Source organism: Pseudorasbora parva, chromosome 10 (genome assembly GCF_024679245.1).
Source record: "Pseudorasbora parva isolate DD20220531a chromosome 10, ASM2467924v1, whole genome shotgun sequence".
Taxonomy (NCBI): Eukaryota; Metazoa; Chordata; class Actinopteri; order Cypriniformes; family Gobionidae; genus Pseudorasbora; species Pseudorasbora parva.
The window spans coordinates 46,855,120-46,927,208 of record NC_090181.1 but is presented as its reverse complement, the minus strand read 5'-3'; the positions used below and the strand labels follow the sequence as shown (position 1 = coordinate 46,927,208).

The window sequence follows — 72,089 nt, the reverse complement described above, 5'->3', positions numbered from 1 at the left end:
ATAGAAACATGACATCCCATTCAAAATAATCCAATATCAAAAGAATAAATGAAATGAAATATTAAAAGAATACTTTTCAGAATACAAAACAATAATATAAATGTAAAATAATTGACAGAGAGATTTTGAGTGAAATTAAATAAATATTACACCCGTTACAACTGCATGAATGAAATAGACGTGGCTAGTGAGGTGAATTCTACGGATCTATTTAAAAATGGAAAGCATTCATATTTTTAAATTCCCTTTTGTTTCATCACTGTTTCCTTTAACTTTCCACAAGCGCCATAATTACTGCAAGATTCAAGCAAAACATTTAATATTTGATGGTTTTATTTAAGGGGGGGGGGGGTGAAACACTCAGTTTCAGTCAATCTCATGTCAATTTTGAGTACCTATAGGATAGTATTGCATCCTTCATATCTCCGAAAAGTCTTTAGTTTTATTATATTTATAAAAGAAATATAGGCTGTACCTTTCCGGAAAAAAACAAGCGCCTGGAGGCGTATCGTGTGGGCGGAGCTAAAGAATGACGAGCGCAGCTACAGCACGAGAGCCTCTGGAAGCTGGCATCATCAAGCGTGGAGATGAAAACGTTACCCTAAAAATAAACCATGGCTATCGATCAGATTCAATAATATAGATATGATCCAGAATCGGATCCAGAGGCTGAAATAAACTGAACAGGGGAAGCAGCAGCAGCAGGACGTCCGTCTCTGTGGTATGGACTGTATTTAGTGGCCTGTCAACATTTGTGTGTGTACTCGCAGTTTATGAGGACATGATTCGGTTTATGGACTATTGTATGCGACTAAACCTTAGCAGGAACAAGCAAAACGGTTTTGCATGTCAGACTAGTGTAACGTTATACAGAGAACAGCAATGGAGTCCGTTAGCGCATTTGACTGACGAAGCACGCTTTGTGAGAACGCTAGGTTTATGTTTGGGTGGTTTTACAATAAACAAACTGACACCTATAGTGGTCAGCTAAACAAATGTATTTAAACACACACCATAGATCTCATGCTCCATTGATAAATTAACTAACGTTATACGCGATCGTGTTGTTTACTGATGTTTACTCACGCGACGATAGCCGACAGCACAGACATCTGAAGCAGTTTTACTCACCGACTGCTTCCAAAGCAGGACCGAACCTTTATCATTGGGACCGCTCCGTCAGAAACACACTTCTTTGGTAAGTTAACTGTTGATTTCTTGAAGTCCTGACAGCAGAGACCGTGAAGATTCACTTTTGCAACCGAAGCATATGTTGTGACGCTTCCTGTCATTTCTGCTTTCAAATCGGTTAAAATGCAGCGCTGCCTTCCCAGAATGCTGTGCTGAAGCGTTGAAGTCGCTCGACGTCACCCATAGGTATAAAGTGGACGTGTTCACGGACGACTGGATCTGCAGCTGAGAGAGTGTTTATGGGCGGCGAGCATCTAGTCACGCGCGCGCGCACCCTACCGGGAGAAGAGCCCGTACGGCCCATACAAGGACCTTCCGCTCTGTCGACGTCAAGCCAACCCATACTCGAAAAAAACTCTCTGAAACTTGTGAGAGATTTTTTTTTTTTTTTTATATGTATTTTATTAAAGGAAGAACAATGAGAAATTACAAACAGGTAAATTGAACAGTGCCCTTATGATTTTACGATTTTACAAATAACCCCTTACCCTCGACCCACCCCAGAACAGTAAAAATAAAATAAAATAATAATAAAAAAAAAAAAAATAATAATAATAATAATAAATTGATTGTATGATGTTGCAAACAATGAGGAAATTGACAAGGTTGCTAGCCCATTGTGTCTGATTGACTTTTTTCTTTAAACTTGTACAAGACAAGCATTCATCATTTAATTTAATTTGGGGGAAGTGTTACACCCTTTTCAAAATATGTGATCATTGGAGTCCATACAGAGTAAAAACGATTGGTGGATCCTCTAAGAGAATATTTAATTTTCTCCAATTTCAAGAACAACATAAAATCACTAAGCCAGAGTGAAACTAAGGGTGGTTTCTTTGATTTCCAATCAAGTAAAATTCTCCTCCGAGCCAAAAGACATGCAAAAGCACAAGCATTTTGACATTTTTTAGACATGACCACACCTTGCTCAGATACTCCAAAAACAGCCATTTCAAAGCTAGGTCTGATCTCCTTGCTATATGCCTCAGACAGAATTTTAAATATAGTTGTCCAGTACTCAAGCAGTCTAGAGCAAGCCCAGAACATATGAGCCAAGTCTGCTCTATCAGAACAACACCGTTCACACATGTCATTTACATTTGCATAGATCTTGGACAGTCTAACCTTACTGTAATAAAGTCTATGGAGTACCTTGAACTGAATTAAACCTAAACGAGTACAGGAAGTTGTTCCATTCACTCTAGATATTGCATTATTCCAAGTTTCATCTGATATATCCACTCCCAGATCCTTTGTCCAGTCTGCACGGATTTTGTCTAAATTAGTACTTTTTATTGACATTAACATATTATATATATTAGAAATAACTCCCTTCATATGCAGTGGAATATTTAGAATTGTGTCCAATCCTGTGCTGGGAGGAATGGAGGGATAAGTGGGACAATGATTTTGGATTAGATGACGAACTTGAAAATATCTAAACATGTGTGATCTTGGCAGATTGTATTTTGAGGAGAGAGTGGAGAATGGGGCAAAAAAATCATCCATAAAAAGGTCGCTAAATTTGACAAGACCTAAATGTTGCCACTGGCTGAAAATTGAGTCCAACTGAGCCGGGAGAAATAGGTGATTCTTGCATATAGGGCTGGCTATAGAGAAGTCTTTAAAACCAAAATATTGTCTGAACTGAAACCAAATCTTTAGGGTATTTGCTACAACTGGGCATTGAGTATACAAAGAAATACCAAGGGGCAATTTAGATAAAGCTAAAGCAGGAAGAGATGATGAAGTACATGATTTTGCCTCTGAAATACACCAGACATTATTGGAGTTTTTAAGCCAATAAAGTACTTTTGAGATGTTTGCAGCCCAATAATAATACCTAAGGTTAGGAAGCCCTAATCCACCTTGAGTTTTCTGTTTTTGGAGAAATTCCTTCCTAATTCTAGGTGTTTTGCCACCCCATATAAATGAGGAAATCAATCTGTCTAAATTCTGAAAAAAGGGCTTTGTTAAATAGATTGGGATACATTGAAACAAGTACATGAACCTTGGCAAAATGTTCATTTTTACGCAATTGATTCTGCCTGCTAGAGAAAGAAACAGCAAGTTCCAGTTTTTGAGGTCTAGTTTTAACTTGTCGATTAAAAGAGCAAAGTTCTCTTTATAAAGGTTAGGAAATCCCTGTGTAATATTTATCCCTAAGTATCTAAAACCTGATACAGACAACTGAAAAGGTATATCAGTGTTTGAAATATGGAGACCCTTACCATTTATGGGAAAACAGACGCTCTTTGAAAAATTTAATTTATAGCCTGAGAATGTTCCAAATTGTTTTAATATTTTGACCACTTGTGGAATACCTAAGATCGGATCTGAAATGTACAACAGCATATCATCTGCATATAACGATACTCTATGTTCTATGCCCCTAGTGTTAATGCCGGTAAAATGCTGTGAGAATCTTAATGCTATAGATAGGGGCTCAATGGCTAAAGTAAAAAGTAAAGGGCTAAGAGGACATCCTTGTCTTGTACCCCTTGACAGGGGAAAAGACTCTGAACGTACTCTGTTTGTGATAACAGACGCATTAGGGGAAGAGTATAATAATTTAATCAATGAGAGAATATGCGTTCCAAGACCAAATCTTTCCAGCACAGAGAATAAATAATTCCATTCAACTCTGTCGAACGCTTTTTCATCGTCTAACGAGATGACTACTTGAGGGACCGGGTTCTGAGAAAGTTTAGGTGAGTGAATTACCCCTAACAATCTCCGGATATTACTAAACGAATGCCGGCCTCTGATAAAGCCTGTTTGGTCTTCAGAAACCAAATTTCCTATTATTGTATCTAAACGTAAAGCAAGGATTTTTGCCAAGATTTTAACATCGGAATTTAAAAGTGAGATTGGCCTATAAGAATTACATTTCAAAGGATCCTTCCCAGGTTTCAATAAGAGTGTAATGTTTGCTTCATTCAAAGTTTGCGGCAAACCACCCTTTCCTAAAGAGTCTTTGAACATATCAAGAAGAATAGGGGCTAATTTATCTGCAAATTTTTTATAAAATTCTATTGGATAGCCATCAGGGCCAGGAGTTTTTTTACTCTGCATTAGTGCAATAGAGTTTAAAATTTCTTCTATTTGTATGGGCTGATCTAGATTACTTTTTTGTACAGAATTGAGGGTGGGGATATCTATATTCTTTAGAAATTCCATCATTTCAATGTTAGATTCAGGGCTTTCAGAAGTATATAAATTTACGTAGTAGTTCTTAAAATTTTTATTAATTTCAACTGGGTTAACTATTAAATCATTATTACTGTTACAAATTTGAGGTATAAGTTGAGAGGCAGCTTTAGATTTTAACTGGTGTGCTAAAAGTCGTCCTGCTTTTTCCCCATGTTCGTATATATATCCTCTAGAACGTAATAAATACCATTCTGTTTTATTTGTTGATAACAGATTATACTGAACTTGAAGGTTTAGCCGTTCCTTATAAAGTTCAGGTGAGGGAGATGTGGAGTATTGATAATCTAACCTTTTTATAGAATCAATTAAATCGTCCTGTTTTTGTTTACGTTTTTTGTTGAGAGTGGAGGAATATGAAATTATTTCTCCCCTGATAACTACTTTAAGCGTCTCCCACAATGTAGATGCTGAAATAGATTCTGATTTGTTATGTAAAAGAAAATTATCTATAGCTGTTGATATAAATGAACAAAATGCAGGATCTGATAATAAGGCCGTATTTAGTCTCCACCTAGGCCGTTCGTTATACCTCAAATTGCAAATTAGATCTAATTGCAAGGGGGCATGGTCTGATTCCACAATAGGTAAATATTCGATTTGTCCAACAGAAGAAAGGAGAGATTTATCTATAAAGAAATAATCAATTCTAGAATAGGAGTGATGAACTTGTGAAAAATAGGAATATGCTCTGCTGTTTGGAAACAGAAATCGCCATGGGTCAAATGCCCCCATTTGATCCATGAACGTGGATAAGGCTTGGGCCATCTTAGAGCGGGATAAAGATTTAGGATTTGAACGGTCAAGGGATGGATCCATAACACAATTTATGTCACCACCGAAAATTAAGAGGTGGGAATTTAGGTCTGGTAGTAAAGAAATTAACTTATTAATGAAATTCACATCATCCCAGTTTGGAGCATATACATTAACCAATAAAACAGGGACATGATATAACATCCCAGAGACAACAACATATCTTCCTTGAGGGTCTGCAATAGAAGCAGAGGCTGTAAATTGGATATTTTTGTGTATCAATATGGCAGTGCCCCTTGCCTTAGCGTTAAAGTTGGAGTGATAAACTTGCCCCACCCATGATTTCCTAATTCTGAGATGATCGACCATACGTAGGTGGGTTTCCTGTAAATATATGATTTCAGATTTTACTTTTTTTAGGTATGCAAAAATTCTTCCTCTTTTTGTTGGGCTATTTAGGCCTTTGACATTCCAGCTAACAAATCTAACTTTTGATCCCCCAGGAGATTTAGTAATATCGGCCATATCAGACATGGGCAAATACAAGTTTAAACAGGCAATCACAAATTAAAGATGCAATCATCAACTTCCATGTTTCCTCATTGTTAAGATCTTCCAGAAACACAACATAAAACAAAACTGTTACAACACTTCTTTGATAAAACAAGCAAAATGAACCCAAACGTCCCAACATGATCCCCTTGCTTGCTTCCCCAACTGAAACAAGCCGCAGAATCCTACTCAATTTGAATGGCTCCCGATTATCCAGTCTTTTCCTTTACCTTCTTGAGAGATCCCAACCACGGAATTAACACGGAGTTCAGTATAGCGTCATTGTGAACACGTTGTGCTGAATTTGTATTAAGGCAATGAACAGAAACAAACAACATAGGCTACTATCGTCCCTTAAAGTTTAGATGATTTGCAATAGGAGAGAAAAAAAAAGAGAGAAAAAAGGAAAGAAACGTCACCTTATTGCTTGAAATATTGTCTGTATAACTTCACACAGCGCATTAGTCAGAACCGGTCTTTAGTCTTGTATGAGGATGCGTTGTTTGTAAAAGGACTCAGCCGCCTCCGGTGAATCAAATGTGTGAGTTTCCTCTCCGAGTCTCACGCGCAGACGGGCAGGATACAGAAGTTGAAACTTTATTCCTTTCTGATAGAGGGAATGTTTGACTTCTTTGAATCCGGCGCGTTTTTTCGCCAAAGCTGCGCTTGTATCCGGGTACAGCCTCAGTGACTCTCCGTTGAATTTAATATCATGTCGCCTGGCCCAGTGAAGTGCCTTTTCCTTTTCCTGAAAACGGTGGAAGCAGACGATGAATGGTCTTGGGGATTGCTCTGCTCCAGGTTTAGGGCGAAGTGCGCGATGCGCTCGCTCAAGTTCAGGAGGTTTGTCAAACACGCTCTCCATGGTATCTTTAAGCAGCCCAGATATAAATCCGATAGTGTCTTTTCCATCTTCGGCGCCTTCCGGAACATTAATTATACGCAGGTTGGCCCTTCTGGATCTATTCTCAATGTCGTCAATTTGGTCGAGAAGAGCTAAATTCTGTGCTTTCAATGATTTAATCGTTGCTTCCGCCGAGACTAGCCTTTCGAAGTTTTCGCCGACGAGTACTTCAGTAGATGCGAGCCGCTGTTGGAACGAGCTCACGGTTTCCCGCAGTGTGTCAACGGAGACTTGTAGCGGCTTAATTGATTCTTGAATTAGACTTGCCATGTCCTCTTTTAAGCTGACCCGTTGTTTCGCCAGTTCTGAGACTAGCTGGCTCATCGACAAATTATCTGGGTTGTCTTTTTCAGGTGTATCTTTGATGCTCGTGGTATCGTTAGCCGCCATAGCTGCTAATTTACCCGCTAGAGTAGTGCCTGATCGTGTTGCTGGCACAGCGCTTTGCTTTTGTTTAGAGTTACTCATTTCACTTCCTAAACTGATTTCAGTTCTTATATTTCACGTTGCGAACCGGTCAGATGGTAAAAGAAGACGCTTAAGTATGTTTTTATGAAGTGTGGTTGGGAGGATCTCGTCGCTACTGCTTTCTCTTACATCGCCAAACCGCTGTGAGAGATTTTTGACACAGAAATACTCCATCAACCCCCCCCCCATGTGTATTTTATATGCAAACTACTCTTAGCTTGTACTTTTTATCAGATTGCACCATTTTGAATTGAAAATATACTTGATGATTCGTGTAATTCATAACTGAATGTTACGAGACCAGAACCGGTTTGTTTTTTTAAAGGTGCTATGTAACTTTTCGTCCACTGGAGGGCACCTATTCAAAACAAAGGGGTACTTTGATGACGCCAAGTGTGAGCGCAGTATCTTGGGAAATGTGGTCTTCATCTCACAGCCGGTGGAAAATAGGACTCGGGCAGAAATCATGTTCATGGATGCAGTTATTAACGTTACTGTAGTGAAGCAGAGCAGGACCGAGTGTTGTGGAGCTGAGCACGGCCGCAGGAGCGATTGGTTATTAACGTTACTGTAGTGAAGCAGAGCAGGAGCGAGTGTTGAGGAGCTGAGCACGACCGCTGGAGCGATTGGTTATTAACGTTACTGTAGTGAAGCAGAGCAGGAGCGAGTGTTGAGGAGCTGAGCACGACCGCTGGAGCGATTGGTTATTAACGTTACTGTAGTGAAGCAGAGCAGGACCGAGTGTTGTGGAGCTGAGCACGGCCGCTGGAGCGATTGGTTATTAACGTTACTGTAGTGAAGCAGAGCAGGAGCGAGTGTTGAGGAGCTGAGCACGACCGCTGGAGCGATTGGTTATTAACGTTACTGTAGAGAAGCAGAGCAGGAGCGAGTGTTGAGGAGCTGAGCACGGCCGCTGGAGCGATTGGTTATTAACGTTACTGTAGTGAAGCAGAGCAGGACCGAGTGTTGAGGAGCTGAGCACGGCTGCTGGAGCGATTGGTTATTAACGTTACTGTAGTGAAAAAGAGCAGGACCGAGTGTTGAGGAGCTGAGCACGGCCGCTGGAGCGATTGGTTATTAACGTTACTGTAGTGAAGCAGAGCAGGAGCGAGTGTTGAGGAGCTGAGCACGGCTGCTGGAGCGATTTTTTATTAACGTTACTGTAGTGAAAAAGAGCAGGACCGAGTGTTGAGGAGCTGAGCACGGCTGCTGGAGCGATTGGTTATTAACGTTACTGTAGTGAAAAAGAGCAGGACCGAGTGTTGAGGAGCTGAGCACGGCCGCTGGAGCGATTGGTTATTAACGTTACTGTAGTGAAGCAGAGCAGGACCGAGTGTTGAGGAGCTGAGCACGGCTGCTGGAGCAATTGGTTATTAACGTTACTGTAGTGAAGCAGAGCAGGACCGAGTGTTGACGAGCTGAGCACAGCTGCTGGAGCGATTGGTTATTAACGTTACTGTAGTGAAGCAGAGCAGGAGCGAGTGTTGTGGAGCTGAGCACGGCTGCTGGAGCGAATGGTTATTAACGTTACTGTAGTGAAGCAGAGCAGGAGCGAGTGTTGAGGAGCTGAAGCACGGCTGCTGGAGCGATTGGTTATTAACGTTACTGTAGTGAAGCAGAGCAGGAGCGAGTGTTGAGGAGCTGAGCACGGCTGCTGGAGCGATTGGTTATTAACGTTACTGTAGTGAAGCAGAGCAGGAGCGAGTGTTGTGGAGCTGAGCACGGCTGCTGGAGCGATTGGTTATTAACGTTACTGTAGTGAAGCAGAGCAGGACCGAGTGTTGAGGAGCTGAGCACGGCTGCTGGAGCGATTGGTTATTAACGTTACTGTAGTGAAGCAGAGCAGGACCGAGTGTTGAGGAGCTGAGCACGGCTGCTGGAACGATTGGTTATTAACGTTACTGTAGTGAAGCAGAGCAGGACCGAGTGTTGAGGAGCTGAGCACGGCTGCTGGAGCGATTGGTTATTAACGTTACTGTAGTGAAGCAGAGCAGGAGCGAGTGTTGAGGAGCTGAGCACGGCTGCTGGAACGATTGGTTATTAACGTTACTGTAGTGAAGCAGAGCAGGAGCGAGTGTTGAGGAGCTGAGCATGGCCGCTGGAGCGATTGGTTATTAACGTTACTGTAGTGAAGCAGAGCAGGACCGAGTGTTGAAGAGCTGAGCACGGCTGCTGGAGCGATTGGTTATTAACGTTACTGTAGTGAAGCAGAGCAGGGCCGAGTGTTGAGGAGCTGAGCACGGCCGCTGGAGCGATTGGTTATTAACGTTACTGTAGTGAAGCAGAGCAGGACCGAGTGTTGAGGAGCTGAGCACGGCTGCTGGAGCGATTGGTTATTAACGTTACTGTAGTGAAGCAGAGCAGGGCCGAGTGTTGAGGAGCTGAGCACGGCCGCTGGAGCGATTGGTTATTAACGTTACTGTAGTGAAGCAGAGCAGGAGCGAGTGTTGAGGAGCTGAGCACGGCCGCTGGAGCGATTGGTTATTAATAGGGCTGGGACAACGCGTCGACGTCATCGATGACGTCGACGCAAAAAATACGTCGACGCAAAATATGCGCGTCGATTCGTCAGACTCAAAATAAAGATGGCGGCGCCGGAGAGTAGTAGCAACCATAGATGTACATAATAAAGTATATTATGTAATTAAGTATATTATTTATTATGTATATCTATGGTTGCAACACGAGTGGCTCCTCAGACTTTCAGAAGTGCAAGGCTTGCGGGTTGGCCACAGTCTATGGGGTTGGCGCGCGTTGCGCACGGAGCATCACAGGCATGCGCGCACGCGTTTTGTTGTCACGGCTACATAAACAAATTTCTGCACACAGGAAGACAGATGTTTTGGTAATATTTGATGTATTTTAATCACAAAAACAAACGTTTGCATCAAGTGAAAGCATCGGACACATTGGCTACGTTACCTACATAATAAGCTGTTTTAATTTTAAAATGTTCAATGTCTAATCGCGCTGATGTGACCAAGGGTATCCATCCTCTAAGTGAGCAGTTTCATCCCAGGACTATTTCGGTTTTAAACGGAATATTGGCGCCCATAATGCACTCTACATGTAACTGTTTTCACTGTCATGCCGCGGATGCGCGTGGCGTTTCTGTTGCGGGTCAGCCACGGGGCTGCGTGGCGTTTTCTCTGCCTCTGCACTCTAGAAGCGTGTCTGACGCGGCACTGCTGCTGCTATTGATGCGGAGGGAAGCCCTATTCATAATGTTAAACATAAATAGCCTACTGATACAGCAAAGACAACGTCGGCAGTAGCCACATATCTATGGTATTGACGGCAAAATAGGCTACAGAATATTTCGTTCTGTATTGACAGTTGCAATATTTCAAAATCGATAATTGACGTTTTTTATTATTACAATTAGGCCTATATCTGCATTTATGTAAACCTACAGACTTTCAAACATGAAAATGTAATTTAATAATATGTATTCGTGTCAAAATGATATATAAACATCTTTTCCTATTCTATTTTGCCTGGAGACGCTCCCAACACGCGTGAAAAATAGGCGCTCTTCTATTTCCAGCATGCACGCGTTTTCCGCGCGTCACAGTCAGTGAGCAAACTCCAACCTGTTAACATGTGAGCCGAAACAAAAACGGACACGCCACGCAGCCGAGACGCTCACGCTTGCAGTGTGTCCCTGGATTTGATTAACCAACTTGTTGATATTTAATCGATGGGCATAGCCTGTAGGCTGAGTTGCATACATAGAAAAATCGTATAATATGTTTCTTTGTTGTAGGTTAATACTTATTTATTTGTGTGTGTGTGTGTGTGTGTGTGTGTAGCCTACTTTATGTTTTCAAGGTTTTATTGAATGCATTGCTCTTGTATAGTCTTACTTTGGAATTTTAAGAGCAATAAACATATATTGCAATGTTAAGGAATTCGTTTTTTCATTCAGATAATTAAATCAACATGTATAAATTGCTATTAGGCAATTAATGGGGAGATAATCGGTAATCGAATCGAATCGTAACCGAATCGGACAGGAAAAATTAATCGTTAGATTAATCGATGCATCGAAAAAATAATCGCTAGATTAATCGTTTAAAAAATAATCGTTTATCCCAGCCCTAGTTATTAACGTTACTGTAGTGAAGCAGAGCAGGAGCGAGTGTTGAGGAGCTGAGCACGGCTGCTGGAGTGATTGGTTATTAACGTTACTGTAGTGTGAAGCAGAGCAGGACCGAGTGTTGAGGAGCTGAGCATGGCCGCTGGAGTGATTGGTTATTAACGTTACTGTATTAAAGCAGAGCAGGAGCGAGTGTTGAGGAGCTGAGCACGGCCGCTGGAGCGAATGGTTATTAACGTTACTGTAGTGTGAAGCAGAGCAGGAGCGAGTGTTGAGGAGCTGAGCACGGCCGCTGGAGCGATTGGTTATTAACGTTACTGTAGTGAAGCAGAGCAGGACCGAGTGTTGAGGAGCTGAGCACAGCCACTGGCGCGAGTGTTGAGGAGCTGAGCATGGCCGCTGGAGCGAATGGTTTTTAACGTTACTGTAGTGAAGCAGAGCAGAAGCAAGTGTTGAGGAGCTGAGCATGACTGCTGGAGCGATTGGTTATGAACGTTACTATAGTGTGAAGCAGAGCAGGAGCGAGTGTTTAGGAGCTGAGCACGGCCGCTGGAGCGAATGGTTATTAACGTTACTGTAGTGTAAAGCAGAGCAGAAGCAAGTGTTGAGGAGCTGAGCACGACTGCTGGAGCGATTGGTTATTAACATTACTGTAGTGTGGAGCAGAGCAGGAGCGAGTGTTTAGGAGCTGAGCACGGCCGCTGGAGCGAATGGTTATTAACGTTACTGTAGTGTGAAGCAGAGCAGGACCGAGTGTTTAGGAGCTGAGCACGGCCGCTGGAGCGAATGGTTATTAACGTTACTGTAGTGTAAAGCAGAGCAGAAGCAAGTGTTGAGGAGCTGAGCACGACTGCTGGAGCGATTGGTTATTAACATTACTGTAGTGTGGAGCAGAGCAGGACCGAGTGTGGTGGAGCTGAGCACGGCCGCTGGAGCGATTGGTTAATAACGATTAACGTTACTGTAGTGTGAAGCAGAGCAGGACCGAGTGTTGTGGAGCTGAGCACGGCCGCTGGAGCGATTGGTTATTAACGTTACTGTAGTGTGAAGCAGAGCAGGACCGAGTGTTGTGGAGCTGAGCACGGCCGCTGGAGCGATTGGTTATTAACGTTACTGTAGTGTGAAGCTGAGCAGGACCGAGTGTTGTGGAGCTGAGCACGGCCGCTGGAGCGATTGGTTATTAACGTTACTTTAGTGAAAAGCAGAGCAGGACCGAGTGTTGAGGAGCTGAGCACGGCTGCTGGAGCAATTGGTTATTAACGTTACTGTAGTGAAGCAGAGCAGGAGCGAATGTTGAGGAGCTGAGTACGGCTGCTGGAGCGAATGGTTATTAACGTTACTGTAGTGAAGCAGAGCAGGAGCGAGTGTTGTGGAGCTGAGCACGGCTGCTGGAGCGATTGGTCATTAATGTTACTGTAGTGAAGCAGAGCAGGACCGAGTGTTGAGGAGCTGAGCACGGCTGCTGGAGCGAATGGTTATTAATGTTACTGTAGTGAAGCAGAGCAGGACCGAGTGTTGTGGAGCTGAGCACGGCTGCTGGAGCAATTGGTCATTAATGTTACTGTAGTGAAGCAGAGCAGGAGCGAATGTTGAGGAGCTGAGTACGGCTGCTGGAGCGATTGGTCATTAATGTTACTGTAGTGAAGCAGAGCAGGACCGAGTGTTGAGGAGCTGAGCACGGCTGCTGGAGCGAATGGTTATTAATGTTACTGTAGTGAAGCAGAGCAGGAGCGAATGTTGAGGAGCTGAGTACGGCTGCTGGAGCGATTGGTCATTAATGTTACTGTAGTGAAGCAGAGCAGGACCGAGTGTTGAGGAGCTGAGCACGGCTGCTGGAGCGAATGGTTATTAATGTTACTGTAGTGAAGCAGAGCAGGACCGAGTGTTGAGGAGCTGAGCACGGCTGCTGGAGCGAATGGTTATTAACGTTACTGTAGTGAAGCAGAGCAGGACCGAGTCTTGTGGAGCTAAGCACGGCTGCTGGAGCGATTGGTTATTAACGTTACTGTAGTGAAGCAGAGCAGGAGCGAGTGTTGAGGAGCTGAGCACGGCTGCTGGAGCGATTGGTTATTAACGTTACTGTAGTGAAGCAGAGCAGGACCGAGTGTTGAGGAGCTGAGCACGGCTGCTGGAGCGATTGGTTATTAACGTTACTGTAGTGAAGCAGAGCAGGACCGAGTCTTGTGGAGCTAAGCACGGCTGCTGAAGCGATTGGTTATTAACGTTACTGTAGTGAAGCAGAGCAGGAGCGAGTGTTGAGGAGCTGAGCACGGCTGCTGGAGCGATTGGTTATTAACGTTACTGTAGTGAAGCAGAGCAGGAGCGAGTGTTGAGGAGCTGAGCACGGCCGCTGGAGCGATTGGTTATTAACGTTACTGTAGTAAAGCAGAGCAGGAGCGAGTGTTGAGGAGCTGAGCACGGCCGCTGGAGCGATTGGTTATTAACGTTACTGTAGTGAAGCAGAGCAGGACCGAGTGTTGAGGAGCTGAGCACGGCTGCTGGACGTGGGCGGGGCTTAACATAATGATGGCCAAGTTAAGCTTTTCTCTGAGAAAAGAACAAAGAACGACGGCACTGAAGTCATTCTTAAGAAGGGAAGATGTGTTCGAGTTTTGCTGACCGGATACGGCGAAAGTTTCCGGTCTGTCAGTGAGATCCGCTTCCCCTTCGTTGCTCTGGTTGGTTGTAGCGCTATCCTATCGTGTGCAGAGGGAGTTTGAAAGACAACCGTTTATCCGCCCCTCGGATTGAGCTGTCAATGGTGAGTTTCCAGACCAAACATCTTGATGTGGGTCCGGCTTGTCAGGCTATGCGAAAGTACAATTTTTCAGTAAAACGTAATTTTAAAAGATTTTTTTTTAGACAGAGATCTGATATATAGAGATATATAATAACTCACAAGTGTGGTCTATCAATAGCAGGTGGTATCACGGGAGGAACAGGGGAAACAGCCAAGGGAGGAACAGACAAGGGAGGAATAGGGAAAATAAAAAGTTCAAGGGGCCATGATGGCCTTCAGAGTTCAGGCGGCCAGAGCAAGATGCCTGGGTGGTTTAAGAAAACCCTTTAAGAATCTGAAATCGGATTGGAAAAGTAGTGCAAGTAAACATATCGATTGAGATGCATTTCTTAGGGGGCTGCATATGTTGGCCGAGTGTCCTATTTAACACAGCTGTATTAACTCATCAGCTGATTAGTTTAGTACTCCATGACCTGAGCTGGGTGTGTCCAATAAGGAAGACATCCAAAATGTGCAGTGCAGGGGAGGCTCCAGGAATGGTTTGAAAACCCCTACGTTTAGACCTGTTATTAGTCTGGGTTGTATTGCTCCTCTATTCTCTGTATTCAAGGACACAACTCACTGGATGGAGTCGGAAACTCTTTATTACTTACTAGCCCCACCATGTGGCCATAACCTGCCACTACACCCCCCCCCCCCTTTTAGATGAAGGTACACTTGTTTTAACAGATACCTTAAACAGAATGGCTACTCATGGAGCTAGAAATTATCTGAATTTGAATTGTATATGTATTGACTGCACTATTCACACAGACCGCCATTCCTCAGAGTGCTTTATTGTTCTTCATTCATTTACAAGCAAGATAATGGGAACACTGCCAAACGGCACCCTCTGGAGGTTACTGTTACAATAGTCAGTATCAGTACATCTCCCCTTTTTTTTTAAACTATAACTTAAATTAGGTATGTCAACCTTAATAGCACTTACTCATAATAACACAAAACAAGTAGGTTCAACACAATCTTGCAGCGTATTTCTAGCATTAGCTGCACAAAACTTTGTTGCATATAACTATGCAAATACTCACTAAATACTAAGTAAACATTTATTTCAAACCAACTTAGCACTCTTCTATCAGTCTTCTAGGTTTCCTTGCGTGACGATGTGGTCTTCCCTGACCCATCTCAGTGGAAGATGAGTTTTCTGTGATACTTTCAGTGAGTTTTTTTCTACTCGTGTTTGCTCAGTTAGTCCATCATAGATAACTACATCTGTACTCTCAATACAGGTGTCTGGCACTTTCAGAAGAGGACGGCGATTTCTTCGCAGCGTGTTACCGTACTCAGTAAGTACCTCGTAGGATCTTGGTGTTGTCTCTTTGATGACCTTCGCTACAGGTCCCCATTTTCCTTCACATCTGACACGTACCGTATCCTTTTGTTCCAGTGGACATAAATGCTTGGCATTTCTGTCATAAGTTCTGCTTTGGCTATTTTTCTTTGAATAATCTCCATGTCTCTTTTGAAGCAGGTGCTCTGCTGAGGGTAGCCGTGTTCTCAGCTTCCTGTTCATGAGGATTTCACCTGGAGACCGTCCACATTCAAGAGGGGATGCTCTGTAGTTTAGCAGTGCTAAATAAGGATCCTCTCCAGTCTCAGCAGCTTTCTTCAGCAGCCGCTTCACTATCTGCACTCCTTTTTCAGCCAAGCCATTTGACTGGGGGTATAGTGGACTTGATGTTACATGTTTAAACCCATAAGTGTCTGCAAAGTCTCTGTAGTCCTGCCTGCTGAACTGTGGTCCATTGTCACTCATCACGGTCACCGGAATTCCATGTCTAGCAAAGATGGCTTTAGTGTGTTTTATCACCTGCCTTGCTGTTGTATTAGTCAGCATCGCCAGCTCTGGGTAGTTTGACTTGTAGTCCATGATGACTAGGTAGTCCCTCCCTGCCAGATGAAATAAGTCTGTTGCTACTTTTCTCCATGGTTCCTCAGGTTTACTGTGGGCCATTAGGGGTTTCTTAGGTTGCTGGTACCTGTGCCGCTGACATGTCTCGCAGCGCTGCACCAGTGCTTCAATGTCCCTATTCATGTGTGGCCAATACATCAAAACTCTTGCACGTCTCTTGCATTTTTCTATGCCTAAGTGTCCTTCATGCGTGAGTTTTGCCATTTGTGAGCGCATGGAGGTAGGTATGACACTCCGTTCCCCTCTCAGGAGCACACCATGCACAACTGACAGCTCGTCTTTAAAGCTCTGATATGGATTTGTCAACCTCTGATCTCCTGGCAGGTGGATTTTGTCTATTACTGCTTGTAGTTCACGGTCGTCTGCCGTTGCTTCAGCCAACTCTCTCCATTTATCCTCAGACACTGGTAGGTGTTTTTGTATGCTGTCCACATGAACCTGTACATCATGTTCCGTGTTACTTGATCCTGTATGGCTCAAAGATGCTCGGCTGAGTGCATCTGCCATCACCAGGTGCTTCCCTGGAGTGAACTCAAATCTCAAGCTGTATTTCTGGAGACGGAGCATCAACCGTTGGATACGAGGAGGAATATCTCCTAGTGCCTTTGTTGAGATTGCAATCAGTGGTTTATGATCCGTTTCCAGTACCACTTCTCTTCCATAAATATATTCATGGAACTTTTCACATCCAAAAACTGCTCCTAACGTCTCCTTCTCTATTTGGGCATAGTTTCTTTCCGCCTCTGTCATCGTTCGTGACGCATATGCCACTGGAAACCATGCCAAGTCATGTTTTTGAAGCAGAACTGCTCCCAGTCCATCCCTTGAAGCATCCGTAGATACTTTCACTGGAAGCTCAGGATCATAGAATTTCAGCACTGGTTCTTTAACTAGGCTGTTCTTGAGCATGTCCCATTCAGTCACATGTTCATGCTCTCATCTCTACTCGGTTTCACTTTCCAGCAAACTGCGCAATGCCTTTGTGTTAGCCGACAGATTTGGAATAAATCTTCCTACATAGCTGACTAAGCCTAATGCACGTTGCAGCTCAGTCTTTTGGCATTTCTTTTATAGCTCTTATTTTTTCAGGGTCTGGCTGTATTCCTTCAGCAGACAGTCTGTCTCCCAGGTAAGTAATGTCTCTCACCCCAAACTGACACTTTTGTTTATTCAGTTTCAGTCCTGTTTGTCGTGCTCGTGCCATCACCTTTCTCAGTCGCTCATCATGTTCTGCCCTTGTAGCACCCCATATGACTACATCATCCAGGAAGACTCCCACACCTTCCATGCCATCGAACATTTGTTGTATAGTCCTGTGGAAAACCTCTGGAGCTCTGGAGCTATTCCAAAAGGCATTCGTAGGAAGCAATGTCTACCAAAGGGAGTGTTAAATGTGCACAATGCTGCACTTTCCTCATCCAATTTGACTTGGTAGAACCCTGATGATGCATCAAGCTTGGAAAAGAATTGTGCTCCAGTCATTGCGCTTGTGATGTCTGATTTAGTTGGCAACTTATAGTGCTCTCTTTTTATCCATTTATTCAGATCTCTTGGATCAATGCACAGTCTCAGATCACCGTTCTTTTTTTCCACAATGACAAGAGAATTCACCCAGTCTGTAGGTTCTTCTACTTTTTTCACTATCCCTTTTTCTATCAAGGATTTCAATTCTTTTCTCAGTCTTTCTTTCAGGGCTAATGGCACTTTCCTTGCTGCATGGATAACTGGTTCTGCATTTTCTTTCAGCCGTATTTTGTAGGCAACCGATACCCTGGAATACATCCTTGTACTCTCTCACTATCTCAGTGGTAGAATCTGCACATATGTCCATCTGCTTGCTATGTGCTGCACCCCTAGTGGTCACTAGAGCGCTATCAATGACATGAACTCTCTTTATAAGCCCAAGTCCTTCACTTGCTTTCAGTCCTAAAATCGGCTGTCTATCCTCTTCAACTAGAACAAACAGTGCGTTTATGGTGCGTCCTTCTCCTGAAAGACTCGCCCTGAAAACACCCATATATGGAATCGGCTGATCATTAAATGCCCTTAAGTCCAATTTCTTGGTTCTCACTTTTGGCTTTCTGTTCATCTTATTGTAGTATTTTCTCGGCAGGACATTAACTTGTGCACCTGTGTCGATTTTCATTGGCACTGTCACACCATCCACTATCAAAGGTGCTATCCATTCATCATTATTACCATCCGTATTTGTCAGAATTGCTGCTTCGACATACAGTGGTTCTCCATCCTCACTGTCACTTTCTTCTCGTTTCTGTCCGACAACATGTACCCTTTTCTTTGTGAGACATGACCTGGCAAAATGATTTTTTCCTCCACACTTCCTACATTCTTTGCCATAAGCTGGACATTCCTTTGGAGCATGTTTACTTCCACATCTATCACAGTCTCTGCCCTGTGGTTTCCATTTTGATTTTTGTGGCTGTCGTTTATCAAATCTCTTTTTGTGTTTTTGCACCGCATCCACAGCGGCAGTTTCACTTTCGTTTTCAAACGACTTTAATTGTATCTTCGTACTTTCTGCAGCCTGACAAATGTCAATTGCTTTCTTAATGGTAAGTTCTGTTTCTTTTAACAACAGCATCCTTACTCTCTTGTCCTGCACTCCTATTACAATCTGATCCCTGATCATGGAGTCGCACAGTGTGCCGAAATTGCAGGATTGACTCTTGAGGCGCAAATCTCTCACATACTGTTCTATTGATTGCGTCTCATTTTGCATTCTGTTCCTGAAGACATACCTTTCATATGTTTCGTTCTTTCTCGGCGTGCAGTAATCCTCAAACTTGCTCAGTACCGCGGGCAGCGTGTCTCTTTCCTCTTCTGAAAAGACGAACGTGTTGTATACATCCAGCGCAGCCCGTCCAGCTACAGTTAGCAACAGAGCTATCTTTCGTCGATCGTTTCTTTCGTCGAAAGAGTCGTATATTATTCATCACACTCATGTTTTACGAGTTTACTCTTGGTACCATGTATTGACTGCACTATTCACACAGACCGCCATTCCTCAGAGTGCTTTATTGTTCTTCATTCGTTTACAAGCAATATAATGGGAACACTGCCAAACGGCACCCTCTGGTGGTTACTGTTACAATAGTCAGTATCAGTACAGTATAAATCTGAATTATTGACACGTGTAATCTAACTAAATTGAATATTATGTTGCCTTTTACAATTTTTTTAAATGTTGAATATAGAACATTTGAAATTTAACACTTAATGTTTTTATGTCGAAATTGAAATATTCCGTTTTTGAAAATACAGATTCAAGATTTCAGATGAAGAAGAAATTCAGTGCACTTGGAGTGCACTTGAACATGTCCATGGTTTCGGACAATGGCTGTTATTATGCCGAATTACTACAGCACTTGCATCGTTGCATTGATTAGCTGTGAGAAGACAGTGTCAGGCAATGTATTTGGACAAAACAGCGACCATGAATGTAAAGAAACGAAGTTGCTTGTCATATTTTCCTAACAAGCAACCACAATTTTTTAAACGAGCCCAAAAAACCGCGACAGGCGACTCGAGATTTTTTAACGGGACTTGCCAAAAAAAGAAGCCCAAAGACTTGGCAACTGTTTAATATTCACAGCATTTGCTGAGCATCCAGGGCGGGCGTGGTGACGTCACGGGGTGAGATCATGCTCCGCCAATAGAAAGCGCCCGTTGTTTCTGCTTCCTGATGTTGATGAAGAGCGGATGCTGAGGATGGGGATGAGCAGCTCGCGCAAGGTTTGCTTTCTCTTCGTCTTGTGTAATATATCGCTCATGACAGCGCATGGCGAATAATAATAATACCTCGGATACAGCCGCAGTGTAATATTGTAATGTTATATGAGAGTATTGGCTGGGTAAGGTCATCGGCATTACCGTGAAATAAGGGGCTCGCGCGTGACGTCACACAGCTTCATGCGTTCATGTCATTGTGTTCCAGAACCAGATACTACCATAAAACATCACAGTTATTTAAATTAATGGGAGTTCGCCCTGTGTAAGAGAGTCTTTCAGCTGTTTTGTTTATTAATGTGTGAACCACAAGACCAACCATAAAGGTACATTTTTTGAAATTGAGATTTATCTGATAGCTTTCCATTGATGTATGGTTTGTAAGGATAGGACAAAATCTGAGGCTGCAAAAAAGTCTAAATATTGAGAAAATATCCTTTAAAGTTGCCCATATGTAGTCCTTAGCAATGCATATTACTACTACTAATACATTTCTGATATATTCACGGTAGTTAATTAACTAAATATCTTCATGGAACATGATCTTAATATCCTAATGATTTTTGTTGTTGTTTTTTTTTTTTTTTGGCATAAAAGAGAAATGGATAATCTTGACCCATACAATGTATTGTTGGCTTTTGCCACAGATATACCCGTGAGACGCAGGACTCCATTCGGCCATATGCCATTTTGACTTTCATTTGGCAAAAACTGAATGAACTGTTTTTTTTTTTTTTTTTAAACACTGATGTGAGTTTTACCACACCTTGTCAAATTTTATTAAATATTTGCCTGTTCATATACAGTGTTTTTTTAGTATCATTGATTTTATATATATATATATATATATATATATATATATATATATATATATATATATATATATATATATATATATATATATTGGGTTTGATATTTAATATTAAGTTTAGTCCCTAAACTTGGGTACTAATGATACATTAAAGGCACAATATGTAAGATTTTTAGATTAAAATATCCAAACCCCACCAAAACAGTGTTATATATATTTTGTTGACCTGAGTACATTTTCCCAAATGTTTCTAAGAGAAAATTTTGTTTAAATCCAGAGAAATCCAGAGAAATCGTCTGACTGTATTCATCATCTGACTGTATTCATCGTCTGACTGTATTCATCGTCTGACTGTATTCATCGTCTGACTGTATTCATCATCTGACTGTATTCATCGTCTGACTGTATTCATCGTTTTTACTGTATTCATCGTCTGACTGTGTTCACCGTCTGACTGTATTCATCATCTGACTGTATTCATCGTCTGACTGTATTCATCATCTGACTGTATTCATAGTCTGACTGTATTCATCATCTGACTGTATTCATCGTCTGATTGTATTCATCATCTGACTGTATTCATCGTCTGACTGTATTCATCATCTGACTGTATTCATCGTCTGACTGTATTCATCGTCTGACTGTATTCATCATCTGACTGTATTCATCATCTGACTGTATTCATCATCTGACTGCATCATCTGACTGTATTCATCACCTGACTGTATTCATCGTTTGACTGTATTCATCGTCTGACTGTATTCATCGTCTGACTGTGTTCATCGTCTGACTGTATTCATCGTCTGACTGTATTCATCGCCTGACTGTATTCATCGTCTGACTGTATTCATCGTCTGATTGTTTTCATCGTCTGACTGTATTCATCGTCTGACTGTATTCATCGTCTGACTGTATTCATCGTCTGACTGTATTCAGCGCCTGACTGTATACATCTTCCGTCTGTATTCATCCCCTGACTGTATTCATTGTCTGACTGTATTCATTGTTTGACTGTATTCATCATCTGACTGTATTCATCCCCTGACTGTATTCATTGTCTGACTGTATTCATTGTTTGACTGTATTCATCATCTGACTGTATTCATCGTCTGACTGTGTTCATCATCTGACTGTATTCACCGTCTGACTGTATTCATCGCCTGACTGTATTCATCATCTGACTGTATTCATCGCCTGACTGTATTCATCATCTGACTGTATTCATCACCTGACTGTATTCATCATCTGACTGTATTCATCGTCTGACTGTATTCATCGTCTGACTGTATTCATCATCTGACTGTATTCATCGTCTGACTGTATTCATCGCCTGACTGTATTCATCATCTGACTGTATTCATCGCCTGACTGTATTCATCGCCTGACTGTATTCATTGTTTGACTGTATTCATCGCCTGACTGTATTCATCGTCTGACTGTATTCATCATCTGACTGTATTCATCGTCTGACTGTATTCATCGTCTGACTGTATTCATCGCCTGACTGTATTCATCGCCTGACTGTATTCATCGTCTAACTGTATTCATCATCTGACTGTATTCATCGTCTGACTGTATTCATCGCCTGACTGTATTCATCGTCTGACTGTATTCATCGCCTGACTGTATTCATCATCTGACTGTATTCATCGCCTGACTGTATTCATCACCTGACTGTATTCATTGTCTGACTGTATTCATCGTCTGACTGTATTCATCGCCTGACTGTATTCATCGTCTGACTGTATTCATCATCTTACTGTATTCATCGTCTGACTGTATTCATCGCCTGACTGTATTCATCATCTGACTGTATTCATCGCCTGACTGTATTCATCACCTGACTGTATTCATTGTTTGACTGTATTCAATCTGACTGTATTCATCGTCTGACTGTATTCATCGCCTGACTGTATTCATCATCTGACTGTATTCATCGCCTGACTGTATTCATCGCCTGACTGTATTCATCATCTGACTGTATTCATCGTCTGACTGTATTCATCGTTTGACTGTATTCATCGCCTGACTGTATTCATCGCCTGACTGTATTCATCGTCTGACTGTATTCATCGTCTGACTGTATTCATCACCTGACTGTATTCATCGTTTGACTGTATTCATCGCCTGACTGTATTCATTGTTTGACTGTATTCATCGCCTGACTGTATTCATCGTCTGACTGTATTCATCATCTGACTGTATTCATCGTCTGACTGTATTCATCGTCTGACTGTATTCATCGCCTGACTGTATTCATCGTCTGACTGTATTCATCGTCTGACTGTATTCATCACCTGACTGTATTCATCGTTTGACTGTATTCATCGCCTGACTGTATTCATTGTTTGACTGTATTCATCGCCTGACTGTATTCATCGCCTGACTGTATTCATCGTATGACTGTATTCATCACCTGACTGTATTCATCGTCTGGCTGTATTCATCGTCTGACTGTATTCAGCGCCTGACTGTATACATCTTCCGTCTGTATTCATCCCCTGACTGTATTCATTGTCTGACTGTATTCATTGTTTGACTGTATTCATCATCTGACTGTATTCATCGTCTGACTGTGTTCATCATCTGACTGTATTCACCGTCTGACTGTATTCATCGCCTGACTGTATTCATCATCTGACTGTATTCATCGCCTGACTGTATTCATCGCCTGACTGTATTCATTGTTTGACTGTATTCATCGCCTGACTGTATTCATCGTCTGACTGTATTCATCATCTGACTGTATTCATCGTCTGACTGTATTCATCGTCTGACTGTATTCATCGCCTGACTGTATTCATCGCCTGACTGTATTCATCGTCTGACTGTATTCATCATCTGACTGTATTCATCGTCTGAATGTATTCATCGCCTGACTGTATTCATCGTCTGACTGTATTCATCATCTGACTGTATTCATCGTCTGACTGTATTCATCATCTGACTGTATTCATCGCCTGACTGTATTCATCGTCTGACTGTATTCATCGCCTGACTGTATTCATCGTCTGACTGTATTCATCGTCTGACTGTATTCATCACCTGACTGTATTCATCGTTTGACTGTATTCATCGCCTGACTGTATTCATTGTTTGACTGTATTCATCGCCTGACTGTATTCATCGCCTGACTGTATTCATCGTATGACTGTATTCATCACCTGACTGTATTCATCGTCTGGCTGTATTCATCGTCTGACTGTATTCAGCGCCTGACTGTATACATCTTCCGTCTGTATTCATCCCCTGACTGTATTCATTGTCTGACTGTATTCATTGTTTGACTGTATTCATCATCTGACTGTATTCATCGTCTGACTGTGTTCATCATCTGACTGTATTCACCGTCTGACTGTATTCATCGCCTGACTGTATTCATCATCTGACTGTATTCATCGCCTGACTGTATTCATCGCCTGACTGTATTCATTGTTTGACTGTATTCATCGCCTGACTGTATTCATCGTCTGACTGTATTCATCATCTGACTGTATTCATCGTCTGACTGTATTCATCGTCTGACTGTATTCATCGCCTGACTGTATTCATCGCCTGACTGTATTCATCGTCTGACTGTATTCATCATCTGACTGTATTCATCGTCTGAATGTATTCATCGCCTGACTGTATTCATCGTCTGACTGTATTCATCATCTGACTGTATTCATCGTCTGACTGTATTCATCATCTGACTGTATTCATCGCCTGACTGTATTCATCGTCTGACTGTATTCATCATCTGACTGTATTCATCGTCTGACTGTATTCATCGCCTGACTGTATTCATCATCTGACTGTATTCATCGCCTGACTGTATTCATCGCCTGACTGTATTCATCATCTGACTGTATTCATCGTCTGACTGTATTCATCGTTTGACTGTATTCATCGCCTGACTGTATTCATCGCCTGACTGTATTCATCGTCTGACTGTATTCATCACCTGACTGTATTCATCGTTTGACTGTATTCATCGCCTGACTGTATTCATTGTTTGACTGTATTCATCGCCTGACTGTATTCATCGTCTGACTGTATTCATCATCTGACTGTATTCATCACCTGACTGTATTCATCGTTTGACTGTATTCATCGCCTGACTGTATTCATCGTCTGACTGTATTCATCGTCTGACTGTATTCATCACCTGACTGTATTCATCGTTTGACTGTATTCATCGCCTGACTGTATTCATTGTTTGACTGTATTCATCGCCTGACTGTATTCATCGTCTGACTGTATTCATCGTCTGACTGTATTCATCACCTGACTGTATTCATCGTCTGGCTGTATTCATCGCCTGACTGTATTCATCATCTGACTGTATTCATCGCCTGACTGTATTCATGGTTTGACTGTATTCATTGTTTGACTGTATTCATCGCCTGACTGTATTCATCGCCTGACTGTATTCATCGTCTGACTGTATTCATCACCTGACTGTATTCATCGTCTGACTGTATTCATCGTCTAACTGTATTCATCGTTTGACTGTATTCATCGTTTGACTGTATTCATCGTCTGACTGTATTCATCACCTGACTGTATTCATCATCTGACTGTATTCATCGTCTGACTGTATTCATCGTCTGACTGTATTCATCATCTGACTGTATTCATTGTTTGACTGTATTTATCATCTAATTGTATTCATCGTTTGACTGTATTCATCATCTGACTGTATTCACCGTCTGACTGTATTCATCGCCTGACTGTATTCATCGTTTGACTGTATTCATCGTTTGACTGTATTCATCATCTGACTGCATCATCTGACTGTATTCATCACCTGACTGTATTCATCATCTGACTGTATTCATCGTCTGACTGTATTCATCATCTGACTGCATCATCTGACTGTATTCATCATCTGACTGTATTCATCGTCTGACTGTATTCATCGTCTGACTGTATTCATCGTCTGACTGTGTTCATCGTCTGACTGTGTTCATCATCTGACTGTATTCATCATCTGACTGTATTCATCGTCTGACTGTGTCCATCGTCTGACTGTGTTCATCATCTGACTGTATTCATCACCTGACTGTATTCCTCATCTGACTGTATTCATCGTCTGAGTGTATTCATTGTCTGACTCAGCTCTCCTGATGAATGTGATCTGACTCCTCTTACCTCAGCTCTCCTGATGAATGTAATCTGACTCCTCTTACCTCAGCTCTCCTGATGAATGTAATCTGACTCCTCTTACCTCAGCTCTCCTGATGAATGTAATCTGACTCCTCTTACCTCAGCTCTCCTGATGAATGTAATCTGACTCCGCTTACCTCAGCTCTCCTGATGAATGTAATCTGACTCCTCTTACCTCAGCTCTCCTGATGAATGTAATCTGACTCCTCTTACCTCAGCTCTCCTGATGAATGTAATCTGACTCCTCTTACCTCAGCTCTCCTGATGAATGTGATCTGACTCCGCTTACCTCACCTCTCCTGATGAATGTGATCTGACTCTTACCTCAGCTTTCCTGATGAATGTGATCTGACTCTTACCTCAGCTTTCCTGATGAATATAATATGACTCCTCTTACCTCAGCTCTCCTGATGAATGTGATCTGACTCTTACCTCAGCTTTCCTGATGAATGTGATCTGACTCCTCTTACCTCAGCTCTCCTGATGAATGTGATCTGACTCTTACCTCAGCTTTCCTGATGAATATAATATGACTCCTCTTACCTCAGCTCTCTTGATTAATGTAATCTGACTCTGCTTACCTCAGCTCTCCTGATGAATGTGATCTGACTCCTCTTACCTCAGCTCTCCTGATGAATGTAATCTGACTCCTCTTACCTCAGCTCTCCTGATGAATGTGATCTGACTCCGCTTACCTCACCTCTCCTGATGAATGTAATCTGACTCCTCTTACCTCAGCTCTCTTGATTAATGTAATCTGACTCCGCTTACCTCAGATCTCCTGATGAATGTGATCTGACTCCTCTTACCTCGGCTCTCCTGATGAATGTAATCTGACTCCGCTTACCTCAGCTCTCCTGATGAATGTAATCTGACTCCTCTTACCTCAGCTCTCTTGATTAATGTAATCTGACTCCGCTTACCTCAGCTCTCCTGATGAATGTAATCTGACTCCGCTTACCTCAGCTCTCCTGATGAATGTGATCTGACTCCTCTTACCTCAGCTCTCCTGATGAATGTAATCTGACTCCTCTTACCTCGGCTCTCCTGATGAATGTAATCTGACTCCGCTTACCTCAGCTCTCCTGATGAATGTTATCTGACTCCTCTTACCTCAGCTCTCCTGATGAATGTGATCTGACTCCGCTTACCTCACCTCTCCTGATGAATGTAATCTGACTCCTCTTACCTCAGCTCTCCTTATGAATGTGATCTGACTCCTCTTACCTCGGCTCTCCTGATGAATGTAATCTGACTCCGCTTACCTCAGCTCTCCTGATGAATGTAATCTGACTCCTCTTACCTCAGCTCTCCTGATGAATGTAATCTGACTCCTCTTACCTCAGCTCTCCTGATGAATGTGATCTGACTCCTCTTACCTCGGCTCTCCTGATGAATGTAATCTGACTCCGCTTACCTCAGCTCTCCTGATGAATGTGATCTGACTCCTCTTACCTCAGCTCTCCTGATGAATGTAATCTGACTCCGCTTACCTCAGCTCTCCTGATGAATGTGATCTGACTCCTCTTACCTCAGCTCTCCTGATGAATGTAATCTGACTCCTTTTACCTCAGCTCTCCTGATGAATGTGATCTGACTCCTCTTACCTCAGCTCTCCTGATGAATGTGATCTGACTCCTCTTACCTCTGCTTTGCTGATGAATGTAATCTGACTCCTCTTACCTCGGCTCTCCTGATGAATATAATAGGACTCCTCTTACCTCTGCTTTGCTGATGAATGTAATCTGACTCCTGCTGCATTTGTGCCGTGACTCTTACTCGGCTCACTCACATTATATTGAACACACACCTTCAGTTTTTAATTGTAGTGTCTGTTCTCTAACTGAACTGATTTTATGAAGATGAACGCAGTGGGAAAGTAATCCAGTAGCGGTGGCTTTGGGAGTGGCCTCGTAGAGCAGCAAAGCAATGCATTCTGGGAGTTGTTGTCTTTCTTCCCCATGAGACAAAAATACATTTTCTTTCTTTTCTAGGAGTCTAGGAGTCCCCAAATTTTAAAATGAATTTCACATTTCTATTACATTAATGACCCAGTTAAAATACAAAGCTTAATGCTAAATCTTTGAAGTAACCCTTTAATTGTAAAATATGCCATAACCTGCGCATCATCTAATTGCAGAGCTCCTGGACTCAATTATTGTAAGCACCATACTGTTTTCTTTCCCGTATAATGTCGTGCACCCAAAAATGTCATTGTGAACCGTCATGCGCCTCCCCATTAACGTCAAAAGCGAAGGCAAAATGCCAACTTTCTCTTTCTTTTGTATCTCTGCACCACACAGCACTCTTGTTGCAGCACCTTATAAACAGTATTGCAGAATCATTACCAGTTTGCACATAGAGCATATAATAAATAACACCACATGAACTAATGCATATATATTTTCTTTGTTGCGCAGTTGGACACTGGCCTCGCTGCACGTGTGTGTGAAGACGAGACAGACCGGAGGCCATCTGGACGGTTTTTAATGAACAGAAATGTGCCACTTCAGAAGTGATTTCAAAACTACAGATCCGTCGCCTGGTTCTGGTTCCTGCGGATATTTGCCCTTTCCAGCAAATAGACAAACATGGCAAAGAAAGACTATCTGCTCGATGCAGCCCAACAGATTCGAATGGCGCTGGACAGAGAAGTCAATGAAGACTATGAGGCGGCATTCAGCTACTATAAGAACGGAGTCGATCTGCTGCTCAATGGAGTTCAAGGTAAGTGTAGACTTAACTGTTACCTCCTCCAGCTTTATGGATGCTAAAAGAGCTCATATTGATTGAAAATGACTGAAAATGTGAAAAACACTTTTGGATCTGGAGGTTCAGTGATGCCTTGATTCATTTTAAATTTTTAGTCAAAAAGTGAGTAAAATATCAATGTATCAATTTCAGTACCATAGAAAAACTATTGGACATTTTTTAATGTAACTATTTGGAAATAAAAAGTTTAAATTAAATGTTTATGTGGATATAACAAAAATTATAAGTAAATAATACTATTGTCACGTTGTGGTGGAAGAAGTAGATTTTAAATGTGAACTAATCCAAGATGACCACAGTCTGATGGGAAACCCACACTGCAAAAAATGCTTTAGTTACTTAGTATTTTTGTCTTGTTTCCAGTCAAAATATCTAAAAATTCTTACATTAAGAAACATTTACTAACTAGACAAGGAAACAATATTGTCTTGGAAATGGAAAAAAAAAAAACAATGGGGTAAGCAAAATAAACTTTTTTTCTGTTTGAATTAAGATTTTTTTTTTTTACCCCATTGCCAGATTATTTTTCTTATTTTAAGCAAAAACTCTCTTAAAGGGATACTTCACCGCTTTTTCATATTAAACTATGTTATTCCCTTAACTAAACCGAGTTGTTACATACCTCTCTCGTCTCAGTGTGTGCTCTTAATCTCTCTGACGCGCGGTGACGATCTGATAGCATTTAGCTTAGCCCACTAAGCCCAGTTCATTCACTATGGAACCAAACAGAGATCAAGTTAGAAGTACCAAACACCTCCACGTTTCCCCTATTTAAATACAGTTACACAAATAGTTGAACGATCAAGTATGGTGACAAAATAAAACGTGGTACTTCTCTAATCGGATTAAAAAGGAGAACTATAATGTATGGCGGAATAGCACTTCTGAGAGTACTTTGGCTCGGCGCAGTAAAAAGTCCCGGCCGAAACATCTTTCCTCACACCTCTCCCTCACTCTCTCATTTCTGTCAATAGGGAGATGTGAGGGAAGATGTTTCGGCCGGGACTTTTTACTGCGCCGAGCCAAAGTACTCTCAGAAGTGCTATTCCGCCATACATTATAGTTCTCCTTTTTAATCCGATTAGAAACGCGCCACGTTTTATTTTGTCCCCATACTTGATCATTCAACTATTCGTGTAAATGTATTTAAATAGGGGAAACGTGGAGGCGTTTGGTGGCTTCTAACTTGATCTCTGTTTGGTTCCATAGTGAATGAACTGGGCTTAGTGGGCTAAGCTAAATGCTATCAGAGCATCACCGCACGTCAGAGAGATTAAGTGCACGCACTGAGACGAGAGAGGTATGTAACAACTCGGTTTAGTTAAGGGAATAACATAGTTTAATATGAAAAAGCAGTGAAGTAACCCTTTAATTTTGAGTTATTTTCCCCCAAAACAAGACAATTACTTTTGCTTGTCTAGTAAATACTTTTAAGAATTTTTAGATGTTTGGACTAGAAACAAGACAAAAATACTAAGTAAGAAAAGCATTTTTTGCAGTGCAAGCTTAACGCTTAGCTGAGCTCAGACATGCTTAGACAAAAGTGAACTGAAACACATATGCAAATATAGCTTGAATGAATAAACTGGGGGAACTAGAGAAGTCACAGGTGTGGAGAATCAGTCACTGAGGGTTAAGAACAAACTTAGAAATCAAGGCAACCATGAAAACAGGAACTCAATGACCACAGGAAAAGCACAGACAGGCACATGTTGCTCAGATAGACCTTTTGAAGACAACATTTAAAACAGCATCTTGCCTTCAAATATATTTCAGTCACGTGAACATTGCTCATCTTTTCATCCGTTCTGATTTCTGAGTCATTTAATGAGCACTTTAGCGTTTAATTGGAGAAAAACTATTGTCATATAGAGGGTATGTATTGACGTCATTTTTCCACTGGAACACCGCCCTCATCCATCCCTGCTGCATGACTGGAGTTTAGAGATGCAACAATACAGTTAGTCCACGGTTCAATACATACCTCGGTATTTAACCACGGTTTTTCGGTTCGGTTAGTTTTTTTTGCTATTCTATTCTTAGGCAACAGGAACAGAAAAAGGTTAAGGAGAAAATGTTTTTATTGCAATACTCTTTCTTTATTTTACTTAAGACTTGAAAAACCTTACTTAAACTTACAACTTTCCTTTAAAAACCCTTGTACACATTCCCAGTGTATTGCATATTATAAAATAAATATTTATAAAGATTTACAGTGGCAGCTCAGAGATGTACAGTAGCATTTAAGTATGAGTTTGAATGAATTAATGTAGGCTAAAATTAAAACTACATAGTCTTCAGTATACAACATTACAGCATGATTAAAAGCTACTGTATTACAGGTCTTAAGTTTTGTTTTTTATTAAAATCATTTTAGAGGTGAACTGTCCCTTTAAGGACAGCGTGTTCAGTAGGCTGCTGCTGTCAATTGAAGACCTGCTCACATCTCATATACAGTCTTGTTCAAAATAATAGCAGTACAATGTGACTAACCAGAATAATCAAGGTTTTTAGTATATTTTTTATTGCTACGTGGCAAACAAGTTACCAGTAGGTTCAGTAGATTCTCAGAAAACAAATGAGACCCAGCATTCATGATATGCACGCTCTTAAGGCTGTGCAATTGGGCAATTAGTTGAAAGGGGTGTGTTCAAAAAAATAGCAGTGTCTACCTTTGACTGTACAAACTCAAAACTATTTTGTACAAACATTTTTTTTCTTCTGGGATTTAGCAATCCTGTGAATCACTAAACTAATATTTAGTTGTATGACCACAGTTTTTTAAAACTGCTTGACATCTGTGTGGCATGGAGTCAACCAACTTGTGGCACCTCTCAGCTGTTATTCCACTCCATGATTCTTTAACAGCATTCCACAATTCATTCACATTTCTTGGTTTTGCTTCAGAAACAGCATTTTTGATATCACCCCACAAGTTCTCAATTGGATTAAGGTCTGGAGATTGGGCTGGCCACTGCATAACATTAATTTTGTTGGTTTGGAACCAAGACTTTGCCCGTTTACTAGTGTGTTTTGGGTCATTGTCTTGTTGAAACAACCGTTTCAAGGGCATGTCCTCTTCAGCATAGGGCAACATGACCTCTTCAAGTATTTTAACATATGCAAACTGATCCATGATCCCTGGTATGCGATAAATAGGCCCAACACCATAGTAGGAGAAACATGCCCATATCATGATGCTTGCACCTCCATGCTTCACTGTCTTCACTGTGTACTGTGGCTTGAATTCAGAGTTTGGGGGTCGTCTCACAAACTGCCTGTGGCTCTTGGACCCAAAAAGAACAATTTTACTCTCATCAGTCCACAAAATGTTCCTCCATTTCTCTTTAGGCCAGTTGATGTGTTCTTTGGCAAATTGTAACCTCTTCTGCACATGCCTTTTTTTAACAGAGGGACTTTGCGGGGGATTCTTGAAAATAGATTAGCTTCACACAGACGTCTTCTAACTGTCACAGTACTTACAGGTAACTCCAGACTGTCTTTGATCATCCTGGAGGTGATCATTGGCTGAGCCTTTGCCATTCTGGTTATTCTTCTATCCATTTTGATGGTTGTCTTCCGTTTTCTTCCACGTCTCTCTGGTTTTGCTCTCCATTTTAAGGCATTGGAGATCATTTTAGCTGAACAGCCTATCATTTTTTGCACCTCTTTATAGGTTTTCCCCTCTCTAATCAACTTTTTAATCAAAGTACGCTGTTCTTCTGAACAATGTCTTGAACGACCCATTTTCCTCAGCTTTCAAATGCATGTTCAACAAGTGTTGGCTTCATCCTTAAATAGGGGCCACCTGATTCACACCTGTTTCTTCACAAAATTGATGACCTCAGTGATTGAATGCCACACTGCTATTTTTTTGAACACACCCCTTTCAACTAATTGCCCAATTGCACAGCCTTAAGAGCGTGCATATCATGAATGCTGGGTCTCGTTTGTTTTCTGAGAATCTACTGAACCTACTGGTAACTTGTTTGCCACGTAGCAATAAAAAATATACTAAAAACCTTGATTATTCTGGTTAGTCACATTGTACTGCTATTATTTTGAACAAGACTGTATAGACGCACGCGATTTTACTTTCACTTTAGACAAAATCGACTGTGTTTATATGTTAACCTTGTGTGTATTTGACAGTATTAGCGCTGTAAGACTGTCCAGTAATCACGTGTGTTTGACAGACCTTTAGTGCGCGTTCAATGCAAAACAGTGCATGCATTGAACAGTCCGTGTCTTGCCGGTTAATCATATGCACGCGAATGAAATGTTAAACCGGCTTTAAAACACGGCTAAACACCCCCTAACTTTAGTGCATATGATTGGATAAATTGAAATAATTAATTAAAAACCGAAAAAAACGCAATTCACCAGCGCGTATTGAACCGTGAATGCTGTACCGAACGGTTTAATATATATTGAGTATTGTGGCATCCCTACTGGAGTTAATGAGGAAACGGCAGTGAAACAAATGGTTATCAGTTTAAACTAAAGGTTGGACTCGATATAGTGTTCCTGTTCATGTAGCAAAGATCGTGTTTTTCTGACATGTAAATGAACCTGATTTCGATACATAAGTATTTATCACTCTGTCATCACATGTACAGTATATGCGGATATTGGTCTGTGTTGAAGCGTGTATGTGGCCGCTTATCAAGAATGGAAAACAAAAGTTTTATTCAAATTATAAATATATTATAGGCCTATTAATTATATTTATATTTCCTAGACAGTGCGCAAAGTGCACTCCCTGTATAATCACTAAGAGGGATACGTTTTAGTGATTCTACATAGATTAGGTCCGTGTCCCATTCTCTTCTTCGCTAGCATCGTCGGGAGTTAAGACAGCTGTCAATTAATCCATCACTGCGGGTCTCAGGCATATACTAGGGATGTCCCGATCAGGTTTTTTTGCCCTCGAGTCCGAGTCCGAGTCATTTGATTTTGAGTATCTGCCGATACCGAGTCCCAATCCGATACTTCTATAATACATAAAAAAAGAATAAAGAAGAGCGAAAAAACGAACCAGGATGTTCCTTTTTTAAATTTTTATTCACCTTATTTTAACATTCAACAACTCTAACAAACAGAGCACTTCTGTGAGGTAGCTTGAACAATCATAATAAATAACAAATTCTTCACTTTTGGATTTTAGTGCTACAGTAAATATAAAAAAGTCCGGGACCGGAGTTGAGCAGGGCAGGAAGTACAACGGCGATATCAAAAGCACACCCATACTCTCACAGATGCAGAACAATTGATTATGTTGGTGTGAAATAAACAGTTATGGAAATTAAATTAAATTAAATAATCTGCTACCAAAAGTCAGTTAGTGCGTCAGTGGAAACTTCACTCAGAGAAGACGTCGATCTCAGCTGTCAATCATGACATCACACAGCCGTTTTTATAGCATCAGATAACTAACTAAAACTAAACTTATTTAAAAAACGAACACTTGAAATGAAATCATCGTGATAATAACTGCCTACAAGACTTGAAAGAGAACTCAATATTTGCGCGCTGTGAGACGAGTGCGCGCTTTCGGGTGATGCAGAGACAGATCAGCGCGCGCGTTCTCATTCGCGTCTTCTAGCGAAGATACCCGGGGGATGACGCTGAAAATGACTGCTCATATTCGAACATACGGCAGCACTCGCATGCATTGAACAAAGTTTACACAGATAGACCGTTTTGCCCACGTTTTTCTGTAATTAGCGCTGTTGTTGTAATGTATCACTGAGGAGCCAGCACGTGTATCCATCTACAGAAACATACATAAAGGATTATTTTCAAGTTACAACCCATATTATTGATGCGTCATCAGATGTGAGATGAACCGCGGTGCAAGTGCGCACCTTTTACACGGCACCCCTGCTCACCTCACCCCAGAATATACATATATACATATATACATATATACATATATACATATATACATATATACATATATACATATATATATATCCGAGTCCTGATCGGGATGTAACGTCCGATTCCGATCGAGTCTCAAATCACGTGATCGGATCTGGACATCCCTAGCATATACAGTAAAAAAATATGGATGTAGTGTCCGTGACGTCACCCATAGGATTCTTAAGAGCCGTTCTGAAGCATAAAGTAGAGATGAGCTGGGCGTCGCCATCTTGCGAGCGAGTCATCTCGAGTCACGCCTGAATAACAGAAAATGGGCAAAGAGGCGGGATGTGGGCGGAGCTTAGGTGATGCAAGGACTATAGATGGCGGATATATGCCTATCCACCTGCCCACGCCCTTAATTATGCAGAACTTTAAGGCTTTATGTAATGTAAACGAATGAGTTAGAAAAAAATTCACAACCCTCACAGTCTTCATGAAGGGCAAAATTAGCCACATAGACCAAAAACACGTAAACATGTTTTTTCTGCTGTGAAGTTGGGCATTTTAACATGAGGCTCAATGAGACTCTGCTCCCTTCTGGAGCCGGTCTTTAGTGGCCAGCTGAGGAATTGCAGTTTACATTACTTCCGTATTGGCTTAAAGAAAGATTGCGGGAGGTGATGCTTGGTCTCAGGTGCACGCCCCCTGCTTAGCCCCGCCCTCAGCTCCTCCCCTCTGCCTCCACCCACTTTTCTAGAATTTTTCAAATATTGCCAGTGGGTGGAGTTACCCTTTAGGGCCTGGCTCAGCCAAGGGCCAGTCGCTATCCCACACTAATGCAGAGTCTTCTTCTGTGTCTTACAGTGGATCCCAATAAAGAGAGACGTGAAGCCGTGAAGCGGAAAACCACTCAATATCTGAAAAGAGCCGAGGAGATCTTCATCTCTTACTTACAGGACAACATCTCTAAAGGATCCTCTCATTTAGGAGTAAGTGTGCATGATGAGGTAGCTCAACATCAGGCCACGCTACACTACACACTCACACAATTAAATGTAGACAAGTACATTTATTCACATATTAAAAGTTCAGTTTAACCTGACTAATACTATTATAGAGTAGAATGTACTTTTCAAAGTAATAATAGTAATAATAAAATGACAATTTATGATTTCATTTAATCAGTAAACACACAATTTCTAAAAAATAATAAAACATTTCTTGAGGCCCTATTATTGTAAAAAATGAATTCAATTTATTAGACATATTTTCATTGCTAAAAATGTTAGTAAATCATTAAACAAATTCAGGAAGATATATATATATATATATATATATATATATATATATATATATATATATATATATATATATATATATATATATATATATATATATATATATATATAAAAGATATATAAATATATACAGTGAGGAAAATAAGTATTTGAACAACCTCCTATTTTGCAAATCATGGAGGGGTCTAAAATTGTCATCGTAGGTGCATGTCCACTGTGAGAGACATAATCTAAAAAATAAAATCCAGAAATCACAATGTTTGATTTTTTTAAACTATTTATTTGTACGATACAGCTGCAAATAAGTATTTGAACACCTGATAAAATCAATGTTAATATTTGGTACAGTAGCCTTTGTTTGCAATTACAGAGGTCAAACGTTTCCTGTAGTTTTTCATGTAGGAAGACCCAGCCTCGACCCATCTTCAATGCTCTAACTGAGGGAAGGAGGTTGTTCCCCAAAATCTCGCAATACATGGCCCTGGTTATCCTCTCCTTAATACAGTGCAGTCGCCCTGTCCCATGAGCAGAAAAACACCCCCACAGCATGATGCTGCCACCCCCATGCTTCACAGTAGGGATGGTGTTCTTGGGATGGCACTCATCATTCTTCTTCCTCCAAACACGTTTAGTGGAATTATGACCAAAAAGTTATATTTTTGTCTCATCTGACCACATGACTTTCTCCCATGACTCCTCTGGATCATCCAAATGGTCATTGGCAAACTTAAGACGGGCCTGGACATGTGCTGGTTTAAGCAGGGAAACCTTCTGTGCCATGCATGATTTCAAACCATGACGTCTTAGTGTTTTACCAACAGTAACCTTGGAACGGTGGTCCCAGCTCTTTTCAGGTCATTGTCCAGCTCCTCCGTGTAGTTCTGGGCTGATTTCTCACCTTTCTTATGATCATTGAGACCCCACGAGGTGAGATCTTGCATGGAGCCTCTGTCTGAGGGAGATTGACAGTCATGTTTAACTTCTTCCATTTTCTAATGATTGCTCCAACAGTGGACCTTTTTTCATCAAGCTGCTTGGCAATTTCCCCGTAGCCCTTTCCAGCCTTGTGGAGGTGTACAATTTTGCCTCTAGTGTCTTTGGACAGCTCTTTGGTCTTGGCCATGTTAGTAGTTGGATTCTTACTGATTGTATGGGGTGGACAGGTGTCTTTATGCAGCTAACGACCTCAAACAGGAGCATCTAATTTAGGATAATAAATGTAGTGGAGGTGGACATTTTAAAGGCAGACTAACAGGTCTCTGAGGGTCAGAATTCTAGCTGATAGACAGGTGTTCAAATACTTATTTGCAGCTGTATCTTACAAATAAATAGTAAAACAAATCATATATTGTGATTTCTGGATTTTATTTTTTAGATTATGTCTCTCGCAGTGGACATGCACCTACGATGACAATTTCAGACCCCTCCATGATTTCCAAGTGGGAGAATTTGCAAAATAGCAGTGTTCAAATATATAAATGTAATTTTTTTAATAAATGATTCAATACATTGCATTATTTCAATCAATTAGGCATGCTTTTTTATTACTAAAATTTAATTTAACAATTTAAATAGAATCCAGAAAAAAATGTAATGGAAAAAACCCACTTCACAGAGGGCTGGGCGATATCAAATAAAAAAAATATTATCTTGATATTGTAAATTTTTATGCTATTCGATATATATCTTGATATGTTTGCAATTGCTGTAAAATAATTTTAAAAAACCTGATTTCTTTTGCCCTGGTTAAAACAACAAAAACTTTTTAGATCAAACTAAATTAAGTACAAAGTGTTTGTTTAGTGAACAGGTTGGGATGACCAAAATCTTATTTACGAGTAATTTAATATTTTTTAAATGTACTTTTATAATCACAATGTTGATTTTAAATTTTATCTTTGTTTTTAAAATTAAACAAAACATGCAAATTACAAACAATATGACAAAAACAGTGCTTTATTTTTCAGCCATAGGTCTTAAATTTAAATTTAAAGGATTTAAAGCTATTCAGCCAAGCATGGAGTGTTTTTTTGCTCTTCATTGTTGTTTGAGAAACATTAATCATACAGAATATGAGAATATTAATCACCCTTTAAGAGCCGCACGGCTCCAAATACCTAAACTAAAGACATCCCGACTGTGATTTTTTTTACATATTTTTGACCATTCAAACCCAATAATCCGCAAAAGAACTGAATCGATTGCATGTTGTCTGCGAGGCGTGTGCGCTGCACTTTAAGGCTGTTACTCCACAACAAAAGAGAAAAACAGTTCTCGCTCCCGAGGCTGCGAGAACAAAATTACATCAGTATGTCCCAAGCTTTATTCTCTCATGCGTGCATTGTTTCTGTATCTTGTCATGCGCTGCACGTCTATATTAAGCCGATACTGAAGTGACTTAAACTGCAGTTCATTGACTGGCCTCTAGAGAGCGGCTCCAGAAGGAGCAGAATCTCATTGAGCCTCATGTTAAAATGCCCAAATTTACAGCTGAATAAAACATGTTTAAAGCCTGGGACAAATTGTGGTTTTGGTCTATATGGCTAATTTTGCCCTTCATGATGACTGGGAGGGGGTGATTTTTTTAAAATAACTCATTGGTTTCCATCATATAAAGCATTAAAGTTCTGCATAATTAAGGGCGTGGCCACTTTGAGTGACAGGTGGATTGCCTTTTGTCTGCTGTCTGTTAGTCATGACATCACCTAAGCTCCGCCCACATCCCACCTCTTTGCCCATTTTCTGTTATCCAGGAGGGATGCGCTGCCAAAATGGCGACGGCCGGCTCGTCTCTACTTTACACTTCAAAACTGCTCTTCAGAATCCTATCAAACGTCACGGACACTACATCCATATTTTTTTTACAGTCTATGGTTATCTGGTAACGTTTGGGAAAGTATACTTGAATTTGAAATATTCGATATTCCCGATATTTTCAAATTTTACATCGTCGTCAAAATGATTGCGATATTATGGCTAATATTCAATATATCGCCCAGCCCTAACTCCACCTGCCTATATCGTTCTGCTTATTATAATTATAAGTTCGCTTTAAATGCTTGAGCCCTTTATGATTGGCTGGCGATGTTTCTATCGCTCATCAGCTGGAAAAAATCTCTCCGACAGCGTTATCGTTCCGTATTGTAGCGGTTCTGACTTCGCTTTCCTCTCAGAGCTACATCGATTATTAAATCTTCATAATTATCGTCCAGAGTAAGCTGCATTGTGAACCAGACTTTTGCTATTCATTAATATCCTGACTATGTGAGATATAATGTTGTTTTCCTGGTCCTCAGGGTTATAGTAGCTTGCGGTTTCGCTCGATCAGACATCTGAGTTCGCCGGTGGAGAATCTGGCGATGTGCAAAGTCGTTGGGATCATTGATAAGGTGTGTGTGAAATATCTTCAGTCATTTCTCTCTGTGCCAGGAGGTTGAAGTCATTGGTTATAATAGTTATAAATGTGTGTCTTCCACAGGTGCTGACGGTGGAAAGTCTGATAAGCAAGGAGACGTTTATTGTAAAGGTAGGACGCATGCGGTCTCTGGGAATACCTCAGGTCTTCTGTTATTACTGCTGTCTGCTTGGATTGATCCTGTTAAAAGCATCTGTGTCTGAAGTACAAACTCGTCTCGGGTTACTGAAACCAGAGATATTAGGCCAGCTACAGATTAAATAGAGACCGCAGAGACGGGTGGATGAAACAAAACAGCCATTTGAAACCAGCAAACGCGAAAGGAATTACAATAAATACCACCATGTTGTTCAAATATTTGTTGTAATTTTAATAATAAAAAATTGTCTCTGCATTACATTAATGAAACTCAACATTGTTATCGCATTATTTATTTTTGGTATAGTCCAATGCGTTTATACATTGGGCAGACACCTTTACACTGCAAAAAATGCTTTTACTCAGTATTTTTGTCTTATTTTTAGTCCAAACATCAAAACAGTCTTACAACAAGAACTATTTACTAGACAAGCAAAAGTAATTGTCTTGTTTTGGGAAAAATTAACTCAAAATGAAGAGAGTTTTTGCTTAAAATAAGATAAATAATCTGCCAATGGGGTGAGAAAAATAATCTTAAAACGACATTATTTTTCTCACCCCATTGACAGATTATTTTGCTTAAAGCAAAAACTCTCTTCATTTTGAGTTATTTTTCCCCAAAACAAGACAATAGTTTTTACTTGTCTATAGGGCTGGGCGATATGACGATATTATCATATATCGACGATGTCTCGCAAATATGTCGATATCGATAACAGTCAGTGTTATCAGACGATAATCGACGTCATAAAAATGACGACTGATAAACTCACAGGACATTGCGTTGCCAAATACATTATAAATAGTAGTTACCATACACTCACCTTTTTAGTGTTTTTGATGCATAACTACAGTAGCCTATATGTGTTAAAGCAAAACATTGAATTATGGATAAGACGTTGGTTGTGTTTTCATTATACACGCGCAAAGAGAAGCACATTGGCTTGGCTAAATGTTTTAAAACGCTCTAAAAATATTATTTCCTATTAGGCTAAATTATAAATATAATAGCCTATTAATAATACAAACATTAATCAAACATGGAAACCTGGAAAACATTTAAAATAGCCTACTTACGCTAAAAATAAAACGAAAGAGAAACCTTTGGGGGAAAAAATAGCTCAACGGGAAAAAAAATAGCTCAAACGGTTGAGCGGTTGAAAATGTCTATAAAACCTAACCATAGGCCTGTATTTTAAATACTATAAAATAAAGGTGTTAGAATAAAATTATTATAATATAAAAAATGAAAGAAAAATATATCAAAGTGAAGTAAAAATGCGCGCTAAACTCACAGCTCGTGCAGTGACGGAGCGCAGTATTCTGAACAGAAACGCATGAGCTGCTCGCGTCAACACTGCACTTTGCTTAATTAAATATTTTCGTTTCGAATGGTTTCGTTTAAAAGTGGACATTTTAAGCTTTCTATGCGCATATGTCTGTGAGGCAAGTAGCCGGCTGCGTTTCGGTTTATTTATGAGACACGCGCTGCAGTTCATTAGAAATTAAAGCGATCACTCCGGCGACTTCGACACACGTCTTTCATTTGCATATTATGTATTAAACCCAGGCAATTGGCCAAAGAAACCTTTATTAAAATTAAGATACAATTTAAACAAAACGAAAGAATGCTTTCTACAAAACAAAACTTAATATTAAACTAAATATAACCACCAAAAGCATTTCTGACTCACTCGCATCTTTGCACTTATCATAATCAGATGAAATGTAAAAATACTATTATAATAGGCCTATTCAAACATAATATGCAAAAAGAAAGAAGACAAATATTGTTTAATGGCTACAACAAAGTGAGCTACAGATAAATGTCTGAGCTGGATTTAATTATTTTACAGGTGAGCGGTTCACGAGCGCGCCTGCGGATTATTGAGCTGAGTCGAGCCGAGTCAGCTTTATTTATTATACTAGTTCTTTTACAATGACGATTGTTTCAAAGCAGCTTCACCGTGTTGAACAGGACAATATTACAGCAAAATTTGATTTCCAGTCATTCTGGGAAAACAGTGATGTTATCAGCTTATTTCGTTAATTTTAGTTTTAACATGAGTCACACCGGTCCGCTTCGCTCATTACAGGCTCGTTCTCATAATACAGTTAATGTGCCGGGCCGGGCAAGGCTCGGACACAACGAGCACAAGCTCCGGTAGGGTCGGGCTTGATTTTTTGAGCACGATCTAAGCTCTAATTGACATTTAATGTGTCATTTCTGCTCGACCACATATCCGTCGTCTTTGAGAAGCGGCTGCAGAGCGGAAACGAGGCCGCTACTGCTGGGTATAGTGTACGTGAATATGGCTGCCGAGGGTTCACTTTCTTTCTTTTTTTTTTTGCACAGCCTGCAGATAGCCTCTGTTGGATCCACTGGTTCACCATTTGCATTTGGTTTAAATCCATAATACTGCCAAATTACTGATGTACATCTTTTCTTGGATATTAAGCGTTGTCCTCCATTTTATGCCTGGAAAATTTTGTGGCGCAGGGGAGTGGGCGGGATCAGTGCGGAGTAGATGATATTATCGGATATCGCAATGTTTTTGAAGGCGATTATCGCCCCCCAAAAATTTACATATCGCCCAGCCCTACTTGTCTAGTAAATGTTTCTAAATGTAACATTTTTTTTAGAAATTTAGACTAGAAACGATACTAAGTGAGAAATGCATTTTTTGCAGTGTATCCAAAGTGTTTTACATTGCATTCAAGCTTCATGTATTCATGATAGTGTCAGGCTCCACTGTTTGAGCTACAAAGCAGAAATCCTGTGTTTGACCCGGTCAGGGTCCAGACTGAGATCAAATGTTTGTATTTTGCTACCCTTCTTCCTGCCGGTGCGACTGAATTTGGTTAGAGGTCTAGCAGACAGCTCACACACGGGCCGATCTCAATCCCATGACACCTACACAGCGCTGGAGATCCAGAGAGAAAGAGTTTGAGTTCACCACAGAATTAATAACATCGCTACTGTGAGATCTAGTAAAGCGTTCGGCGCTGAATTCTGTTATAAACCACAGATATCAGACCAAACAGAGCCCAGGCGAAGCATTGAGACATTCAGGGCTTTCAGTCACAAATCACCAACATTCACCATGATTTACTGTAGTCACACTACATAGAAATAGTTGAATGTTCATACCTTTACTCAACCTTTTAAGTTGCATGTTTGCGTGTTTTAAGAGTGAAATTCAAGCACTTTTCTGGCACTAAACGGTTAGTTTAGTTCAGACCAAAAAACTAAAACAAAGCATATAGTCCTGGTCCGCTTAGCGTTCACACTGGCATTTTTAACAGCGAACCTAAAGTTACCGAACCAAAGGCATAAGGAGGACGGTCTCAACCTGATCGGCTTTTATGATGTACATTTTGTGACGGAGCTTACCGAACATTCAAAACAACGCTGTGTGCCTGCATCATTTTATGCGTCTACATTTGAAAACACTCAAACAGCAGCAGATTTTCATCCACTGCAGAAACGAAGATCTGCTGCAAAATTGACGGCCGTTCCGTCGTCTGGATGGGCAGCAGGTCCTTTGATGAGAAGAGCCAGGTTTGCTTTTTGTGTGATTTTTCTAGCATTTTTGAAACCTGCTCAGACCAAATATTAATGAGGCACTTCCCTCCTCGTTGCTCCACGTTTGCCCTCTAACGTTACCGTTACTCATTTTGGATACATTGATCTTTCCGCGTCGTCCAATCAGCTGACTGTAGCGTCACATCTTGTGACATCACGTCCTGTTTTTGGTTCGTTTACATGGTCCGTGTTCATATATCAATCGAACCGCACCAGAGTTCGTTTGGAAGCGGAGACTGAGACCCGTCTTTATATGGTCCGCTTGTTTGGTGCGCAGCAGGGTTCGGATGGCAGCGTTCACACGTGTTCAAATGAACCGCAGTAACCGAGCAATCACACCAAGGTTTGCTTTAATCCAACCAAACATGACAAGTGTGAAAACACCCTTAGGTTCACAAGTGAGCAATGATGAATAAAGCTTCGGGTAATGAACCTTTTGGTGAAGCAATGGGCTGCGAAATCTCAGTGGGTCAGGAAGCCTCATCGTGCCATCATTATCTGGAGCCCTGTCCTGTTATTCGAGTTGTGCACAAGCTGTTAAGGTTGGAGATCCAAATGCAGCTTTTATTAGAGGGGAAAATCCAGACATGTAATTTAAAATACAGGTCAATATCCAGGCAGGCAAGCCAAATAAGCAAATAAGGCAGGGGACGGATGCAAAGGGCAAGAAATCCCAAAACCAAGAAACAGTCAGAGATGCAGTGTAACAACAACACACAAAGCCTTGCAGTGATTGACAGGGAGAACAGGCTAGATAAAGCCAATGAGGTAAATGAGACATAGGTGTAAACAATGAGTGCTGATGAGTCCGGGTAAAGGATTATGGGTAATGTGGCAGTCCAGGGTGAAGCACCCTCTGGTGGTAATCTCAATCGTGACACAAGCACAGCATCTGCTATATGTATGAAACAAGCCTTAAAATATGGCTAAACCAATCTTACAATTCAGCGTACTAAAGGCAGCACACTCATCTGCCTTCCTTTGTGTTAGGAGCTCATTCATGTTGCCTTAAAAGGCTGTCTAAAGAGGCAGGTTTTGAAAAAGGGCCTAATTCTGGTTTCTGGACAGAGTTTGCCCAAGTCGAGCTGGGAGAGTCGTGAGAGGTCGACCATCATTCCTCAGGGAGTGCCCTTCATGGTGAAGCTGCTGAAATACTACGTCAGTGAAGACACTGTGTTCCTTCATCTAGAAAATGTTCAAGGTAAGAAGCATTTCATAATAATAATAATAATAGATTTTATTTATTACACACTTTTCATTCCGAAGAATCTCAAAATGCATTTCATTCATCATGACCGCAAATAGGTCATTCTTATACATGCAATGACTGTCTATTATGAATTTTTTAATATTTATGTATTTAATAATAATCTTTTACATTTGAATCTTTTATTTGTTTTTAATGCATTATGCATGCCAGGCCAGTAGTTGGCGATGTCACTTTGACAAACGCACACAAGAAGCATGTGCATGACATCATTGTTTTCACAAGCTCACAATTGATTTGTTTACTCCGTAAAGGCATTGTTTTCAAAAACCTTGCACCTTGAAACACGTTTTCAAAAGCTTGCGTTTTCAGGCCCCAAATAAGCTGTTGTCGTGTAAATGAATGGCCAAAATGCATAAAGTTTCCAGTTGAAAACGGTGTCGTGTAAACATACCCTAATTAAACACACCTGAACAAGCTACTTAAGATTTTTTAGGCAAGTGTGCTGGAACAGGTTGGTGTATGACAGTGGCCCTCTAGGATTGGACACCACCATCAGTACTGAGGTCTAATTATGAAATTAAGGTCAGGAGATAGATGTCAAGAAAATATTAAGCATTGCTGTTGCACATTTCATACATGGGGATATTTGTTGCCGTTGCTCTGAAAAAATATCTATATCAGGAATCTTGAAATCTTGCCCCGGAGAGTTTATCCCCAACCCTGATCGCACTAAACTGCCTTTTAACCTCATTAGCTCTGGACCATTTTTGGGGATTTCCACCTGGATTTGGCCTCCCCAAATTTAAAAGCTTCCCATACTAACACATAGTGGGTCACAGTTGTGGTGTCATTTTACAGGGAAACCTTTGAAGTTACATAAAACACTGCTAAAAGTCATAAACGTAAGGATATGTTGTTTGAGCTGTTTTCCATTGTTTGTTGACATATGCTGGAAACAGCCCAAACTGTCTGTAGGGTCCTAGAGCACACAGGGCCTGAGTTACACTTTCAAAAATGAATTTTATAACCAAACAATCAAAAAGTGCCTCTATTTGGGGTGTAATTACAGCTTAGACAACATATACTTACATGTTTATCACTGTTAGTTTTATATAACTTCAAAGGGTTTCCTTTCAAATTAAACCACAACTGTGTGTTTAGACCACTGTATGCTGGTATGGTAAGCTTTTTAATTTGGGTAGGCCAAATCCAGGTGGTACCAGAGTAATATAGTGTAAATAAATTACTTTGTGTAAAACAAATGCGAAAGTGATGCATATCTCCAGAAAGTAGAGACTCTAAGCTTTCAAATGGAGCCACATATGGGCTCAGAGCTCCTCCATTTAAAGTATATACTTGATGATGTCATTATCAGGGCCCTTGGAGTTTAATGGGTTAGTTCACCCAAAAATGAAAATTTTCATTAATTACTCACCCTCATGTCGTTGGACACCTGTAACACCTTCGTTCATCTTCAGAACACAAATGAAGATATTTTTGTTGAAAGCTGATGGCTGAAAAAGGCTTCAAAAAGGCCTCCATTGGGATTCAGTACATTCCCACTCACAAGACCCATAAAGGCACTAAAGACATCGATACAAAGTCCATCTCACTACAGTGGCTGTACAATAATTTTACAATGGGACGAAAATAGTTATTGTGCGCACAAAAATCAAAATAACAGTATAATCCACCAAATTATTGACGTGAGCTCGACGGATGCGTGAGAATATGACGCAGCTCTGCCGTTCGAATCATAGCGAATACATGACCCGGAAGAGGAGGAGCGCCGCTATCACCTGAGTTCACGTCCAAAACCTACACGGAAGACAATATCTTGGCAGATAAAGTCATTATTTTGATTTTTTTTGCGCACAAAAACTGTTCTCGCCGCTTGGTACAATTATTGTCCAGCCGCTGTAGTGAGATGGACTTTGTAACAAAGTCTTTAGTGCCTTTTATGGGTCTTGTGAGTGGGTCAGTGGGAATGTACTGAAACCCAGTCGAGGCCTTTCTAAAGCCTTTCTCAGCCATCAGCTTTCAACAAAAATATCTTAATTTGTGTTCTGAAGATGAACGAAGGTGTTACAGGTGTCCAACGACATGAGGGTGAGTAATTAATGAAATAATTTTCATTTTTGGGTGAACTAACCCTTTAAGAAATTAATTTCCATGACCTAAAGACCTTGCTTAACTTAGTCCAGGTGTTTCATCAAGGTTGGAGCAGAACTCTGCAGGACAGTGGACCTCACGGTCCTGATTTGAAGAAGCCTTATCTATGTTATTTCAACAGTTGCTTGCCTCATAGTCATTGAAGGACATTTGAAAGCTTACAATGACATAGTTTGACAGCTTTGCTTTTCCACAGGTGGAAGACTCTTTTCCAGACTTCACAGGGTCAGAAGGGAAGCAGTCAGGGAGCATCCAGAATGCTTCAGCCCCAACCAGCACAAGATCTACCTGAAGAACAGCTACACCTGTCCTGCTCTCCACCAGGAGATTTACCTCAATGGGAACTGTGGGAGAACTACACCTCTTGGGAGCCCAGCTGGCCATTGTCTTGAGAACTGTAGAGCCCGTTCCTACTGTGAAGATACAGGGGGTTCTCCAGGCGTGTATGCAACGAGGACAGATAACTCGCTTCCTTCTGTCTGTCCACGCAATGTGCTTAATTCTTTACCTCAGGATAATGCTCCTCTTCCTGTTCATCCCTGTGTGATTGTGGACACTCGGGATCCTCTTGATGTCACTTCCGACCTTCTAGGAAACGATGTCCGCATTGAGCGGATTGATTCTAGCATGGATCTGAACAAAGCCTGGAATGCTTTAGAACCTGCTCAGGGTTTCACTGTCCCAGGATCAAACTCGGATATTCTAGGATTCAGCTGTGCAGCTCAGATCACTCCAGCCTCTTTATTTGGGGAAAACGCACAACCAACGCTTTGCAACACAGTTGATGTACTTCCACAGAGAGTGCGGATAGTTCCCAACACATCACAAGTACCTCCACGAAACCAAGCACATGGTGGATTTCCTCACGAACAGGACTGTAAACTCAGTGGAAACGGACAGCTTTCACAGTTTGTGGCTGAATTGAGCAAAGCCAGTTCATTTGAATGTACAACCCAAGAAGGGATCTCTTTAGATTTCACAAAGATGTCTTCTCGGGGGGGAACTGTTGCTTTGGTGAAGGAGGAGGAGGATATGGAGAACTGGCATTTTTTCAGCCCTTCATATAAACAACCTCAAGTTGGCATGATGTCTTTCCCATCAGCACCTACCACAAACAGCTCCGGTTGGAGTGAGACTAAACTAGAAGAGCCTCGTATGGAACAGTTGGTGAAGGTGAATGGCTTGGGCCTTCACACCCAAATTAAGGCCAAGAATTTCAGTGCCAAATGGAAGTGGGGTCGACTGGGACTCCCAGAAGACGAGGTGCGACTTTGGGGGGCTCAGATCCTGTTGGCCTTGGAAAGTCTTCATGAGCAGGGCATCATGTGCCAAGATCTCAACCCAAGAAACGTTCTACTTCGCAGCAGTGGTATGTCTTCGGTTGTCAAATCTTTAGCCTTTAACTCTGATCCCTAAGGGCCACTGTCCAGTAGTGATGTTCGATTCTTGAACAAATCCTTGTTTTCAGCCAGTAATGCTGGTGGAGTTGGTTCTCAGAATCAAACTAAATCAGGTTGATGACCCAAGATGGACATCCAAAGTAGCACCGAATGAGCCAAACCTACAGGCAGAGTTGAAAGTCAGCTTTTCGGTCATGTCCGACTCGAAAAAGAACCGAATGAGTTGTTAAAGTTCTCAGAGGATAATCAATTGGTTTAGTCAATTCTTTTTGATTAATTTATTTTGAATCGGTTTTTGATTCATTTATTTGATTCAGTAACCCGTCTGGACATGCTCATTGGCTCATTCAGTACTTTGAATCTGTGCCTTGCATCATCAACCTGGAAATAAAGTTTGATTCGGTTTGCTTCTGTGAACCGGCTCAAGTTAAAGGGTTAGTTTACCCAAGAAATGTAAATTGTGTGATTAATTCCTCCTGTGGTTGGACACCCGTCAGCCCTCCGTTCATCTTCACACACAGATGAAGATATTAGTGTTGAAATCCGATGGCTCAGAAAGGCCTTCATTGACACCAATGTCATTTCCTCTCTTAAGACCCATAAAGGCACTAAAGACGTCGTTACAAAGCCCATCTCACTACAGCGGCTCTACAATTATTTATGAAGAGGCCAGAAGAGTTTTTGTGCATAATAAAAAAATCAATTACAACTTATATAGTGATGGTTGATTTCAAAACAATGTTCAAACTGCCAGACTGCTGAAATCACGAAACATTGGTGATCACTATATAAGTCGTTATTTAATTTTTTTGCGCACGAAAACTATTCTCGTCAATCCCATTCCATTGTTCCGTCATTCCCTATTTAAAGCATTCCCAAGTATAGTTAATTTTGACTGACATGACATAAGCTAATTATACTTGAATAAAGCAGCAGAGAGTTGTATGAAAGCAATTGATGCATGTCCAAAAGCATTTGCAATTTGTTGGAAGGAATGAGAAACTGCTACTATGATGGACACAAATGACTAAATGTTGTGGAGGTTGAACTAACTGGTGTGCAAATGCAAATATGATGTGAGAAATGCACCAAAGCGACTGAGAAGAACTGTAAAACCTGATCAAATATATTGCACACAGGCGAGGCGTGTCTTACGTATTTTGGACAGTGGACGGAAGTTCAGACTGAAATTAACCCCAAAGCAATGCAAGAGATGTACTGTGCACCAGGTAAAACATTTTAATTGTTTTTTCACAATCACTTCACACTGCAACATTTCTTTTCTTGTGAGATGTAGAAACTGGTTTTATTTTCTTTTGGATTTTTTTTTTACTAATTTGGTGCAGAAATTGGAGGCGTGTCGAAAATCACAGAGGCATGTGATTGGTGGAGTCTTGGAGCTTTATTATATGAGCTTCTTACGGGCATGGTAAGCAAAGTCCTTTTTATTTTCTAGTTTAAAAATAAAGAATTCAGACTAACCCAAGAATGGCTCAGGTTGTTGGATGAGACACCTTTACTATGTATTTGGACTAGTGAAAGTCAAATCTGTCTGTGTTTTGTCATGTATTCAGGCTGTTGAGGTATTTTTGTGGTCGCCTTTGATCAAAATCCTCTACTTCAATTACACTCACCTAAAGGATTATTAGGAGCACCATACTAATACTGTGATTGACCCCCTTTCGCCTTCAGAACTGCCTTAATTCTCTGTGGCATTGATTCAACAAGGTGCTGAAAGCATTCTTTAGAAATGTTGGCCCATATTGATAGGAGAGCATCTTGCAGTTGATGGAGATTTGTGGGATGCACATCCAGGGCACGAAGCTCCCGTTCCACCACATCCCAAAGATGCTCTATTGGGTTGAGATCTGGTGACTCTGGCGGCCATTTTAGTACAGTCAACTCATTGGCATGTTCAAGAAACCAATTTGAAATGATTCAAGCTTTGTGACATGGTGCATTATCCTGCTGGAAGTAGCCATCAGAGGATGGGGACATGATGGTCATAAAGGGATGGACATGGTCAGAAACAATGCTCAGGTAGGCCGTGGCATTTAAACGATGCCCGATTGGCACTAAGGGGCCTAAAGTGTGCCAAGAAAACATCCCCCACACCATTACACCACCACCACCAGCCTGCACAGTGGTAACAAGGCATGATGGATCCATGTTCTCATTCTGTTTACGCCAAATTCTGACTCTACCATCTGAATGTCTCAACAGAAATCGAGACTCGTCAGACCAGGCAACATTTCTCCAGTCTTCAACTGTCCAATTTTGGTGAGCTTGTGCAAATTGTCGCCTATTTTTCCTATTTGTAGTGGAGATGAGTGGTACCCGGTGAGGTCTTCTGCTGTTGTAGCCCATCCGCCTCAAGGTTGTGTGTGTTGTGGCTTCACAAATGCTTTGCTGCATACCTCGGTTGTAACGAGTGGTTATTTCAGTCAAAGTTGCTCTTCTATCAGCTTGAATCAGTCGGCCCATTCTCCTCTGACCTCGAGCATCAACAAGGCATTTTCTCCCACAGGACTGCCGCATACTGGATGTTCTTCCCTTTTCACACCATTCTTTGTAAACCCTAGAAATGGTTGTGTGTGAAAATCCCAATAACTGAGCAGATTGTGAAATACTCAGACCGGCCCGTCTAACACCAACACCACGCTCAAAATTGCTTAAATCACCTTTCTTTCCCATTCTGACATTCAGTTTGGAGTTCAGGAGATCGTCTTGACCAGGACCACACCCCTAAATGCATTGAAGCAACTGCCATGTGATTGGTTGATTAGATAATTGCATTAATGAGAAATTGAACAGGTGTTCCTAAAAATCCTTTAGGTGAGTGTATATGGTGTATGAAAACAACCATAGTTACTCACGTAACTCTGGTTTCCTGAGAGGAAATGACTCACAAGACCTTGTATCAGTAGCTGAAGCTATGGGGAAACACTTCTTTGAAAATACGGAAGCATTATTGGATCACGCCACTGAGAGGCTGTGCCTCCACATAACGCTATTTCCTCAGAATCTTTCTCCTAAAAAAGGTGAGCTGGCATTGTGAGAACATCCAAACTCAAACCCAAGAACGGGATGTGCTGGGCTTTAGCACGCTCTTCTGCACATCGACGTTCAGCCTCAGACAACGCAAATGATAGAGCAGTGTTTTTGTGACACAGTATTTGTCAGCGCAGAGAATCCACACATTTCATGAACTTTCATAGGGCCAAAGACGGACCGAAAGACAGGACTGTGAATTGGTACGCCATGCCTTCGAATTCAAATCTAAGAAAGTGCTGATAGAACTGTCGAAAGTCAGTTTCATATTTCGGGGCTGTCGAAATATGCAAATAAACATGTTCTGGGAAGGAATTCTTTCTTTTTTATAATTCAAATATTTATTGAGTTTTTAATTTTATACCAAACAAACAAACAAACAAACAAAAAAACCCGGATAACAACAGTAAGGATCCATGTAAATCTCTATAAACGGCTTATGTTCAGATTACATTGTAGACATGTAGGTGCAGAAACTATCCCATTGTTCTTTCATGGTTTCATTTGTACATTGTAGTCTTGGGAAGGAATTCACTTCTCTGTGATCATTTTGTAAGTTGCATGCATTTTGTTCTTGCACTTATGTTAAATTTGTAGCCCTTTTGCACTTGGACAGCCAGTTTGGGATAAAGGCTATATTTGTGTGTAATGATTCTGACAGAGTCTGCCATTGAAATGACTGAGGAAAAAGTGTCCCAATCAACCTGGATTCACCTGATACTATGCTAATGCACTTTCTCTTTTATAAATTTGAATCCCGGAAAAAGTTGGTAATTTCTTTTTAAGTGGCTGGTAAAATTGGGCATCCACCAGCCAGTTTTCCACAATGTCACAAATGTTTCTGATTTGACTGTATATTCAATCATTCAAATTTTCAAATGCCAAATAAAAATAATATATTTTTATGTATATATTTAATAAAAGGCCTTGGACAAATGAAACGCTTCTCTGAATGAAAACAAAAATAACATTTATGAAATATTTCTAAAATAACAGGTTTAAACGTTATTTTATGTGGGGCGGCAGTGGCTCAGTGGTTCATGTAGGTTGTCTACAAACCAGAAGGTTGGTGGTTCAATCCCCGGTTCCACCTGACCAAGTGTCGAAGTGTCCATGAGCAAGACACCGAACCCCAGCTGCTCCCGACGAGCTGGATGGCGCCTTACATGGCTGATATCGCCGTCGGTGTATGAATGGGTGAATGTGAGGCAAAAATGTAAAGCGCTTTGGATAAAAGCGCTATATAAATGCAGTCCAAACGTAGCCTATTTAAATGGATCATAATAAAAAGAAAACATGAAAACAAAAAATAATCATCTTAAAGCTACACTGTGTAACTCTTTTAGTTTATTCGTAGCTAAAAACACTTCCTTCTTTCAAAAATATATGTGCTCATTAATGTATATTTAGTTCTTTCAAGTAATAAAGTATTGTCGTAAGTTTATAATATGCCATTGAAAACACATACGGGTGAGGGGTTCGAATGCCGGTCGCCATGTTGCTCCTCCATCTTGAAAGTACAGTAGCCAAAGAGGGACATACCCGTAAATTCAAGCTTCGCCTTTCGCGTTTAACACTCGATGGCACCGTGTCGAATGTGAAGAGGGGGATTGCCGTGTTAATCTTGGACTAAATCGGCCACCGTAGGAGTTAAAACGAAATCAGAATGGAGAGGAACAGAAACTAATATTCACTGGATGGTCATATACCTTTACACCGCTAGATGGGGGACAATATCACACAGTGGAGCTTTAAATCACAAAAACTGGTGACTCTTAAGCCCATGCCATTTCTGCAGAAAGACTTGAAAAGTATTTTCATCCCTGAAAACAAATGAATAAGTTGTATTAATTAATAATGATTAATAATGATTTAATATTAAGAAGGACAAATAGTATCTTTTGACAAGTGTAAATGGGATAGTTCACCCAAAAATGAAAACTCTGTCATTTACTCGCCCTCATTTTATTCTAAACCTGTATGAGTTTCTTTGTTCTCCTGAACACAAAAGAAGATATTTTGGAGAATGTTTGTAACGAAGCAGATAGAGGCCCCGTCCACACGGAGACGCGTTTAGCTGTATACGTATAAAGTTTGTACCGTATCAGCGTTTCGTCCACACGGATCGGCCGTTTTAGAAGCATGAATCCGATATTTTTCGAAACCGGGTCCCAAAGTGGGTGAATCTGAAAACGATCATCTTCCGTTTTCGTGTGTACAGCGAATCCGTATATTTCCTGAAACGGTGATGTCATCACACTACGTCCAGCACGGTGAAGAGTTTAAGGGATAAAGCTACGGTCACTGGGCATGCGCTCATCAATATCGCCTCATTTAGGTGTAGGTAGGTGTAGGCATTAATAAAACAGGGGTAGGTGTAGGCATTAATAAAACACATCTGTTAACTAGCAAATGTATTTATTGTTATTTTATTGTGAGATTTTGCCTCACCTCCGACCACTGCTATACCCCTGCTAGCCAAAACTCTTCTTCTCCGTTTTTAGTGTATTTCTGTGGCAGAATTACAGCGCCACACACTGGCCTGGCATGCAAACTACATCGTTTTTAGTGCGTTTTCGTAATCTCGTGTGGACGCAGATATTTCTTGAAACGAGGGAAAAAAAAGATCGGATTGGGAAAGCGCTGGCTTCGTGTGGACGGGGCCAGAGCAACCATTCTCTACTGTAGTAGGGGAAAAATACTATGGTAATCAATGGATCTGCTTACAAACATTCTCCAAAATATCTTCTTTTGTGTTCAGGAGAACAAAGAAACTCATACAGGTTTGGAACAACATGAACCGCTCTCTCTCGGTTCTGTGGATGCGGTTCTGAAACAGATCATATTGGATCTCCCAGCACGAGAGCAAACCAAGTTTAGACGGAGCAGTCCGAGCCACTCACGCTGCACAAAAGGCTCTTCTTATTTAGAAATGTTTTCTTGTTTCCAGTCCAAATATCTAAATATACTTAAATCAAGATGCACTACTAGATCAGTAAAATGCCATAAGATGTTTCTGCTTGTTTTCTGGGGTAAAATATCAAAATTAAGAGTTTTTGCCTAAAACATGCAAAATGATCTGCCAAAGGGGTGAGAAAAATAATCTTATTTGTAAAAACAAGAAAAAAGATTTCAATAAGAAATAAGATTATTTTTCTCACCCCATTGGCAGATCATTTTGCCTGTTTTAAGCGAAAACTCACTTCATTTAGATTTTATTTTCAACAAAACAAGAAAAAATATCTTCTGTCGTTTTACTGATCTAATAAATGCATCTTGATTTAATAATTGTTAGATATTTAGACTGGAAACAAGACACAATGACTGAGGAAGAAGAGCATTTATTGCAGTGCAGAGCCGTCTCTTGGAGATCCTCGACCCCTCAATAAATCAGTCAACTTTATTTATATAGAACTTTTACAATGCCGATTGTTTCAAAGCAGCTTCAGGGTTAAACAGGACAATATTGCTACAAAATTGATTTGGCTAGTTTGATTTGGATAGTTTATAGAATTAAATATGACCTGCAGGCCCCTGCAGGAAGAACCGTTCTAGCAAAGCTTTGCTTTCAGCTACTGATGCAATGTTGAGCGAGCCGACCTCGAAAGTGAACAGCAAATGTCCTTGGTGTTGAATGTGTTTGTTCATTTGTTAATCTTTGCTTTCCCTCAGCCGCTGTGGCAGTGCCATCCTTCAGGCGTTCATCCTCACACTCCGCTCCATATCCCAGAGTTCCTCAGCACCGCAGCCGCCTCGCTTCTCACCGAGGTAACCGCGCTCTACACACACTGAGGCTCGGCAGAAACCTTAGGCATCTGACTCAGTGCCTCGCTGCCTAATCAGACAATGGCCTCTGAGGCAGTGAGTGATGTCCTTATCTTTTGTTTGACATTAAACAGACAGCAGTAAAGGCTACTGCCTCTTTAAGATCTAATGTATGGACATGCTCTCCTCTCTGACCAACAGCGAGCTGACACGCAGCCGCATATTCTCATTCAGCCGGTTAACCTCTGAACACGACGGACGCGCGTTCTGCTGGACTTTTCCTTACGACAGCGTGTTAGTGTTAGTGTGTGTGATCGGTCTGAATTTTGCGCGGGATTGCACATAATTCTACGAATCCCCGCAGATTTCAAGCTCACATCTGAAGCGCACACACACACATACCGTAATAAAGCTGCCTCTGACATACAAGTGCAAATATTTGCATCTTTTTCCAGCTTATTATTGGTCAAATACACTCAAACTAATTCTCAGTGCACATTTTGAAGAGTATTCATGTAAACACAGTCGTAAACAATTCAGAAAGAAATGAAGAACGAGTAACAGGAACAGTGTTCAGGATCCATGAGTGCGGCAGTTCTTAAAGGGACAGCGGTCATTTGTTATTCAAAGTCAAACTACAAAAAGACAAACGACCACACTGCTCTTGACTGATCAACGTGTGTAACTTTAATGGTTTTATATGAAACTATTTAATTTTTTGCAAAAAACATTATCCAATGTTATTTTAAATTTATTTAGCCACTTTGCGTTTTTTTATTCAGTTTCTTACCTGAATGTTAGACCTACCTGAAAAAATAAAGCTGTCTATTTCATTTATATCTTTTATTCTATTGTATTTATTTGTGCTATTTTTTGTAATATGTATCTTTGTTTATTCAATTTACCATTCAAAATCAAGCTTACTTGTGCTGTGTGTAAACTATTGCAACACAATTAGCCCGTTGGAAAAAATACATTGAGTTAACAAATATTTGTGAGATAATTTTAATAGTAATTGATCAATGTTTATATATGAGAAAAAGCTTAAAAACTTTATCATATAAAGTGATCTCTTCAGAAGAAATGTTTGATTGCCTAGCCTTTCAAAAGACAGACAAAAAAAAAAAATTATACAAAAAATATCTAATTGACAGTATATGCAGCGTTTTTCCCCCTGTGGTATTGAAAATAGCATTGAATATCGATGTGACATGTTTTGACTCCACCCCTCAAAGAATCGGAATCGAGAATCGAAAAGAACCGGAATCGAAAGTAAGAATCGGAATCAGAATCGTTCAAATCAAAACGATGCCCAACCCTAATGGCTGCGTCCGAAAACCTAGGCATTGACTCGTTGCCTCGCTGCCTTATGAGACAGTGGCTTGTAAGGCAGTGTTTTGTGCATGAAGGCGCCTCACAAAACTGATTTCGGACAGACTTCTAAGGCGGTTAATGATCTACAGCAAAATAAAGAGGGCTTTGGTGAGAACTAAACACATTTAATTACTACAGTAGTAATTTATTTGCTAGAAATGACATCAGAAGTGGAAAATATTGGTAAAAAACAAACATTTACACCCAAACTGACCAGCAAACGCAACTTTCGGATGCCATCTTATTTCCCCAGATCAACTGTCACTGAATGGAAAGCACAGGATTGTGGGATATTAAAGGCAGTGAAGGACACGTGTGCTGTCTTCAAAAATCGATCAGATGAAGGTCTTTCAGGAGACAGGAAGTGAAGCTAACTTTAGATTCGGACGTTGCTTGATGCCTTCCTGCCTTCAAATGTGTCCTCCAAAGGCAGCATTCTCCAGGTTTCGGACGCAGTAAATGCCTCGCTGCCTAACGCTTGGGACTTACTCTGCAAGAACAAAGAAGTGTTTGTTTTCTCGAGGTGGCGAGAACAAGAACAGAGTTCATTCTGGCAGGACATGTCATACTTCACGAGAAAAGCAGGAGCCGATCATCTGCGTTTCTCCGCATAAACCCCGCCCACTTTAAATGTCTGACCAATCACACAATAGTTCTCGGACACCCGCAAGAAAAAAGTTCTGCTCAGGCGATGTGTCGAGAACAAGCTGCGCGAACTCCCAAACTGCAACAAATGCTCTTCTTACTCAGTAATTTTGTGTTGTTTTGTAGTCTAAACATCTAAAAATTCTTTAATCAAGACGCATTTACTAGATACGAATACGATATTGTCAAAGTCAAAATGATCTGCCAATGGGGTGAGAAAGATTGAAATCTTGTTTCTTATAGCCCACTGGCAGATCATTTTGTGCTTGTTTTAAGCAAAAAATCACTTCATTTTGATATTTTCGTAAAAAATATCATGTCGTTTTACTTATCTAGAAACTGCATCTTGATTTAAGAATTCTTAGATATTTAGACTGGAAACAAGACAAAAATACTAAATAAGAATAGCGTTTTTTGCAGTGCAAACCTGGGCTGTGAGAACAAAATTACGCCATTTTGTTCTCGCAGCCCTATTAGCGAGAACTTTTTTCTCTGTTCTTGCGGAGTATGTTGTAGCCTTTATCAGGCAATGGCTTGTAAGGCAGTGTTTTGTGCATGAAGGCGCCTCACCAAACTGATTTCGGACAGACCTTTAAGGCGGTTTAATGATCTACAGCGAAATAGAGCGAGCTTTGGTGAGAACTAATCAAAGTTAATTGCTACAATAGTAATTTCTCGGTATAAATGACATCAGAAGTGGAAAAAATTGGCAAAACTCATACATGTACACACAAACTGACCAGCAAACGCAACTTTCGGACGCCATCTTCCCTCATGTTGTTTTCCCGTGTCTCGCAATCATTTAAACGTCGGTGTTTCCTTCAGTATGCGAGTCGTGGTAAACCTCATCAGATAACTGTCTCTTCAGAACACTTGCATTTGGATTAGACACTCCATTTTTTTTCTTTCTAATCGTAGCATCCATAATTATAATCGCGATTAGAAATGCGATTAATTGTGCAGCCCTACAGTGAAGGATACGATACATATACAGTCTTGTTCAAAATAATAGCAGTACAATGTGACTAACCAGAATAATCAAGGTTTTTCGTATATTTTTTATTGCTTCGTGGCAAACAAGTTACCAGTAGGTTCAGTAGATTCTCAGAAAACAAATGAGACCCAGCATTCATGATATGCACGCTCTTAAGGCTGTGCAATTGGGCAATTAGTTGAATTAGTTGAAAGGGGTGTGTTCAAAAAAATAGCAGTGTGGCATTCAATCACTGAGGTCATCAATTTTGTGAAGAAACAGGTGTGAATCAGGTGGCCCCTATTTAAGGATGAAGCCAACACTTGTTGAACATGCATTTGAAAGCTGAGGAAAATGGGTCGTTCAAGACATTGTTCAGAAGAACAGCGTACTTTGATGAAAAAGTTGATTAGAGAGGGGAAAACCTATAAAGAGGTGCAAAAAATGATAGGCTGTTCAGCTAAAATGATCTCCAATGCCTTAAAATGGAGAGCAAAACCAGAGAGACGTGGAAGAAAACGGAAGACAACCATCAAAATGGATAGAAGAATAACCAGAATGGCAAAGGCTCAGCCAATGATCACCTCCAGGATGATCAAAGACAGTCTGGAGTTACCTGTAAGTACTGTGACAGTTAGAAGACGTCTGTGTGAAGCTAATCTATTTTCAAGAATCCCCCGCAAAGTCCCTCTGTTAAAAAAAAGGCATGTGCAGAAGAGGTTACAATTTGCCAAAGAACACATCAACTGGCCTAAAGAGAAATGGAGGAACATTTTGTGGACTGATGAGAGTAAAATTGTTCTTTTTGGGTCCAAGGGCCACAGGCAGTTTGTGAGACGACCCCCAAACTCTGAATTCAAGCCACAGTACACAGTGAAGACAGTGAAGCATGGAGGTGCAAGCATCATGATATGGGCATGTTTCTCCTACTATGGTGTTGGGCCTATTTATCGCATACCAGGGATCATGGATCAGTTTGCATATGTTAAAATACTTGAAGAGGTCATGTTGCCCTATGCTGAAGAGGACATGCCCTTGAAACGGTTGTTTCAACAAGACAATGACCCAAAACACACTAGTAAACGGGCAAAGTCTTGGTTCCAAACCAACAAAATTAATGTTATGGAGTGGCCAGCCCAATCTCCAGACCTTAATCCAATTGAGAACTTGTGGGGTGATATCAAAAATGCTGTTTCTGAAGCAAAACCAAGAAATGTGAATGAATTGTGGAATGTTGTTAAAGAATCATGGAGTGGAATAACAGCTGAGAGGTGCCACAAGTTGGTTGACTCCATGCCACACAGATGTCAAGCAGTTTTAAAAAACTGTGGTCATACAACTAAATATTAGTTTAGTGATTCACAGGATTGCTAAATCCCAGAGAAAAAAAATGTTTGTACAAATTAGTTTTGAGTTTGTACAGTCAAAGGTAGACACTGCTATTTTTTTGAACACACCCCTTTCAACTAATTGCCCAATTGCACAGCCTTAAGAGCGTGCATATCATGAATGCTGGGTCTCGTTTGTTTTCTGACAATCTACTGAACCTACTGGTAACTTGTTTGCCACGTAGCAATAAAAAATATACTAAAAACCTTGATTATTCTGGTTAGTCACATTGTACTGCTATTATTTTGAACAAGACTGTATATGCCAGAATGGATGTTTGTTGTTGATGACAGGGAATGCTTTATTTCTACTGTTCCCACTCAAACCAGTTAAAGTGAAGTTATTTAAACTAGAGGTTTCTGAGGAGTCAGAATCTGGACTTCCGTCACACAACTTAAAATCATCTTTAACAAACACAGATCAGGGATAACATTATGACCTAATATTGTCTTGGTCCCCCTGACCCGTCTCTGATGGACTCCTCTAGACCCCTGAAGGTGTGCTTTGGGATCTGGCACCAATATGTCAGCAGCAGATCCTTTAAATCCTATAAGTTGCGAAGTGGGGCCTCCATGGATCGGACTTGTTTGTTCAGCTCATCCCACAGATGCTCGATTGGATTGAGATCTGGGGAATCTGGAGGCCGAGTCGACGCCTCAAACTGGTTGTTGTGCTCCTCAAACCATTCCTGAAGCATTTGTGCTTTGTGTCAGGAGCATTATCCTGCTGGAAGAGCCACAGCCACCAGAATACCGTTTCCATCAAAGGCTGAACATGGTCTCAGCAATGCTTAGGTAGGTGGAGCGTGTCAAAGTAACATCCACATGGATGGAGGACCCAAGGTTTCCCAGCAGAACATTGGCCAAAGCATCACACTGCCTCCGCCGGCTCGCCTTCTTCCCATAGTGCATCCTGGGGCCATGTGTTCCCCAGGTAAGACACACACACACACACACACACACACACACCCGGCCATCCACGTGATGTAGAAGAACACGTGATTCCTCAGACCAGGCCGCCTTCTTCCATTGCTGCGTGGTCCAGTTCTGATGCTCACGTGCCACTGTTGGTGCTTTCGGCGGGGTCAGGGGTCAGAGGTCACCCTGACTGGTCATACGCCTCAAACTGAGCTGCTCTGTGTATTCTGACAGCTTTCTATCAGAACCAGCATTAACTTCTGGAGCAGTTTGAGCTCCAGTAGCTCGTCTGTTTGATCGGACCCCACGGGCCAGCCTTCGCTCCCCACGTGCATCAATGAGCCTTGGCCGCCCATGACCCTGTGGCCGGTTCTCCACTGGTCCTTCCTTGGAGCACTTTTGATAGATACTGACCCCTGCAGACCGGGAACAGCCCACAAGAGCTGCAGTTTTGGAGATGCTCTGACCCAGTCGTCTAGCCGTCACAATCTGGCCAAACTCGCTCAAATCCTTACGCTTGCCCATTTCTCCTGCTTCACACACATCAACTCTGAGGACGAAATGTTCACTTGCTGCCTAATATATCCCACCCACTAACAGGAGCCGTGATGAAGAGATCATCAGTGTTATTCACTTCACCAGTCATAATGTTATGCCTGATTAGTGTATATACACGTCTGAAAACGTACATGGCTATTGAATGGAATAGTAAGAACAGGAAAGCAACGTAAACTGTCCTTATCAGTTATCCACATCAGTAATCCGTCTGTAGTGTTGCATGACACGTGCTCTAATGCTTTTTGCTGTTATAACATTATTCCGACTTTGATCCGGTTTTCTCCTGGTTTTTCCCGCAGCTGCTCCAGTATGATGCGTGTTATCGTCTGGGATCGGGAGGCGGCGGCGTGAGCGACATCAAGTGCCATCCATTCTTCACCTCCGTCCCGTGGCTCACACTCACGCCATAGTGCCTTCCGAAAGCATTCACCCCTCCGTGTGTTTCCGCAGACATTACAGGGATAGTTCACCCAAACATGAGCCTGATGTTTATACCGATGCTGTGTGCCAGTCATAATGCATGTCAATGGGTAACAACTCTATGAGTAAACAAAAAAAACATGCTTAGGCAACACACACACACACACCTGCTGCTCATGACGACACACTGATGTCTTAAGACACGAACCGATCGGTTTCTGTGAGAAACACAACAGTATTTGTGTTATTTTTACCTCATATCAGACGAATCTCATCTAGTGTTCCCATCCGCTATTACTTCCGTCTGATAAGGCCAAACTGGAGCGCTCATAGATATAGATTATGTACTAGGGGTTGAACCGACTAGTCGACCTTAATGCTCATGACGCTTTAAGCTTGACGTTGACTAGTCGCTGGCCTATAGAGGGCGCTACAGGATAAACAATTTCCTGACGCAGGCTCTGCTTTCCGCAGTTAAAAATGACAAATAAATGCACACTCCGTGAGCTCTCCACAAGACATGTTTGATTACCAGCTGGATGCTCAAAATTGATCGGGAGAATGCACGCTTAATGTACACGTAAGTTAATCATTCATCGCGCTAAACTGCGTGCTGCATTGCAACACACACACATAGCCGATCGCACATCACGCGGAGATCATGCGCGCCTCACACACTACCATTCAGTAGCGCAGAAATGTATTGTCAACACTGTTCTGGGATTTATGAATAAAATAGCTTAGAAACTGAAACGTTCTAGCATATTTCTTGATAACTAAAACTTACAGCTTCACTATTAGTAGAGAGACGCTGCCAGGTAGAATCATTTCACACACAATCACTCACTAATGCCTTCACATATCTTTATTGTGCTACTTTATCTGTATCTTATTCAGAAAGAGCAGAAATCTGTGAGAAATATAACGACCATAACACAAAAGAACTGATACAAAAGCTGTTCTGTAGGATCAGTAACCTTATGGGCAGCGCTGTGTCATGTGCCGTAACTGTGCACAAGAAGACCCGAGTTCGAGTCTCAGCTCAAGGCTCAGGTTTATTTGTTCATTAATGACGTCATCAGCGACTAATCGACGTCGACTCGACTTTCATCACAGAAATGACGACTTTAAAAAAAATGGAAGTCATTCAACCCCTATTATGTACACTGTAAAAAATTATATGATCAATAAGTTATGACAACATATGTTTTTACATTGTTTTAAATCATCAAAATAAGTTAAAAAGTTTAACTTGTTTTTATTAGTTATACAAGATGTAACCAATTTTTAAAGTCAGTTTAACATAATTTAAGTTGAAATAAACATCCAAGTCGATTGTACTGCAAAAGTTCAACATTTGCCTTTTTTTTTTGACAGTGTACACTGTCAAAAAAAAAAAAAAGGTTGGTTTTTGTTGGTTTAACTTAAAAAAGTAAGTAACCTGGTTGCCTTAAAATTGAGTTTATTCAAATTAAAAATTTGAGTTGATACAATGAAGGAAATTTGTTTAATAAATAGAAACTCAAAATATTATTGTATCTGAACCACATAATAAATGTGATAAATCATGAAAAGAGCACAATTTGGCTGCGTCATCACAAATAAAACACACAATTGCCCAATATGCTTACAAAAGCTTTAATAATATTTGAATAAAGGTAGTCAATTTTCAAAAATGTTAATTGTATTAAGTCAAAAAATTTATTTCAATGAACTCAAAATTTTAAGGTAACCAGGTAACTTATTTTTAAAATATTTTTTACAGTGTGGCTTTTATAGTGAGTTAAAGGTCATTTCTAGACTCACACAAACCTTTTATTTTGGCTGATCCTCACAGGCACTAATGAGGAATCTATATCTATGAGCGCTCCAGTTTGACCTCATCAGACGGAAGTAATAGCGGATGGGAACACTAGATGAGATTCGTCTGATATGAGGTAAAAATAACACAAATACTGCTGTGTTTCTCTCAGAAACCGATCGGTTCGTGTCTTAAGACATCAGTGTGTCGTCATGAGCAGCAGGTGTGTGTGTGTGTATGTGTGTGTTGCCTAAGCATGTTTTTTTTGTTTACTCATAGAATTGTTACCCATTGACATGCATTATACGAGCAACGGCTGAGTTAAAAATCTTCATTTGTGTTCTCCTAAAGAAACAAACACACCTACATGTTGGACACACTGGGGTCAGCAGATAAACATCACAGGCTCATTTATGGCTGAACTATCCCTTTAAACACTCCAATATTCATCACAGTCTGAGTTTAGCATGTTACGCCACAGGACAGGTCTGTTACTCTTGAGAGCTTTTTTTTAATCTTTCCTGAAGCGGATCTCTGGACCGGAGCCTTTATGAGCTCCTCATGGACTTCAGCACCATCTGGTGGCAGCCGGAGGTATCACTCCACATCAGCAGTTTACAGACCGGCAGCCTATTTCTGCCATACAAGAGAAAAGAAATCATGCTTTTGTAAATCATAATCATAAATCAAAATTATGACCGTTATATGTAAGAAATGAAAAGTTAAAGTTGTGTCCGTCTTTATTATAAGGTGATAATTAGAGTCATAATTAGGGCAAAAGGAAAAAAACCCCCATAGATTTCAAGATACAAATCTGACTCAAAATCATGATAAAGTAGATATATGACCTAAAGTCATAATTGTGACAACAATCATACTATGGCAAAGTTGAAATTCTGACAAATAAAATGAGATGCTAAGATAAAATTATAACAAATACATACTTTTGACTATTGTATTTATCTTTCATAATTATAGCTTAGTACATTTTGACATTATGACTTTTTATATCATAATTATGACACTTATATTTAAGACATTTGACATATTTAATGACAAAATGAAGGACCCCCAATTGACATACCAAGACATTGATTTATATTAGACATGAAAAGTAAAATCGGTGATATACTATATCATATTTAATAGATGAAAAGGTTAAATGGATGAAAAGTAGATAAATGATTCTGCATTATGATGACTAGCATGATGAAATACCAAGTCAAAACGATAAGTCTTAATTTTGACTAACATAACTTTTTAAATTTTATAATTATAGCTTGTTATTTTTGACATCATTATGACTTTTATATCATAATTATGAGATGAAAAGAAGAGATAATTTAAAATTTCAATTATGACAAAAATACTGTCGACATTATGACTGTAGAAATTCGGATTAAAACGTCTTATGACACTGTCAAAATTATAACGCCATTTTATCATTTTTAATCTTCATAATTATGGCTTATTATGTCAATTTTGACTTGTCATGTCTATTATTATGAGATAAAAAGTCAACATTATGCATAAAAAGTCAATATTATGACATACTAATATTTAATAGATTAAAAAAAATCTACATTATGAGATGAAAAGTAGATATATGATTTAAAAAGTCATAAATATGACCAAAAAAAATGTTGACATTGACAAAGTAGAAATTATGATATAGAAAGTCTAAATTATGAAATACCAAGTCAAAACTGTCATAATTTCGACTCATAATTTTTAACTTTCATAATTATAGCGTAGCATGTTAATTTTTGTCATTAGTAGAAAATTGTTTAAAATGTAAATTATGATAAAAATACTGTCCACATTATGACAGTCAGAATTCTGATATAGAAAGTAAATTATTAAATATGAAGTCAAAAATATTTTAACTTGAATAATTATAGCTTAGCATGTTAATTTTGACTTATAATTGATATAAAAGTAATGTCAATGACCCGAGATAAAGTCTACATTATGAAGAACTGATCACATTTAATAGATATTAAATGAAGAATTCAGAATAAAAAGTCTAAATAATGAGTCAAAATTATGGCGAAAATGAAGGAAATCTTCACAATGAGAAATTATGGGTTAGTTTGTCATAATTTAATCTTTAATCTCTTAATTATGAGATTAATAATCCTGTCTGTGCAACCAGGCCTGTGTCACAATTATGACTTTTCCTAAGATTTGCCAAAGCATGCTTTATTACACACACACACACACACACACACACACACACACACCTCCCAGAACAGGTGCAGATGAAATGCAATATTTCTGAAGATCTCCTCGTGGTCTCGTCTGTCCATGTTCACTGAAGCTCTTCTCCTGATCTGACTGAATAAAAGCACTCGTTTTTACTCCTCCTGTGGAATTACTTTCAGAAACAAGCATCAATAATCCCGTGTGTGTGTGTGTGTGTGTGTGTGGGCATGTTTTTGTGACATATGAGGACACAAATGTGTATAATGCCATGGGTATGACACAGGTATTACAGGAGAGGGTGAAATATGAGGACATTACCCATGGCCCCACTTTTCAAAAGGCTTATAAATCACACAGGAGGAGTTTTTATGAGAAAGTAAAAATGCAGAATGTTTCCTGTGTGTGTGTGTGTGTGTGTGTGTGTAAGAGTAAAGCAGAGGCGTTTATGGTTTATTAATGTTTTCAGGCGTGAGAAGAACAAACCAAGTGACCTCAAAGCATCTTTAGCATGTGACCAAACTCTGAGCCACATCCGGACGAGACCCTTGCACTGTAACTTACTTTCATATTCTCCAGAAGCCTTGTGTGCGTGTTCAACACAACCATGTACACACACACACACACACACACACACTCTAAGGGGAAGCCTCATCTCGGGCTGCGCTAGTCATGTGTGGGTTTGGGATTATTAAAATGCATGTGCAAAAACATTAATAATATTAAAACATTAACGTTTTCTGAACACTTTTAGACAATAATAATAATAATACATTGATTTTATTTGTAATGCACTTTATATTAAACAAAATCTCAAAGATGTGGCCTGCTGTCAGTGTGTCCCAAGTTTTCCCGCCGAATTGTGTTCCAAATTTGAAGTTGATATCACAAAAATTGAAGTCCCCATGAGATTTTGTTCAGGCGCAGTACCAAAAATAGCCACCAGGTGTCATTTCAGTTTCCATTGATTGTTTATTTGATGCATTTTCCTGTAAATTTCTGTCCAAATATCACTTCCATCCAAAAACAGTCACCAAATATGGAACATTTAGACTCAGACCTTTCAAATGATGTGTTTTGTCAAGAAATTGTGTGTTTTGTCAAGATAAGAAAAGATTTTCATTATAAAGTCGTTATTCTGCTATTATGATGTAGATTTTTTTTTTTTTGAGGGGCACTCTCGTCATGAATTACTATTTTACTGTCATCATGTGATTTCTATCATAAAACAATGGACACACATCTCTTCAGGAGTGTTAGACCTTTCCAACAATATATAGTTTGTCACGATTACATTAGGATTTAATAGTAATGTAGTGAAGTAAACGTAGAATGCCGTATACGGTGACAGTATGATATTAAATATGAAGCGCACAAGACAAAAATACTGAGTAAGAAAAGCATTTTTTTTTCGTCTTGTTTCTAGTCAAAATATCTAAAAATTCTTACATTAAGAAACATTTACTAGACAACTACAAATTATTGTCTTGTTTTGGGAAAAAAATACCTTTCTAAAATATTTTTTGTGCTTAAAGTAAGATAAATAATCTGCCAATGGGGTGAGAAAAATAATCTTGTTTTCTGTTTGAATTAAGATTATTTTTCTCACCCCATTGGCAGATTATTTATCTTATTTTAAGCAAAAACTCTCTTCATTTTGAGTTATTTTCCCCAAAACAAGACAATTACGTTTTTTTATATTTCCTTAAAGCTCCACTGTGTGATATTTTCCCCCATCTAGCGGTGTAAAGGTTTATGACCATCCAGTGAATATTAGTTTCTGTTCCTCTCAATTCTGATTTCGTTTTAACTCCTACGGTGGCCGATTTAGTCCAAGATTAACACGGCAATCCTCCTCTTCACATTCGACACGGTGCCATCGAGTGTTAAACGCGAAAAGCGAAGCTTGAATTTACGGGTATGTCCCTCTTTGGCTACTGTACTTTCAAGATGGAGTAGCAACATGGCGACCGGCATTCGAACCCCTCACCCGTCTGTGTTTTCAATGGCATATTATAAACTTACGAGAATACTTTATTACTTGAAAGAAGTAAATATACATTAATGAGCACATATATTTTTGAAAGAACTAAGTGTTTTTAGCTACGAATAAACTAAAAAAGTTACACAGTGTAGCTTTAAAACAGAGCATTCAAGCCAGAGGGCTAATATCAGTATAGAAAAACATGCCTTTTATTTTTAAATGATGATGTTTTAGATGTAAAAACCATACTGACAAAATAAGTAAACATCAGGAAACATTATAAAATAATCAGGGTATATACAGCAATCCTTAAGTTAAATTTACTACTTTTTAATACCTTTTTTACTACCTTCAGAATATTTTTAAAACCATCACGACACTGAATTGCAAGTGTTAATCAGCGACCTTTCTATTATTCACACAGATTTCGACACATATAACATCGATTTAGAATCGACAGCAGGAGGAAATCTGTTATAAGTTATCATTCAGACTAGTGTTGTCAAAAATATCGATATTTCGATATATATCGATACTGGAATATCTGAAATGATACGATTCTCAGTTTTTACAGTATCGATATCAGCTGCGCTCTCCTCTCTGACCGTCAGCGAGTTGACACACACCGGCATATTCTCACTCAGCCCGGTTAACCTCTGAGCACGGCGAAGCGGGCGAACGCGCGTTCTGCTGGACTTTTTCCTCATGACAGTGTGTTAGTGTTAGTGAGTGATCGGTCTGAATTTCGCGCGGGATTGCACATAAACTAATTCTACTAATCCCCGCAGATTTCGTGCTCACATCTGAAGCGCACACACACAGCCTACCGTAATAAAGCCCCCTCTGACATGATACAAGTGCAAACATTTGCTTCCTTTTCCAGCTTATTATTGGTCAAATACACTCAAAGAATGATCAGTGCACATCTGGAAGAGTATTAACGTAAACACAGTCGCAAACAGTTCAGGAAGAACGAGTAACAGGAGCAGTGTTTAGGATCCGTGCGTCCGTTAGTCTTAAAGGGACCGCAGTCATTTGTTATTCAAACTACAAAAAGACAAACGGTCACACTGCTCTTGACTGATCAACTTGTGTAACTTTAATAGTTTCATCTGTAGGCTATTGAATTTTTTACAAAGAACATTATTCAATGTTGTTTTAAATGTAATTACTATGCATTTTTTAAATTCAGTTTTTTATCTGACTGTTAGACCTACCTGAAAAAATAAAGCAGTCTTTTTAATTTGTATCTTCTATTCTATTGCATTTATTTGTGCTATTGTTTGTAATCTGTTTATTTGTTCTTATTTTATTACTGTTTACTCGTCTTTTTTAATTCAATTTACCATTCGAAATCAAGCTTTCTTGTGCTGTATGTAAGCTATTGCAACACAATTACCCCGTTGTAAAAATACATTGAGATAGCAAAAATTTGTGAGATAATTTTAATAGTAATTGATCAACTGATCAATAATTGTTCAAATCAAAACGATGCCCAACCCTAAGGAACATGCTGGCCACATGAATTTTTAGTAAAAAATAACAATGAATAATAACAAGTTCTGTTGTCATATTAAGCATCTTATCTTATTTATTTATTTTTTTACTGTGGTATCGATTTAGTATCGATATATCGATATTTTAGTCTGATATCGTATCGAAGTCATAATTTTGGTATCGTGACAACACTAATTCAGACACAGTAAAACACATCTCAACATTCACAAAGGCTGGTGAAGGAGAAGCATTACTGCACACACATCTGATTTACATTAATAACTGGTTATTCAGCAATTAAATTATTTAGTGTTTTTTTTCCAACAACAAAACCTGAGCCAAATATTATATTTCTTTAACTGTGATAAGTTGTTGAATTAAACAAAATACTAAAAACTAGTCAATCGATTAAAAAAACTTTAACTAGATTAATCACACATTTTTTCTGTAATTAAAACATTTTTAATATATTTTTTAATATAATTTCACAGTTAATCAAATTAATGTAGAAACAACATAAAGACAGTATATTTTAAATACTTGTTTAAATGGCATCTTTTTATGAATGAAGGCCAGTATTACTGATATTAATACAGCTACTGATTTTTATTTTTTTTTACATTTATTATTAGGTTTCAAAAATATAACAGTTTTTAATTTAAGTAAACTTAAAACAATGCTAACATAAACCCATAATAAATGTCAAGTTTACTCCTGCCCTTCTTAACAGTTAGGAAATATACAGAAATGTAATAAAGTTATCAGTTATATGCAGTCTGCACTGCATAAACTATAAATTAAATAGTTAATCCTTATTAAAGCTACAAAAGTGATTTAGTCAAGAGCAGCGAGTCATTTTCTCTGTTCCCTTTGTTCTTTAACTTTACTGACAGGAAGCTTTATTGGCTGCTGTCCCTTTAAGAGCAGACAGACACGCGGATCTCACTGTTTATATGGATCGCGCCTCATTCTCTTTTTGTTCATTTTAGACTTTATATAAATAATTTAAGATTGCTCTTATGAGGACAGTTGTTGAAGATATGCCTTGAAGTAAGTCTAAAATAAAATGTAAGCCAGCCCCTTCTGTTGAGCGCGCAGTGGTCTGAGATGATGCCGATCGACCGCTGAATATGACGTCAGCATCAAACATACGCCGAGACGGAGACGAACAATCTTTGATCATGTGCCCAGATATGCTAAAGCCCATATCTAAACGAACTAACATGAACGCAGATAGAATTTCAATCAGAATAGGACACCTGATAGTCTGAAAAAATAATACCACTGAGAACACATTTAACACTTTTAATGGCCTTAAATTTGACAATTTGGATTTATCACTTTTTATTATACTTTTTAAAACCCCGCGGACACCCTGTAATAATAAAATCCCCGCCATGGGACCTTTAACAGTCATAGTTATTGTTCTTGGTGTGAACGGGCCTTGAAGACGCCCATCAGACCCGAGTGAAGTTAACCGACCTCGCTTCGGTTTGCTGGATGGAAAAGACAAAGCTGCAGCATGTCATTCATGTGTTTTTTTATTGTTTAAAATCTCAGTTTTGGTTCTTTACAGGGGCAGACAGATTCAGATGGTCTGGAGTTGTGCGGGACACGTCGTGGTGTGAAAAACGAAACACCTGCGACACAACATAGTGTTCTGCTGAGCTTTACACAGAGGAGATTAAATATGACATACTGTATATTACTATCATCCTTTCGGCATTTAGAAACAAATAATTGCACCGGTCATGTTTTGGTGTGCTGAATTGTAGAGAGAACAACAGGACAAGCGCTACGGCTTTCCTGCGAGGGCAACACACGCCATAATATTCCCAAAACCCGGCGGACATTTACATGGTAAAACAAGTTGACATGAAGCTAATCGATGCGAATCCCACTCCAATCCCGCTCCGCCGGTTACTCTAGTGTGTGTGAGACACGTGCGTGTGTGTGATCACATGTCCAGAAGCAGCACCCTTGGGTCCTCCACCACGGATTTGATCTTCCTGAGGAAAGTCACCGCCTCTCTGCCGTCAATCAAGCGGTGGTCGTACGTCAGAGCCACGTACATCATCGGCCTGATCTCCACCTGCACACACACACACACGTTTGTTTCACTATATTAGTAAGGGCCGTGCAATATATCGAAGTATCGCAAATGTACATAATCACAACGAGATGCAATATCTGAATGATTTTAATAGGCTCCTTCAACATTGTGAAAGGTGTGTGTTTATATAGCAGAGAATAGACTGGGCACATGACTCTTACTAATGGGACTTGTTAAAAGAGAATGGGAGATGTTAAAAAGAGTTATTAAACAATGATTCGCGAAAAACAATAACTTGCAGTCTCATGCTGTCTGACACACACACACACACACACACACACACACACACACACACACACACGTTCGTTTTTGTGACACATGGGGACATTCCATAGGCGTAATGGTTTTTATACTGTACAAACCATATTTTCTATCCCCTTACACTGTCCCTAAACCTACACACACACACACACACACACACAAACACACACACACTGCCCCTAAACCTACCTATCACACACACGCACACGCACACACACACTGCCCCTAAACCTAAACCTACACATATCACACACACACACACACACACACACACACACACACACACACACACACACACCCTAAACCTACCCATCAAATGAAGAAATGGTTTTAAAGGTTTTTAGTTCAGTCAGAAATGTGCATTGTGTCATTAATTCCTGATGTCGTTGGCCAGCCGTCAGACCTCCGTTCATCTTCACACACAGATGAAGATATTAGTGTTGAAATCCGATGGCTCAGAAAGGCCTTCATTGACACCAATGTCATTTCCTCTCTCAAGACCCATAAAGGCACTAAAGACGTCGTTACAAAGCCCATCTCACTACAGCGGCTCGACAATCATCACGAGAAGAGTTTTTGTACACAAAAAAAGCTAAATAACGACTTATATAGTGATGGGCAATTTCAAAACAAAGCTTCGAACCGTTATGAGTCAGCGAATCGATTCGAGAGAGGAAATGACATTGGTGTCAATGAAGGCCTTTCTGAGCCATCGATTTCAACACTAATATCTCCAATTGTTTGTCTTATTAAATGTCTGACGGGTGTCCAACCGCATGAGGGTAAGTAATTAATGACAGAATTGACATTTTTGGGTGAACTAACCCTTTAACAACCTCTGAACTCACAGTAGGTCTGTGTTTAAAAGCTTATAACATTGTTCATAACATGTGAAGAAAATGAATGGAGCTTTTCTTCATGAACACAACTGTTGCGCTCTCAGGTGACACAAACGTTCACATCTAACCTTTCCAGCAATGGCCACGGGCCGGTCGAAGATGCCATGCATGCCCAGAATGGCAGACTGCGGCGGGTTGATGATCGGTGTGCCAAACATGGAGCCGAACACTCCTCCGTTACTGATGGTGAATGTGCCACCGTCCATGTCCTCCACTGCAAGCTCATTCTTACGAGCCTATGGGCAGACCACAAAGCAGCAAGGCTTGAAAACACATTCAATCTGACACTCTTTCCTTCTCCACATTCCTAATAGACCTGGCATATTCTGAACATTGGTGGCTCTCTGACGAGTTCCTCTTTCGGATAAAAGCATCATGTGCACTGCAAAAAATGCTCTTCTCAAGCCCCTTTCACACTGGACGCGATTTTGACGTGCGAATAATTCTCGTGATGGTTTTTTTTCCCGATCAGCTGTGTGTGTAATGAGCGCTTCCACACCGAACGCGAATGTGCTGAGGCGAAAAAACGACATTTATTTGTTTCGTTTCGATTTTTTTTTACTCTAGCGGCGACAAAAACGGCTTCAACCAATCACGTAAAAGGAAACAAAGGTGACGAAATGTCCAGTTGATGTCACGAGCTATGCAATCAACTTTAACCTTTTCCAGGCATGGCATTTCTCATGAGATTACAGCTGTAGCTCTGTTTGCCCACTGCATGATACAGACAGCAATAACTTAACTTATGAGTTAGTATAATAACTTATAACTTATAAGTTA

The 72,089-nt window shown here is 40.2% G+C and overlaps 2 protein-coding genes across 2 annotated transcripts in view; one reads left to right on the top strand and one right to left on the bottom strand.

The window, feature by feature from the left end:
- Window positions 1–19,597: 19,597 nt before the first annotated feature.
- Window positions 19,598–60,713, top strand: rps6kl1 (ribosomal protein S6 kinase-like 1). The gene is made up of 11 exons (XM_067454745.1): window positions 19,598–19,645; window positions 28,022–28,328; window positions 35,106–35,230; window positions 38,836–38,928; window positions 39,018–39,065; window positions 43,747–43,879; window positions 46,257–47,429; window positions 48,600–48,689; window positions 48,807–48,889; window positions 54,184–54,279; window positions 60,432–60,713. Exons 2-11 carry the CDS (start codon window positions 28,193–28,195, stop codon window positions 60,540–60,542), a joined length of 2,088 nt encoding a protein of 695 aa, XP_067310846.1. The 5' UTR covers window positions 19,598–19,645; window positions 28,022–28,192; the 3' UTR covers window positions 60,543–60,713.
- Window positions 60,714–69,559: 8,846 nt separating this feature from the next.
- The window catches only part of dlst (dihydrolipoamide S-succinyltransferase), a 45,603-nt gene continuing 43,073 nt past the window's right edge, over window positions 69,560–72,089 (bottom strand). The window contains exons 14-15 of the mRNA XM_067456277.1: window positions 71,378–71,545; window positions 69,560–70,128 (exon numbers count right to left, since the gene is read on the bottom strand). Of these exons, the coding sequence (XP_067312378.1) occupies window positions 69,994–70,128; window positions 71,378–71,545 (303 nt within the window). The 3' untranslated portion in view covers window positions 69,560–69,993. The remainder of the gene's footprint in view (window positions 70,129–71,377; window positions 71,546–72,089) is intronic.

Bases quoted from the DNA above. Each gene is read 5' to 3' on its own strand.
- rps6kl1 (XM_067454745.1), top strand. From the start codon at position 28,193: ATGGCAAAGAAAGACTATCTGCTCGATGCAGCCCAACAGATTCGAATG. The intron at 28,329-35,105 runs GTAAGTGTAGAC...TGTGTCTTACAG, and splicing joins GCTGCTCAATGGAGTTCAAG to TGGATCCCAATAAAGAGAGA. The intron at 48,890-54,183 runs GTAAGCAAAGTC...GCTTTCCCTCAG, and splicing joins ATGAGCTTCTTACGGGCATG to CCGCTGTGGCAGTGCCATCC.